The sequence below is a fragment of the Coffea arabica genome, chromosome 9c (assembly GCF_036785885.1).
Source record: "Coffea arabica cultivar ET-39 chromosome 9c, Coffea Arabica ET-39 HiFi, whole genome shotgun sequence".
Taxonomy (NCBI): domain Eukaryota; kingdom Viridiplantae; phylum Streptophyta; class Magnoliopsida; order Gentianales; family Rubiaceae; genus Coffea; species Coffea arabica.
Genome location: NC_092326.1, coordinates 7,520,875 through 7,592,963, shown reverse-complemented (window position 1 = coordinate 7,592,963; position 72,089 = coordinate 7,520,875). Strand labels below are relative to the sequence as shown.

General features: G+C 35.4%; 2 protein-coding genes, 1 long non-coding RNA gene and 1 pseudogene across 3 annotated transcripts in view; 1 reads left to right on the top strand and 3 right to left on the bottom strand.

The window, feature by feature from the left end:
• Nucleotides 1-10,082: 10,082 nt before the first annotated feature.
• LOC113707692 (uncharacterized) lies at nt 10,083-13,453 on the bottom strand. Its single transcript, XR_003452318.2, has 4 exons — nt 13,177-13,453; nt 12,094-12,296; nt 11,879-12,013; nt 10,083-10,326 (listed from the first exon to the last, which is right to left on the bottom strand). It is a non-coding gene; the product is annotated as an uncharacterized lncRNA (long non-coding RNA).
• A 13,011-nt stretch (nt 13,454-26,464) lies between these two features.
• Nucleotides 26,465-54,924, top strand: LOC113708064 (probable complex I intermediate-associated protein 30; annotated as a pseudogene).
• An 8,985-nt stretch (nt 54,925-63,909) lies between these two features.
• On the bottom strand, nt 63,910-70,992 carry LOC113707727 (DNA replication licensing factor MCM3 homolog 1-like). Its single transcript, XM_027230028.2, has 16 exons — nt 70,731-70,992; nt 70,528-70,646; nt 69,589-69,797; nt 68,656-68,786; nt 68,334-68,572; nt 68,002-68,238; nt 67,618-67,772; nt 67,330-67,538; nt 67,073-67,238; nt 66,798-66,985; nt 66,558-66,617; nt 66,368-66,460; nt 65,982-66,193; nt 64,679-64,735; nt 64,426-64,567; nt 63,910-64,322 (listed from the first exon to the last, which is right to left on the bottom strand). The coding sequence occupies exons 1-16, from the start codon at nt 70,794-70,796 to the stop codon at nt 64,260-64,262; spliced, it is 2,346 nt and encodes a 781-aa protein (XP_027085829.1). The 5' UTR covers nt 70,797-70,992; the 3' UTR covers nt 63,910-64,259.
• A 1,010-nt stretch (nt 70,993-72,002) lies between these two features.
• Nucleotides 72,003-72,089, bottom strand: part of LOC113708362 (protein ALP1-like) — a 1,769-nt gene continuing 1,682 nt past the window's right edge. The window contains exon 4 of the mRNA XM_072064495.1: nt 72,003-72,089. This exon is cut by the window's right edge and continues 386 nt beyond it. Coding sequence (XP_071920596.1) covers nt 72,003-72,089 — 87 coding nt within the window.

Below are 72,089 nucleotides of genomic sequence, written 5' to 3'. Positions count from 1 at the left end.
GAATTGAACATGGTTGGTGACGTTGGAAAATAAATTCATAAAGCTACATTTTCTCAGAAGAAACCATTTTCAAAATCCGACCACAACTAGCTCACATATGAGCATCAAGTTGTAGATCGTGTTCTGCCCTGGAGTAACTAACGAAACAGGACAGCAAACTTCAAACGAATGGTTTGGCTTTCAAGTGGAACCAGGACAAGAATTTTATACCAACGGAAATCTGGGAATGTCTAGTTTCCAGTGCCGCAAACGGCACTCGATTCTGACATCGGAGCGATGAGTTATAGCCAAAACAAGATGACTGCCTGGGCAGTGATGGGGACCAATTCCAGATTTCTAAGCTTCCGAAATTCCAACATTTGGGTGACCAAATCAAGTTATTTTTCAATGAAACTTTTTACACACTCAATATAACATGTAAACAACATAACCAAGCCATTAGAACCTCAAAAATTTGCACTAAGGTGCACGAACATGGCAGGGGTAAAACGGTCACTTTTTCCCATTGCACCTCATTTGAGTTTCTACTCATAGCATCACTCATTTCTAGTATAAAAAGCACTAAACCAACATTAATTTCATCATCAATCACCAAGTTAGTCCATCCAACCAAAGTGGGAGTTCATAGAGCCCACACAATAATTTTTTTAACATAAACAAGCTACACATATGCATGCATGCTCTTAAATGTGTATTACTACTTCCGTAAAACAAGATTCGAAGGGTTGATCGTTGCTTACTTGTATAGATGAATCAAGCAGAAATTTTGGTCCAACAATGCTCAAGAAAACCGGTGGATTGCAGCTCATTTTCTTAGCTAGATGAACTCTCCGAGTATGGAGCTAAGTGGTGTTCAATTTTGGTGTGAAATGGTTGAGTTTTGGTGCAAGAATTTGGAGTAGAAAGTGATGGAGCAAGTTTGGTTCTTTGCTCTTGGGGTGGCTGGCCAAAATGAGAGAGAAGAGGGAGAGTGTTTGTCCAAAAGTAGCTTCCAAGGGAAGCTTTAATGTGTGGCCCATGTGTTTGTCCAAAAGTCAACTCTCCCTCGCACACGTACGCGCGCGTTTTGTGCTCGATTCATCTCGAGTTTATTTCATTAGTGTACTAAACCTCTACTGCACTTATATTCCTATAAATGTTATTCACTCTTAATTGTCCCAAAATAAGGGTCTAGAGTTCCTCAATTAAATCGCGCATGTAAAAACGCGTATTTCCAATTTAAGCGCGATAAAGTGAAATCTCCAAGAAATTCTTATAATGATGGTACTAATAACTATCACTTGAATATTTAAGCACAAAAATACCTATTTCAAGACCATTGTGCAAGCCTCTAATTTCCAAGCTTATTGTATTCTCGAATCGATTATTGACTCCAATCACGTATTCACTATTTTCACTTAACGAGCTTCCAAAAATAAAATTTTGAAACAAGTTACTTTAAAATATAGCGAAGCTATAAATCCATGTAATTAGGTTTAATGAGATTAAAAAATAATATTCGGAATAAACGGGCAATTAAATATTTAAATAAGCTTGAAATGGAATTTAAAATAATAAACTTTTGTGAGTCCTCACAGCTACAAAACTTCACAAGTCTTTTGAAATAAAGAATAGCCAAAAGTGAAGAAGTTAAGCAAATGGATGCAAGAATCAAGCACTTCATAGTACTAGATGATGAGACTTGATGGTTTGGAAAAGTTGAATGAATTGGAGTTCTTACTTACAAACTCAAATTCACACCACCAACCATAGAGTAGATGAAAAATAAAAGGAAGAGATAAAGCTAGCATCTACCTTGGATAATGAAGATAATAACTCTTAAAAGTAGATAGCAAGCTATGTCTATAATGATCTACGTTTCCAAAAGTTAAACTATGATATTTACCTCAAATCTTAAGTGTTGTGAATTAGTGATGTTTATATGCTAGATTTAAAATCATGTATCCTAATTTTCACCCTAATGAGAATGGAACACATGTATTAGAATATTTGAATCTATATTGATGTTCTATTTGATGCAGGTTTGCAAGTTGTCCAAGAGTTGAGTAGATCAAGTGAAGATTCTAATTGATCCAATTAAAAGGGTTTGTGCTAAGAAGTTTAAGGATTCACTTCAAAATTGGATACATTCTGTCCAAGAACAAGTTGGAACTCATAAATGCATTGAAGGAATTGAACTTGAGGGCCTTACGATCAAAACCCTAGTTTGAGTTGAGTAAGAAGAAGATTGAGCAATCCGCAACTCGATCTGCATGCGGATCCCCTTACGAATCGCATCTAGGAAGTGATCCAAAGGACATCTAATTTCATGCTATTTAGAGTTTGCTTTTGACCTAAATCCAAGACCAAATCTTGCCTCAAATATGTCCCTGGATTCAAGTCACTAAATTTAGTGTTTTGATTTCTAAATCATTTGTTATATTTTTGTTTATGTTAGTTGTTATTCATTTATTTGTTTTATTAGTAACTAATAAATGGTCAGCTATGTTAGCTTATTGAACCATTAGTTAAATCTTTTAGATAACTGATGTAATCCCTATCCTAATTGAATTTGGGCTAATTTTGGTCTTTGGTAATAAATAGCCCTTGAAAACTATTCAATAAACAATTATTCCAATTTTCTAGCAATTATTGAGAGTTTCCTCTTGGCTTATTGTGAGCTTCATTTAAATACTTTAGGGTTTGTCTCAAGTATTCATTAGCTTATCAATCAAGAATCACACTTGATTGTGGCGTCTTCTACCAAACCAAGGTTTGCATGTTTCTTAATTGTTAGGTTGATGTTATATTAAGGTTCATACCTTTGGGAATTTGTTGGGTCGAGGTTATTTCTGTTGCTCAAACTTAGATACCTTTGGTCAAGATTTTGCTTTGTGTGATTATGAGTTTCATCCGATTGGTGAGGTTCATATTACTATTCATAGATGTACCATGCGTGAAAATGATATTTACAATGATCTATATACACATAAGAATGCTTGAATGTGACAACCCCCAATATTTTATTAAATTAGTTCATTACTTGCAAAAGAAAGGGAGTGGATTCATTTTTTAAAAAGTTTATGCTGTTGAGAATCCTTAACGTTAACTTGTCATGAAATTTGTATATGGGCTATACTAGTTATCTAAGTTTATCATACTTAATCACTAGGTATGATGTTTCTCCTTTGCATGTGAGAACATTGTTACATTAACTTAGTTTAATCTAACTTATGTTTCCACTCATTTGTGCAAGTAAATCATTTCAAATGATGCTATTTGTCAACTTTGCATTTCAGTATCTCTATTTGTATATGTTGACATCACATAAGGAAAATGAATTAGGTAACGATCTAGTGATCTTCATATCTTCAATTTTGTTTAGATAGACGGAATATATAAGAATGTCCTTAACCTCACAATAAATGAAGAAGTTACATCACCTGTACTTAATTGTCGATCAACTCTTATTTTGATGATGCTTTTATGTATTCCTTGATAACTTATTAACACATTATCAAAAATACAAGGAACTTTTGTAAGGATGAGCAAAAGTGCTTTGAAAATGATCTTTTATATGAATTTTCTTGTATGTACGTGATGGCATGATTTAAAGGGAAGTATTTCCTTGAATTTAATTCAACCCTTTATGCCTACTTGATTTAAAAGGAAGTAATTTTTTGAATTTATTTCATCCTTTTGTACTTACTTGATTTACAGGCTTATTTTAAGAGCAAGCTATTTGATAAAAGATAATAGTGAAAATCAATATTGTCTTAATTTTAGGGGGAGGTTCTTGCAATTCTTTCTTTATGTACAATGTCCCTTTATGTTTATTTATATTTTGTGATGTCAAAAGAGGGATAAAATTGAATGATATTTCTTTGAATGTTGAGTTTATACTTAGAGGGAGTTTCACTTGAATTTTATTTTTTATTCTTTGAGATACAATAAAGAAAGAGGGGGTATATTTGAATTTATTGATAGGGTGTAATTTGTGGTACATTTATATGTACAGGTCAACAAGGCCAACTATATTATTTGAGCTTTACCTTGAGTAGAAACTATTTAATTTTGCTTTTATATTGTTCTAATAGGTCAAGAGTTCAATTGGAGGGCAAACGAACCAAAAACATGGCACGGAGAAGCAATGGAAGAACAAAGCATGAAGAGAAAGAGGTTTGGCAGGATTAACATGTTTCAGAGTTTTGGAGATAACTTGAGTTACACAAATCGGATTGAGATGATTCTTGTTCAATTTGAAGCTAAGAGAATTCTCTACCATTCTTATGAAGACATCAAAGTTTGGTTCTCACGTTTTCATAGCCAAATTTTCAAAGTATTGAAGTATAGTTGCGCTACAAAGTTCTTCTGAGCAGTCTCAATATTTTAGGCATATCTCAGCATCTATACTTCTAAACGACATGATTCTTGTAGAATTGGAAAGCTAATTCAAAGAGCTACATGTGATCTGCGAACGGATCACTTCAAATCCACGTGTGGATCCACTTCAAGGCCAAATATCTCCATCAACAAGGTTGAATTAGATCTTGCTCGGTCTTCTCGCCATTATTTCTCTGGTCCCAACACCAGCACCGGTCTTTAGGCTGGTGTTTGTGCCGGTATTCATCGGAAAAGTGTGCGAAATTGTCGTTTTTCAGCTCCAATTAGCCCAATCCTACCCAATTTCAGATACTACTTTAAGAAACTATAAATATGGACTATCTAGGATGCTTTTAGGGAAGAAAAACATTAGTTTTAGCACGGGCAACACAATATTTCATCTTTTCACATAGTTTTTTTTGGATATCAAGATCAAGTGTGGGAAAGGAGAATCAAGGAGCACAAGGGAGGAAGTTGGAGTTAAGCACTGAGAAGTTCTTTTCCCACAATTTTTCTCCTTTGTATTACTTCTTGAATTGGTGATTGAATTCCTTTATTATGTTGTACTAAACTTATTCTAGGGTTAGGGTTCTTATGAAGGAGAATCGATTGATTCTTTTAATTAAAGTTCATACCTTTGCTATGATTTATTTATCTTGCTTTAAATTACATGTTTGTGTTTGATCACTGTGAATATGACTTTAAATTGAGAAAGGAGATACAATCATACACTAGATAGATAAACAACTTAACCTAATCATAAGAGTAGGTTAGGATTTGTATGACGCACTGATAGCACCAAGGTTGTTAAGGGGTTTAATTGAATATTACGGTCATGAGAGAGATGTAAAATTTGATTAGGCACAGTTTAGATGTATCAAGAGAGAATTTGAAATACAGTTGTGTGATGCGTTCATTATTTGACAAGAAAATAATTGGAGAATTAATTCAAACTCTGGATTAAAACCTGAACCCTAGGCTTGCTCAACTATTGTTTTCTTACTTCTTATTAGTTAGTCAAATCAATTGATAGTTCTTCCATGATAATTCAATTTCTCCACTAGTTTAATCTTTTGTGAGAATAATTAAGGTAGCGAGGATTAACTTGTTCTTGTGGGTTTGACCTCTAGAATACTCCAAGTGATTTATTACTACGATTGCCCCTATGCACTTGTAGGAAAACATCAATAATTTATTTAATAAAAAAAAATCATCATTCTGTTTGTCATCATCAAAAAGGGGAAGATTGAAGACCTAGGTTGATCAATTCTTGTTTTTGATGATTGGCAAGTCAAAATGATGATTTGGACTTAAAGTTTTTAGTGAGAATTTTGCTAGAATCGATGGTCAAACATTTGAGAAAGAAAGGATGAAAAATAAAAAGGAATGAAGAATGTCACTTAGCATCGAACGTAGTTTCAACCACTAGCTATTAAGATTAGACATCCGAAAGATGAAGAAAATGTTAACTTTGAGGATCGGACAATGGCTCAAACGTACAACCTACCTATCGGACGTTCGACAAGTTGACTAAACACTTTGATCTTGTCAGATACATTCCTCGGATGCTACACTCAACTAGCTAACATTCAAAGTTTCCAATGAATATCAACTCAACAACCTTCAGACGCAGGGTTGGACGTAAATATGAATGATTAGATGTTTAACAGTTCCAATAGCCAGTGTTTTAACAGTTAACTTTGACCGTTTGACAAAATTTTGGGGCAAAATTTCACTACCTATGAGTACCCCCAAGTCTAAATATTAGAAAGATTTTTGTCTACATTGATTACAAGTTTTGTAAGAGGGATTTGAAGGAGAAGGAAAATACTCTTTGGGTGTGCACTTGTATTCATTGTGAGGTTGAAAAATAGAAAAAGTTCTTTATTGGTTGGTTGAGCATTCAATTTTAGCTTAGAGAGGGTTAACTAGGAAAAATTATAAAACCCTTTGGTTCAATTAGAGTAAAAAAATTTAGTATGAGCAAAAGGTGAACCCTTCTTTATACAAGTTGGTTTGCGTCACCAATATTAGAAGAAGTGGTTGAGGCATTTAATTGTAGCATAGTGAGAGATAATTTGAATAAAGTTCTAAAATGCTTTGACTTAACTAAAGTGTTTAGAGTGAGTAACTTTCATATATACAAAGTGTTTAACTTGACCATCAATTGAAGAAATTACTAGTGGAATCGACTCCAAGTTTGAAAAAATTTTGGGAGTTTGTTTAGCTTGTAATTCTCTTTATTTTTATTTCTTTCTTTTACTACTTATTTTTATGGTTAAATTGCCTTATCTTTATTGCTATTTTGCTTACTTAAGTGTGTGATCACTTAGGCTATTTTTGAATAGTTAAAATTGGGTGAAATTACTACAACTTTAGTTTTTATGCAGCCTAATTCACCTCTCCTCTTGGATTGCTTTGACCTTACTAGTTTCAGACCCTTAAGGTCTGAAAAAGTAAGTCCAAACCCTAACTTCCATGGGTTTGGGTATTCAATAGATGTCCATTGTATTTTACTGAACATATTTAAGTAAATCATATTAAAAATATATAGAGTTCAAAAATAATATAAATACTATCCAATTTTTTTTTCAAATAATAAAATTAATATTCAAGAAATTGAATACAATATTATGAACTCAAAAAAAAAAGAACTATTATCGACTCTTTATATTTATTTTCAAAACATCAACTGTATCCACATCTAATCTGTTATTTGTTTGTCTTTACCCTTTCTCCTTTTCCTAAAAAAATTTGTATCAATTATAATGACAACTAGGAGTAGTTTGAAAAAAGAAAACAATCTTGAAATCTTACTGTTTTTGATCCAATGGCCATAGAATATTAGATTATTTTATTAATTTATTAATATACATACATGCACACATATATATATTGTTTAATTATATATATATATATATATATATATATATATAGGTCAGAGTAGGGTTTGGATTTAGGCATGATTCATAGAAAACTAGACTCTACTCGGACCCATGGCTCTTTTATAGGGTCTAGGTTTAGGTAGGATTTGAGTTTAAGAAATTAAATCTAAATCTTACCCAAATATATTGGGTTTAGGTTAGATTTGGGTAAGAACTAACCCATTGATATGCCTAACTATATGGTACATATAGTCACTTGCTGAACAATTTTAGATAGTAAATCAATAAATATAGATACCAGAACAACAACATCAAATCAATAAATGTAGATACTAACATAATAATAAATAAAAGCACAACAAATTTTCTCTTTTATTGAAATTTGTGCCATAAAATTTGTTGTATTTTATATATTGTTGTGTTAGTATCTACTTTTATTGTTCTGGTGTTCACATTTATTATGCTAGTATCTACACTGCATGGTGCACTTGGGACGGGTAATTGTAGAGGCTCTCGTCCCTTAGTGAAATACTGGACAAGTATAATATAAAACGTAACACATATCTATATTATATAATATTTTAAAAGTATGATTAAATGTTTAATGCAAAAACACAAAATACAAATTTGGTAAAATTTTGAATATAAATTCGTACGCTAGTAGAATATGTTTGAAAGTTATGAAACTAAAAATATGGTAAATTTATATCAATTTTTAAAAATTATGCTACATTAATATCACTTTTAACTATTTCTTTTTGTGTATCAAACATTTAACTAGTTAAAACTTGATATCTTTCTACGTTTCATTCGGTAAAATGTTACACCTTACTATGTTTATATGTATAAATCTATAGGAATTATGATATACATAGGTGCAATTTTTTTATAAAGCTGAAAATATATGTCATTATTGTTGAAGAAATTTTTAAAAATTAAAATATAATTTGTGAAGCATAGTCTACCGAAAGTTTATTACATGTTTTATCCAAGCACTTACTAAATCGGAATTAATGTATTACTAGACTTTGCAAAATATGAATGGTTTTTAATATGTTTTTGAATATCATATATCACACAGGGTTAATCTTCTATATACTGACATGTATAAACTATCATCATTAGATACATGATAACTTATCTAAATTTAAACTTGAAATTCAAATTTTGTTTAGGTGTCATGCATCCAACCGTGATAGTGTATATACTAGTGGTGTATATAAGTTTAACTCATCAACACTCACTTATCTATTTTCCATTCTCTCACTTGAGTTTGACTTTTTCTTTATATGTTCCTAATGCTGATTCTTCCAAATTAACAAAATTAGAATATGAAAAAGCAATTTCATCATCCAATTCCTACTCTATCCCTAATTCCAATTCCTCCAAACTAACAAATTGAAAAGGAAATCTTATCACTTAAATCCTCTATTTTATGATAGGATTTTATGGCCGATAAAATCAAGTGAAACTTAGCATCAAGTGAATTCGCCATCAATAGCAGAAAAGATTAATCTAAATTTGAAAAACTTGATCTAATCATATCTAAATTCCTTTATTTTGGTCCCTACTTCTTAATGGAATTCAAATCTTTATGTCTATACTATTGTTACAAATCCTCTACCTTATCATTAATGAAAGGAAAAATCAAGCAAAACTTGGGCTCCAATATGTGCTCTCTTCTTTGCCTTTTCCTTTTATAGTGAATATAATTGTGTTTTCTCCCATTTGTCAACTTTATGGTTTATTCGTAATATGCATCATCATATTTATGCATGAGTTGTAATTGTGGTATATTCAAAGTAAAAGTTAAAACTTTAATTCTTTTAGAAATCTTAACATAGAGGTAACCAAAATTTGCCAAATGATGATGTAGGATTATAGGTATAGTAAAAATTGTTCTATTATGAAAATTCTCCTTTTAGATTTCAAGCTTTTATTTGTTCTTATTATCAATTGTTGATAGTTTAGCAAGAAAGGAAATATCATTTGTGGATATAATTATTGGACTTTGATGCAGTTGTTGGAATCAATAAGGGTGAAAACAAAGCACTTTGTTCTTAAAAAAAGTTTTATCTTTTTTTTTTGTTATGTAGGAAGGATGGCATATTTAGAACATATATATGGTCATAAATTTTTGCGCCTATGTAAACTTGAGAAAAATCTCCATATCTTTAATTTGCCTTCTACCATATCAAATCTATTCATTGAAAAAACTCCTAAACTCTCCAATTGAGTTAATAAAGCAAAATTGATTGATACCTTTCATTCAAGTACAATATAACCAAATACCGAATTGCAACCATTTCTTTTATTATTGTACGTAGAAATTCATATTTTACTGCTCACGTTCTATAGTAGTATAACATACATATTTGGCTAGACATGCTAATTGTTGGATCTCTGTAGATGGTATCATGCACTACAACAAAAATGGCCTTTAACGGCATTTAAAGGTGTCAGTATAGATAATCTAATCTGATACTTTATCTATCCTCACACCTAGGGCGAGTGTTGTCCCTTCCAATGTAGGGATAGCCTCAAATCTTTAGCAGCATTCAAATGTGTCAGGAAAACCATGCTGCTATAGCATTCCCTGTAGCCATGCGAATTTACACTGCTTAGGACGACATGCCCATTTGTCATTAGTGTTTTTCGAAGCTAAGCTATGCTGACACTTTTAATTGTCAGGAGTTTTTTCCCTGTTTTTTTTTATATGGAAGCAACCTGCAATTAGTCCTCCCTGCTGTACATTCCATCAACCAGAATCCCAAGGGACTTGTAAAATTATCCCAAAGAGCAGAATGCATATAGCAATTTAAAAGAAGAAGTCGATACTCAAATATAATTCATTGAATTAAAAGTCGGTAACAAGTACAAACATAGTAAGTACTAAAATCCCAAACAAGTACTAAAACATTCTCATGTACACAAACTTGAAATACTCTCTTGTGCACAAACTAAAAGATTCTCATCCCTATCAAGTTGAAAGAACTAACAGTAGCTTCCAAACTTTTCAATGAAATGAGAGCTTTCAGTCATAACCACGAAGTCCCCATCAATCTTCAGCTGGTTCCATCTATGCACAAAGTTTGTGGGGGATCATTAGATCATCATACTAACAAGAGCTTTCCAGAAAAGCCACAATATATTTGCTAAAGATCAAATTAAATTGCCATGATTCCAGAGGCAAAGCCATTCATGATGAGACCTAAGAGCCACGATGTAAGGACATGAACCCCTTTTCCACTACTCTGGGTTAGGCCACGAGCCATGTCATTTTGTTTGATTCAAAGTTAGGAACCATTCTAAGGATTTAAATTTGTTCAAATTTTCTGTATTCCACGAAATAATCACTTCCAGGGGGAAATTTTGCAACCCACTCACACTTAAGATCAATCTGCTATCAATGAAAAACTAAACCTTGTATCCACTCAGTAACATAAAGTCAACTGCTAACAAAACTAGTTACATGCATTTCATATCGGCAATTACATGACAGATCAATGCGTAAAGTTAAAAGCTTTCAGAATAAGTATTAGCAACTAAATGCCCATAAAGCCAATACATAAATGTGCAGCAGTAGCAGATCATGAAGCTTTAGTTGCATTTACTTCTTAAATATTAGCTAGAGAAAAAATCATAACGTTTCCCACCTAGAAGCTTTAATTTCATCTATTAGTTACCACCTCATACTTGCCAACAACCATAATCACACCACTCATCCTCTTATACCAACCACAAAGTCCAATAAACCCAATCTCCTGCCCCTGATCCTCCTCTTCCCCACCCCCCAAAAAAAAAAGAAAACTAAAAAAAGAAAGAACAGAACAAGAAATGGTTCTTGGAACATTTACAATTTTCACAACCCTTTCACAACAAATACATGGAAAGCACTAATGAACATCATTTGTAGGCCCAATTGAATCAAACAAAACTGACTACTAGTCCTCAATTTACTGTACAACCACTAACCACCGACATGATTACTACCAAAAATGCATCTGCAAAGCAGAAGCAACCTCTTTAATTCATAAAACAGAGTACAAAATCAACCCATTTTAGTACTCAACTTCCATCCTTAAAATCCAGAAAAGGCCATGCAACATCCTTAATCTTCCTCACAAAGACTAAAGACTGTTCTTTGATCAGCTTATATTAAAACCCCACAAAATTAAAACACATATTTTTCAGTTTCAAGAAAAATCACAAGCCAAGATTTACCTTTAGAGAAGACTTAAAGCAACCCTTCCGGTACACAGACTGGAAAACTTAATGATGTATTGCTGTCCTATCCTTGACCAGGGCCTTTTAAATACTTAATGTAATTATCTAGTAGATCAAGAATTTAATTTCTTTTTGGTGTTAATGTTTTTCACATGAATCAGGAGTTTGTTTTATCTTTTCTTAGTTTCCTCGTGAATCAGGGAATGTAGAAAATGGAAACATAAGAGAGATCACTCAATAAAAAACCTATACTAGGTTGTTTTCGTATTTATGGTGAAACCATATATTACCTAATAACTTTTCAGTACATCAAATTGCAATCATGGACAGCAAAATGTGCATTGCATCCGTTGCTTTCGTGAAAAATTTGAACTATACTAAAAGGAATGTCTTAAAATTTTTACCTCCAAAGGAGGGAAGTTCTGCATTAGTGCTCAAAAGAAGCTATGCTTTTGTTCCTGTGCAGAGTCTCCATTTCCTTTCTTTAAGGTAAAATTGTTTGGAGAGGCATTCATTGCTAAAGTTTCTTGATACAAAGCCTGCAAAAATAGTTTCCCCAAATTTTAGTAAAGACAAAAGCGAGGCTAAATCAAATGCTTGTATGAGAAAGATAGTTTACCATTTATCATTGCCAGATATACTCTCATTGCCCTACTTCCTAGACTGCAATTCAACTTTCAAAGCCTTAAGAAGGTCTTGCATTTCAATTTGTTGGTTTTGCATTTCAGCTTGTCAATTCTCCAGTCTTTGCATAAGTTGCTATTGAGTTTGGACTTGAATTTCCATCTCAGCTGAGCGCTTTTCAGCTTGTTCAGCATTTTTCTTGAATTTTCCAACCATGTCAGGTACGAATAACAACAATTCATTAAAAAAACAAGACAGATTATGTCCCATCACAGAAGATGCAAAAGAAAGCTCCAAAGTTTGAATTATATGTTGTAAGTGTGATTATAATTTTAAGCTAGTCCTAAAATTATACATCTCAAACTACACAACATCAACTCCCAAGTTTGAAAAAGAATAACCAAAGGAGATTTCAAGTCATGAACAACCCCTCCATATGATACATACCCAGCCTACTCAATCAGATTGAATTTGAGGGAAAAAATAGGGTCAGATCAAGCACATAACATCCCATCTGTTCCAATTCTGCATACCCATACAAAAGCTCCAATTAGCTTGCTGGATAAACTAAATCAACCCCCAAAACTAGTGGCAAAACACATCTAATTTAATGTTTTCTAAGTTTGTTGAGTAGGTTTGTCTAATAAGGGAAAGAAGCAGAAAGTATGGTCAACATTTTACACTACCAACGACAACAACCAAAATTTTCCAACCGCTGGTCAATTTTTGTTCAACTCTCCCCCTGCCAAGTCCAGCCATAATTGGGTTTTGTGCAAAAAATGGCTGGAAAGTAGCAAGTCCTTCCCCAGTGGGCCAAGAGGCAGATGATGCAATTAATCTAGGGGATTCATAATGACAAGGCAAAAATTTTTAACAATTTTTTCCCCTAAGTTAAAAATTAGGGCAATAAAATTTCTAGGGATGAAAAGATTAATCATGTAAATAACCATAAAATTACACCCTAAATGTAGTTTCAACAAGAATGAAGGTAGAAATTTCAGGAAAAAAAAGAAACAGGCTTAGGGCCAAAATATTTGTAAATTATTTTGGAGAGAAAGAGGAGAGGGAAAGAACTAACCTTTGCTGCAGACACTTGGAGAATTACTTGGTCTTCATGCCAGAGAGCCATGGTACTTCACTGGTCTTCAATCGTCAGAGAGATTGAGATTGCAGTAGTGAGGTGGAAGTAGAGGTGAGAGTGGGCGTCTGAGTGAAAGTGAGGTAGAGGTGATTTGTGAGAGAGTTCAACACTTAGAAAGGCTTTGTTTTGCTTCTACACGGTAAAAGACAACTAGACGAGTCCGCCACTTTTTTTGCCTTGAAGAAGAAAATTTTCATTAAGTCTTTTGGCCGCCAAAATGAAACTTTGGAGTTTTCGCCAAAATCAAATGCCATCGTTTTGTGTCTTTTATTTTTGTACATCTTACATTTTCTTAAATGTCATGGTAGGTAGTCTAAAGGCACATTATTATTTTTATATTAGATAAAATAAAAAAAATTAAAGTATATATTATTGAATTGATAATAAGTGTCGTGATAGGATTGCTATAATGACACAAATCAGAAAGTGTTCTTATAGGCATATCAGGAAAAGCCATTTTTGTTATAGTGATGAAAATTACCAAAAGTGTTATAGTTGACTCATAAATCTCATTACTTTATTCTTGGAACAAAAGGATACTTTAGTCAATTCTAAAGCCACTTAGAAATTCATTGTTCCACTTATATATTGCTTTTGGCATTTTTTGGTCCTTATAGTAACTCACAATCCCCCATTAACACCATAGGTGTGTGGGCTTTTCTGAAAATTTGGGTCAAATTTTATTAAAAATGGTGTTGATCTTTGCTCTACCTATATTTGTTGCTGCCCACAACTTTTTCTATCACCAAACCTCATCACAAAAATTCAAGGCTCACAGCTAAACTCTCCCTTCTCAATTTCACCAACTTAACCATTTTTCTCCATCTAATGTTATCATTAATCAACATTCTCCATCCCTAAAATTTAATCCTGAAGATTTCCAAAGGAGGATAAAAGAAAACAGAGGAGAAGAGGTCATTGGTGTAGTTCATTGCCACTGACACTACCAAAATTATCACTAATATGGCTTTGTAAACCCTTTTTAGATAATTTCTGTTTATTATTCAAAATTTTCCATAATTTATGTGCAACCAATGCAAGTTTTAGTTTCCATCTTTGTAGTCCTCTTTAGTTTGTCCATTGATTATTTGACTCCCATTTTGCGATCATATGTTCCTTCATGTTAGGAATTTAATTGAAAGTTTGTGTTTATTAGCTAGCAAATTTGTTTGAAAACAAGAAACGTCATCATGTCAATTTTTTTTTAAATAGAGCATGCATTGGATTATGCTCACTACATGTTTGAAAAATGCATGAACTAAATCAAAAGGTTGTAATTCAATGTAGTTTTAGGCCTTTTCTTATTTAAAAGTATTGAATTTGATTGTTCATGAGCTCAAGATTGTGTTCATGATGAAAGCAACCATGCTATGGAATTTAATGTGCTATTTCCCTATCTTGAATTGAGTTGTCCTTTCCTCACACTGAGCTTAGAGAATATAATGTTGGAGTACTTTATGTTAGGCCACTATTTGAGATTATTATGTTAACTAATAAGTGGTGGCTTTATCATAAAAACCTATGTAGAATGCTTTCTAGTTTGATCTTACTTTGTTATTTGGTGTTGCACAGAAATATGATCCTTGAAAATGTTGTTGAAAGTTACAAATCAAACTTTTGATAGTAAAAGAGAATGATTTTATTAATCATGAAATCAAATCTGCAACAAGTATATAACTAATAAAAGATGGAGGAGAGTCTCTTCGCATACAAGAATCTATAAGATTAACAACATGTTTAGCAAGGTGATGAGTATGAACATTAAATGATTCAAGGAATCCACGAAACTTCCCAGCACATCAGATCTTGAACCAAAACATCAATCAACAAACCACCTAATAAATCATCAAATTCCAAATGTTGAAGCATTTTGATGACCTTCTGTGAATCTCCTCCTAAAACAATCTTATTGAAACCCAAATCATGTAGTAATTGAATAGCATATTTAGTACATATGATTTAATTATATCTAGTTCCACTATCATGAGAATTTTTCTAGACAATCCGGCAGTAAAACTTTCTTTGTTGTCTCGGATAATAACACTAACCCTTGATGATCTATCATCCACAAACACAACCCCATCAAAGTTTGGCTTAACAAAACCTACACTTCGTCATATCCAATGAGATATTGATGACCTTGATTGGAGAGAGGTGGGCATATTATACTCATCTTTGGAATTTACTTCATGGAACTAGTTTAGGAACTCTATAGACAGGGAGACCAAACTAAGAGGGTCCCTATAAGATCCATCAAAAACTTCTCAACTGTGATTATTTCATAGATTCCAACTCATAACACCCACCAATTCCATCTCCTTGCTTGATAGTTGCAAAAAAGATTAGGAAGCCAAGATTTAACCTGATCAATTGAATGTAGTTGAACTTTCTAGCTTAAAAAACTGAAAGCCCATAATTGCATAGTTGCAAGATAAGCTAAGAAGGTATGATTAATATCATAAATTAGAGCAAGACATAAGGACAAGAGGTATCTAAATTGAGACCTTTAGTATTGAGTTTAGTGCTAGTTGGTAGTATAACTTTACATACCCTCCATAAAAATTTTGATTTTCACAGGAAAATTCAAATGCCACAACCAAGACCAAACACCTTGATTTAGAGCACTACTACTTGGTGGCAAATTCTCCGAATTAGAAGATCGCTTCTTAATCAAGTGATATGCACTCTTTATAGTAAAAGATTCATTCTTGGAAAAGTGTCAAATCATCTTATCCCTAATTCCCTATGGCGCGAGTCTCCAACTAGGATGTCTTGAATTAATTCAATATTGTCCACCCAAAAAAGCTCCTGTAGTAAATCAACTCACCAAGTCTTTCAATCATAGTCTATTAAGCAATCAACCGTCAAATTCTCCCATAATCCAGCAGACCTTGACACAATTTTAAAAATAGATCACTTAAAAGCCATCTATCTTTCTAGATTTTGATAGAATACACATAACCAACTTGCTATCTACTTTCTGCTTCAATGTATTTTCTGACCTCACATAATTCATGCTAAGACTAGGAAGGTCAAGATCCTTCTTGAGCCTAAAAAAATCAACATTGGGATATTATTTAGCTTTATATACCTAATGAAGAGGGCTAGATGGATGTGAGCAATATGCTAGGCTTGCTTAGACAATAATGCAAGATTAAAGCCTTAAGCTACCTGAAACCCATTCCCCCATTTTCTTTTCTAGTACAAAGTTTATCCCAACTAATCCAGTGAATTTGTCTAGTCTTATTTCCATCACCCTACCAAAAATTACTCATCATTGATTGGATATCCATTAGCAAAGAATCTAAAATTTTGAAATAAGACATCAAATAATTGGGAATTGCCTAAACTACTGTTTTCAACAAAATTTTTGTCCCTTTTTGATAATCGTTGTTCATTCCATCCTTGAATTCATTGTAAAATTCTATCCTTGATAGAATAGAATACCTCACATTTGGAGCGTCCAATAGTAGTAGGAAGACCAAGATATTTTTCATGTGTGACCACCTCTTTAACATTTAGGAATTGATTAATATTTTGCTGGGTTGATAAATTAGTATTACTACTGAAAACAACAGCTGATTTCTCAAGACTGATCTCTTAATTAGAAGCTTCTTTATACAGTTGCAAATATCCTAAATATGTCAAGCTTCTTGTGTTGTTGCCTTTTAAAATAACCAAGTATCATATGCGAATAATAAATGAGAAAGCTTGGGGCCTCTCTATCCTATTCGAACTCCTGACAATTTATCATGAATCTCTGCTTCTTATAATAGACAAGAAAATGCCTCTATACATATAAGAAATAAATATGGAGAAATTGGATTGTCTTGTCTAATACCCCACTGAGGTTGTAGATAACCAAATTGAACACCATTTAGCTAAAATGAATAAACAACAATAGAAAAATAATGGGAAATAAGATCAACAAAAGATGGGTGAAAACTTAAGGCCAGCATCATTTCTTTAAGAATAGGTCACTCAACCCCATTAAAAGCTTTGTTCATGTCCAATTTAATGAATATGGATCCCTCTTTGCCTATAGACTTTGATGTAAGAGAGTGATTAACTTCGTAAGCAGTCAGAATATTATCAGTAATGAGATGGCTAGGAATAAAAGCAAATTGGAAAGGTGGTAGAATTATTGAGAGAAATTTATTTAATCAATTAGTTATAACCTTAAAAGCTAATCCATAAACTACATTACATAAGCTAACTAAACGAAACTGAGTTATATTGGATAGACATTGGCATTTTGGAATAAGCACAACGTAAGTGAAATTCAAATTTTTATTGAAAAGCCCATTGTTTAGAAATTCAAGAAATTTAATTATATCCTGACTAACAACATGCCAAAATTTCTGATAAAATACTAGGGACATACCATCAAGACCAAGAGATTTAAAAGGATGCATTTGATTTAAAGCTTGTGTTACTTCTAAAGATGAGTAAGTTTGCATCAACGAATCATTCATTCGTTTAGTCATCTTAGGTTGCACCCTTTCTAAAACTGCATCAATTATCCTTGGAGATGATTACAAATCAGACTTATGCAGATAGAATACTATAACTGAGCTCTCTTATGTTGGGAAAAGCTAGAATATGTGTCGGCCTATGAATTAAAATACCTACGTATACTCTTAATTTGGCAACCAATGCATTCATTAAATAAATCAATAGCCAATCCTCTCATTAACATAAACACTAATAAAACAAATAACCCTACACCTGGGAAGCCTCACACAACATGTAAGGCCCCCATTTAACTAGTCTTCATGATCAATTAGAACTAATATACTTGTGTTTCATTGGTGATTTAGAGCGTATTCATGCGCTACTAACAAGTTATTAGGTTGGAGCTTATAGTTTCTTAATACATCTACTATATATCAATGTTATATATCTTTCATATGTTATATAGTGATCAGGATAGTACTCAATTTTAGTTGCAGTAAAAAATGTTGTGGTTCTAAACCAATGTTACAACAATGAAGAAATAATACAAGAATAATATACTCTAAGCATCAATAACAATCAATAAAACAGTGAAATGGAAGAATTCAAAAAGATGAACTCAACTTTCCATTAATGAATTCAATAACAGAATTACAAGAATAGAGGATATGGATTCAAAAAAGAGGGGGAAAGAGATGAAGGAAAATGTGGGAAAGAGGAAATGAGATTGGCAAGACCAAATCTCCTTACAATCAAATCTGGAATAATGACAAGAGCTGAATCATCACAAAAATTTCCCATGCTTATATCATTTCCCAAACTAACTCTAACGTGACCAACAAGGTTAAAACATGTGTCATTCTAGGATCTTCGACTGCTGTGGTCCTCAGCTAAGGTTGAATACGTGAAGAACCCAGCAAAGGTATGGTTCTGTGAGAATGCCTTCTCATAGTTTGTTCCTTCGTTCCACGGTTCTAGTATTCTGCGATCACGCCTTCTCCAACTTCTTCCTTATTTCTTCATTTCCAACTACCACTTAACTCTGCACTCCATTACAATGCCCCCCATCTATAAAATCTTGCCCTCAAGTGTGACAGCCCCACCTCCCCCTAAGGCGAACCAAAGGGTTCGGCGGACCGCCTGCCCAACTCTCACCGGGATTCAATCACTCACTACAGTTCTCAAATAAAATTACAATATAAATCCCAAATATACATCAAATTCTCCAAGAATTACATAGTATAAGCGAAGCGGAAACTAATTCTAAGCGTGGGACGTGCTCATACATCCACTGAAATTCCAAATAGTCACACTAGCCTAACTAGTACATAAAATGAATCCAAATCTAACTGTATAAGATTTATGCCATCCAGTCACACAAACAACGTAATACGAGCGCTTCCTTTGCCTCGATCCCTGTAGGGAGAAGAAAACATTTGGGGTGAGCTAGAAGCTCAGTGAGTGAACAGTAAAATCAGTAATCAAATAAATTTTACAATAGTGCATTTAAATGATATCAAGAATCAGTGATCAAATGTGCGTATATTGCTCTTTTTGAGCCAGTGAAATCCTTGTACTTAAATATCCAACGCTCCATTAAATCAGATAACAGATAAACAGAAATAAGGAGCCATCGTGCTCCAGAGAATGCGTAAATAGCAGTGGAGACATTGGTTCTAAGCACAAGATTTCCCAAGATCTCATCGGAGCCAAAATGTCATGGCACACACACAAATACAATGATATGCAATCGTGTAACTAATGCAAGAATTATTTCAAAAGTAACTTTTAGAAATAGTTAAGGGATCACTCACCAACCACGGCTCATGAACCTTATCCAGCATACATCATTGCCTTGCTCAAGTCGAAACCCTAGATTACAAATATCAGGTCAAGCAAAGGAATTCTAATATTATCAAACTTCTATCACCTTTTGGCACTTTAATCACAATTGAAGCTACACTTATCGGATTGAAACGAATCTTATGGCGTTACGAAGCTAAGACATAGATCTACAGTTCTTATGAAGACCTCCAAAGCCAAATCCTACAGTTTCAGGGTCAAATATCGAAATCTCAAAGAGGACAGAAATCTGTCCGCAAAACAGGGTCTATGAACAGTCAAGGGTATTTCGATAAATGCACAAGGTACAGTATTCCGATCAATCTGAAATTTTGCAGGTAGATAGCTAACTCATATTTCTACAACTTTCATGTTTTGTCCACAAGCTAGTTCAGTCTAAAACATGGATAAATGGACAGTCCAAGTTAAGTCTAGAACAAGGTAAATGGAAATTACGCTTCTAACTAACATTTGTATATCACCACGATTACACATACGAAGCATAAGATATACCACACATCTAATGACACCATAATGCCCCTTCAATATGAGCCATTTAAGAGCTCCAAAAACAACCATAGTTAAGCCTCAAATTCGAAACCCTACCCTTGATATTGACCTACACAAGTTGGAATTTTAGAAAGCAGTGAAACTAGCACATATAACATTAACGTTTCACATAACACATTTATCACATGCTCTCAAAGATTGGACAACATTTCCCTTAAATTTCCCTATTTTCCATCCTAAAAATATCACCAATACCATCTCAATTCAACCACACATTCATATACAAATCATAAGTTATAAAACATACCTAATTAGGGTCACACTACCCTTAAATCTTAATCAATTAAGAGCTCAAGAACCAACCATAAGAAAGTCCCAAATTAAAATCCTAAAACTGAAATTTCCGCACACATGCTGAAATTTTCCGCAAATAACCACAATTAACACACAAAAACCCCATTTCACACCATTTTAAACTACCATTCTATGACTAACCAACAATAATCATATAAAATCAGAAAATTCTCCAATAAATCAGAAATTGGTCCAACTCTACTTAAAATCATGAAATCATCCACAACATAACATGTACAACATCTCTAGTCCACTTTAAAACTAGAATAACTTCTACAAATCACACACATACCAAATCAAAGATGAAATAACTTAACTAAAATCTAGAAATTAGCAACTATCATCATCCCACTTCCAAATCACAAGAATATTCATAAATCATCAAAATCAATAGCTTAATCACAAGATTAATAGCATAAAAGAAGGCCTCTAAGGATGATACCTTTCAACACCTTGAAACAAGCAAAACAAATCCCTTTTGCTCCCAAAACTTTCCACCCTTAGCTTGCTATCACTTTGCACGTGAACTTAATCGGAGTAGATTATCGAAATTGGAAGAAACCTCTCAAGATTGATGAAGGAAATCAAAGGAAAAGAAAGGAGTTTTCTCGCTTATTTTTGCTCCCCAAGAGGTTCGGTCCACTGAAGGAAGAAGAAAAGTGGGTTTTGAACCCCTAAATATAGCCAAAAGTGAAAACTTAATCGCTAAGAAAAGCTGGGCACGACAGAATCCGACCAGAATCTGGCCGGATATCCGACCGAATTGTCGGCCGGATGCAAGGCAGAAGCAAATCAATTTTTTTTTCACACGGCCAACTCAATCTGGCCAGCAATCCGGCCAGTTTCTGGCCGGATGTGCAACCGGATTTGTTAACACTGTTCACCAGTAAATTTTTTCCTCTTTCAGGCGTCACATCAAGATTGGAAATATGAAAATTCCTCCTTTATCTATACTGCATCTTCCCAAATTGCTTCTTCAGGTTCAGTGCCCCACCATTGGATTAGCCATTGTGTCACTGTAGCATTTTTCTTCTTGATTATCCTCCTGTCTAGCAATGCCACTGGTTCCACCCTAAGTTGCCCTTTCTCATCATTATTTGGTAGATGTAGCATAGGTGATGCTTTTCCTTCCAGTTTCTTCTTCAATAGAGATACATGAAACACAGGGTGTATCTTAGATTCAACAGGTAATTTAAGCCTGTAAGCCTCGCTTCTAACCTTTTCTTCTACCTGATAAGGACCAAAGTATTTGGCAGATAGTTTGTTGCTATTCTTGACTACCACAGTCGACTATCTGTAAGGTTGTAACCTCAGATAGACCTAATCTTCCACCTAAAATTCCCTTTCACTCCTATGCTCATCGGCATACCTCTTCATTCTTTCCTGAGATAGCTTCAGGTTTTGCTATAGCATTACATCTATTTTATTTCTGTCTTTCACATATTCCTCCATTGTTGTCACTCTAGCTTGAAAGTAAGGGCCAAAGTCAGTTGGGAAGGCTTGTTCCATATAGAGCTTCAAAAGGGCTCAACTATATAGCAGTATGATCGGATGTATTATACCACCACTCAGCGAAAGATAGCCATGCATTCCACTTCTTTGGTTCTAAGTATGTCATACACCAGAGGTACATTTCCAGAACTTGGTTGACCCTCTCTATTTGACCATCCGTTTGGGAGTGATAAGCTATGCTTAAGTTTACACTGGCTCCAAGTATGGTAAAAAGCTTAGTCGAGAATTGGTTGATGAGGATTTTATCCTTGTCTGAGATCATGCTCTGAGATACGCCATGCAGCTTGCAGATGTGATCCAAGAAAATCCTGGCTACTTTAGAAGTATCAAGTGGATCTTTCCACTACTACTAGAATAGAATCTTTCCTTTCAGATTTGGGAAGACTCTCAATAAAATCCATAGTGATATGACTCTAAGACTATTGTGGTATGGGTAAACGTGGTAGGAGACCTGGATAAGCAACATGCTCATCCTTACACTTCCTACAAGTGTCACACTGTGGAACAGTTGTTTAGCCCTCATGAAACTAGCTTGTGCCCCTGAGTGACTCCCTAGCTGTGACTCATGGAGAGCAGATGTGTATTTTTTCCTTATTTCTCCCCCTTTTCCAACAACTATCCTCTCCTTATATCTCAGTATCCCACTCTGATAGCTGTAGTCTATGTTACTTCCTAGAGAAACCAATGCTTCTCTGATAAGGTTTTGAGTCTAGTCATCCCCTTAATAACTTTCTATCATCTCCTTAATCCATTCTGGTACTAGAGTGGTTATCGTTGCACACTCACTTTCTTCATTCTTCTTTCTCCTAGAAAGGGCATATGTCACTACATTCTCATTCCTTTTCCTATAGCATATTACATAGCTCAATCCCATCAGTTTAGTTAGCCATTTTTGTTGTAGTGGAGTGGTGATTCTTTGTTCCAATAGGTACTTCAGGATCTGGTGATCAGTATTGATGATGAAGTGGTGACCCTCCAGGTAGTGCAACTGTGACCAAAGCCAACAGATTTTTCTCATATATTGACAGTCCTAGGTTCTTTTGCCCCAAGTTTTGACTCAAGTATGCCAATGGCCTCCTATTCTGCATTAGTATAACTCCTATACTCCCATAGCAGGCATCTATCTCGACAACATATTGTTGGAAAAAATCGAAGTGCTAATACAGGTGTACTGCACATAGCCAAGTTCAGCTTCTAGTAAGCTTCTTCTGCCTTATCACCCTACTTGAATCCATCCTTCTTGAGTAGAATGATCAATGGCTTTGCAATGGCCTTATGCCCCTTAACAAAACTCCTATAGTAGCTTGTTAGACCCAAAAATCCATTCAACTGCCTAACATTTTTTGGTCTTGGCCACTACATCATACTATCAATCTTCTTGGGATCAGCCCTTACTCTCTCTGCTGTGATAATGTGGCCTAAGTATTCCACTTGCTCCTGTGCAGAAGAACACTTATTTCTTTTTGCATATAACTGATGTTGCCTCAGAATCCTAGAACCTTAGTAACCTACTCTTTGTGCTCCTCCCATGTTGGACTGTATACTAATATATCATCAAAAAATATCAGTACATGTTTTCTCAACTACTTTTGAAGCACATGGTTCATTAAACTCTGGAAGGTTGTAGGGGCATTAGTTAGCCCAAAGGGCATGACCTTAAACCCATAAAGGCCCTGATGAGTTTTGAAACCTGTTTTAGATATATCCTCTTCCCTCACCCTAATCTGGAAATATCCAGCTCTAAGATCAATCTTGGTGAAGTACTTGGATCCATATAGCTCATCCAACAGTTCATCAATAAAGGCATAGGAAGTTTGTTCTTTATTATCAGTTCGTTCAGTTGCCTGTAATCTACACAGAATCTCCTTGATCCATCCTTCTTCTTGACCAGAAGCACTGGAGAGGCAAAAGGGCTACAACTCAGTTGAATGATCCTATTTTGTAACATCTCCTTAACTAACTTTTCAATCTCAGTCTTCTGAACATAGGGACACTCGGATTGGAATGCCTTAGCACCCTCCTTGAGGATTATGGCATGATCATTACTCTTTACAGGGGGTAGTCTCTGAGGTTTCTTAAACACATCCTTAGGCTCTTGCAGCATTTCTTCAATTTTTGGAGCTACTGTCTCTTGTTCCTGCACTTTATCATCTACTACACTTAGTTGTGCCAGGATTCCATAGGCTTGTTGCCTGTCCCATTTGTGCAACCTACTTCTCTTTATCAGTCTCAATTGCACCTGGCTATTTTCCCCATTCAATTCTACCTATTGATTTCCTTTCTTAAATTTCACACTTAACCCCTTAAAGTCAAACTCCATGGGGCTATATCTGGCATGCCAATCCACCCCCAATACCATATCAAAACCTTCTAGTTTCAGGATGTTAAACTAGTGTTGGAACTCATACCCTTACATTTTCCATATGACAGGCTTAGGTAAACTCTTGGACTGCATTTTCTCTCCATTAGCTACTTTGATTACCAATAAGGGTCCATTGCTATCCATCCCCAAATTTTTTGGTACTTGTTCATCTAGGAAACAGTGTTTACTACCACTGTCTACAGTGCAATGATACTCCTTTCCTTTATTACCCCTTTTAATCTAATAGTTTTGTGCTCACTTCCCCCTGTTAGTACATGAATTGAAATTTCCATATGTTCATCTTCTAGTTTTCCTTCAACATGATCACAGAAGATATCAGATCATTCTTCTTTTCTTCCCCATTTACAACAACTACTCCCTCTTCTTCACTCATCAGTAAGAGGTTCAGATGAGATTGCTTGCACACATGACCCAGGGTATAAGCCTTAGCACACTTGAAACAAAGTCCATTCTCCCTCCTATGGTTAAGTTCAACTTGGGTGAGTTTTTTGAACTAATTCTGGCTACTGGTGGGGTGTTGTAGGCTCTAGTGGTCTGTTTATTTGGAAATTTAGGGCTAGGTGAGTTCCATTTGGAGTGATTCTGCAATTTAGGTATAGATTTTTGGAAATAGGGGCTGTGAGAGGGTGATTTTTGGATTTTTTGCAGGGCTCTCAGATTTCTCTCCTGTAATTTAGCAGCATCTGTTGCATCTACTAGGGTCCTTGGTTTAGCCATTTTAACCATATTCACTATCTCTTCTTTTAAACCACTCAGAATGCATGTTTTGTAGTAAAAATCTTGTAAATGAGAGAGTAAAGGCATTACCAAAGCTTTGAGCATCTCAAACTTCTCTAGGTAGTCTAGTATAGAACCTGTCTGTATCAATTTATTGAATTCTTCTATAGCTTCTTCTGGAGTTCCATCATCAAACCTCTCACATAGTGCATTGGACAACTCAGTCCAAGGGATTGCCTCTCTGCCACCAAATACTCCATGGAACCATGTCTCTGCCTTATCTTTGAAGTAAAGTTCTGCAATCTCTGATTTCATATTCTCCTCGACTACATTGATCTTGAAATACTTATTAGCCTTCTTGACCTACTCCATTGGGTTCTCACCAGTAAAGTTAGGTAACTCCATCTTAGGCAGCCTGGTATTAGCTTTATTGTCCTTTGGTTCAGATCTACCCCGAGCTTCTCTTTGTATCTCCTATTTCTTGTCTCCCTTCTTTGGGTCCTAATCCTGAGCTATTGCCTTCAACACCCTTACCCTTGTCATTCAATTTCGCCATCATCTGTGCCATCATATTCATGATGCCCTCATATTTCTGGTCCAAGTTTTTAAGAGCTTTTCAGTGCTCTCTTGCCTATGCTCCATTGTTCTGATAGCTTGTTCTAGTTCATCATTTTTATTAGTGAATGTCCTTACTGCACTACCCAACTCAGTTAAATCTTTCCTCAACATTTTGTCCTGTGTTTTAGTCATTCCCAATAGCTCGTAGCTGGCTCTGATACCACTGTTGTGGTTCTGAACCAAAGTTGCAGCAATGAAGAAATAATACAAGAATAATATACTCTAAACTTCCATAGCAATCAATGAAACAGTGAAATGGAAGAATTCAAAAAGATGAACTCAACTTTCCATTAATGAATTCAATAATAGAATTACAAGAATAGAAGATATGGATTCAAAAAAGAGGGGGAAAGAGATGAAGGAAAACATGGGAAAGGGTAAATGAGATTGGCAAGACCAAATCTCCTTACAATCAAATCTGGAATAATGACAAGAGCTGAATCATTATAAAAATTTCTCATGCTTATATCATTTACCAAACTAACTCTAACGTGACCAAAAAGTTTAAAACACGTGTCATTCTAGGATCCTCGACTACAGTGGTCCTCAGCTCAGGCTGAATACATGGAAAACCCAATAAAGGCATGGTTCTGTGAGCACGCTTTCTCGCAGCTTGTTTCCTTCATTCCACGCTTCCAGTATTCTACAATCATGCCTTCTCCAACACCTTCCTTATTTCTTCATTTCCAGCTGTCACTTTACTCTTCACTCCATTACACAAAATTCTAACTATTCAATTTTTCACTACTTATGCTAAGAGCGCCGCCCAGTTGATGGCAATACCAACACCAGAATGTCTCCAGTACATGGGCATTTTGAACAACCAATAGAGAGATGTCAAGGTTCCATGGATTGTGGCAAGCTTAAACGAGCTCTAACTTGGAACATCGATGTCTGAAATCCACCAAGTGAAAAATGCATATCTAGATTTAATTCAAAGAATGAGCTTAAAAAGTGGCATTTTTATTCTGATTCCGAGTATGGAGATCTGTCTACCGCATCTCCAAAAATCAAATGTGTTGGAAATGCATCAAGTGGTACTATCAGAATATTTTCTTAGAACCTTTCCTCTGATGTTTTTGAGGGTTCAAGGTAAAATATTAGACGAAGTGTATTCTGTGGAATGCGTTCTAATAAGTTTGATTGTGAGAATCTGAAATTTATTTTTATATTTTATACTCCCGAAAATTAATTTTTTTATATCTTTTGTATTCTAATCTAATTGCCTTGAATTTTTGGTTAATTTAATGGTTGAATCATGAGTTTATTCCTATTGTCTCATTCAATTTATTGCATGTTGGTTTTCTTGAGGTGATCTACCAATTAGTTCTGTGACAGCCCCACCTTCCCCTAAAGCGTACCAAAAGAGTTAGCGAACTGTCTGTCCAACTCTTGCCAGGACTAACGAGGCAGTTAAAAATAATTTAAAAAGCTCCGGAAGATAAAAATGCGCTCAAACGATTCAAAAGTCGTGAAACGAAAAATGAAAAACGGAGCCGCACATGAATAGTGCTAGCCACGTCACAATCCGGCCAGAATCTGGCCGGATTTCCTACCGGATTCTTGGCCGGATTGGGGCCAGAGAGCACTGGCTGGATTTCCAAAATTTCCAAGGCAATCCTGCCAGCAATCTGGCAGGATTCGCCTATGCCCTTTCCCGCCAAATTTTTTCCCTTTTGCCGTTTGAAATCCGAGCCTGTTTGATGTCCAACCAAACACCAACAAATCATATAAACATTGAAATGAGACATTTACAAGTCAACATAACATACCAACATTATCAAACACGTTTATACAAGTAAGGTTTCAAATTTACAACTCAAAAGAGAGGAGGGATCAAAATACACTTAGGTTTTCTTTTCAACCATTGAAGAGCTATTCAAAACAATAATTAAACTAGCTCGACTCAGCTTCCAAATTCACAGTCTCCCAAAAGTTACTCATATCCCTGTAAGGAAAACAAAGATAATAGGGTGAGCTTTCGCCTAATGAGGTACCATCACCCAAGCACGAAGTTCATGTAAGCACAAAGCTACTCAAACTAAATTCATTCAATAAATGAACCAGTTAACACTACATTTCAATAAAAATTGGTAAAAGGATACGGACGGCTCTCAAGAGCCCTTTCCTTACTTGCCATACTTGATCTCACCTCATTGACTCTCCGTCAATGTACAAAGAGTAACCAACCATAGACCCTACTTTCTCCAATTCCTTCCACCTCACATACCCCTACCGGGCTCGAACTCCAAACAGTTCAGATATGATAATACTCGAGTATACCGGAATCAAGAGTCTCATACTCAATGACTCCACATAAACAGTCCCCAAGGCTTGCCAATTTCCTTGACCAAACCCTTACTGGCTCGATTCAATTGATCACCAATGAGGTTGAGCTCAGTGTTAACAGTAAAGGTCATTGGATACTCGTTCAACCGACACCAGTTCAAGTATGTTCAAGTAAAATCCAATTGATATAGTAAACAGTCACATAAGCCATAGGGCGCGAGAGTGATAAAGTACACCCTCGTCTCAATCAATCTCAACAATATACACAAGCATTCAAGTCATAGATTTCAAGTATAACAAAGCCATGAAGTAACAATCATGTGAGTAGTACACTCACCACTCAAACAGAGAGAGTTATCACAAATTTCTGTCCAACGAGCGCCTTGTGTCACCGGCACGCCCTAAAACATTTAATAAAACACAATGAGACTCGCTTACGAGTCATAAATCCAAACCACACATCACTAATGTAAAACTGTAAGAACTTGAAAGTAATCTAAGGTATACTTGGTGCTAAGGGTTTAGACAACGCTAAGGTCACTAATGAACCACTAAAACAACCCAATTCCAAGAAAGCATATGACCCTACAATTTGGACAGCATTTCCCTTAAAATTTCAAATTCCCAACCTACGATCACTCACTTATGTTTGCCAAACGCAACCACAATTACCAATACAAGTCATAGGCCATTCAATACAACTTATTAGGGTCCCAACACCCTTTAAACAAAGCCAATTCAAGAGTCCCCCAATAACCCTAGAAAAGCCCCAATTCAAAACTCTAAATCTGAAATTTTCCGTACAAAACGGAAATTTTCCACAAATAACTACAATTAACACACCAAAGCTTCATTCTAAACCATACTAGACCATCATCCATGGCCAACCAATACTAATCATATAAAAACAGAAAAATCATGCATAAAAATAAAAATTTAACAATCTCTACCAAAATTCATGAAATCTTACACAAAATCACATCCTTAACTCACACAAGTCACTAATTGAACATTATCAAGAACAAAAGAAAGATTCCTTAACCACTTACCTTGCAAACTCAAGAAAAGAGACAACTTAGCACCTCCTCTTTCCAACCCACTCCACCAACTACTTCAATACTACTTAGCAAAGGGTTTTTATGGAGAAATTTGAAGTTTAAACTGTTGAATTGCAAGATTGAGCAAGATTAGTTAAGAAACTTGAAGATTTTTCTTTCTTTTCCTTCTTGAGAGAGTCGGCCAAGAGAGAGATGTATGATGATGAATTTTGGCCAATTTTTTGATTATTTAGTAAAGTTGGTAAATGGTCAAAGTCCAACCTTTAATCACAAGGTGACACTTGTCACCTTTTGGTTCAAAGCTATACTTTTGTCTCTCCCACACCAATCCATTTGGGTAACCTCTAATTATCTCTAAACACATAGTAAATTAATCATGGTATACAAAACTTAACCTAATTGACCGAATTTTATCGAACTTTCCGCACTAGCGGGTCCCACACCCGATATACACTCCTAATATCTCATGAACTAACTTATATTAAAAAAATGATTTAAAACCCATATTTACTCATAAAATTATTCAGAAAATTTTCCTAATAAAGAAAATATAGAATTAGAGTGCAATTAAATAAAATAAAGCTTAGAAAATAAGAAAATTACGGGTTCTCACAAGTTCAACTAGCGAGGTATGTGCAATAAATTTCATGAACTAGAGGGAGTTTTGTACAAAAGAGTTATTGTGCTATAAGGTGTTAAGAGTTAATGGGATGAGAGATTGATATTAAGGTGAATTAGTGACAAAGGGATAGACTTAATTTGTAATTATGTCATTTGTCAATCATCCCTCCAAACTTGATCAAGACTTTGACCAAGATCAAAGTTCTGAAACCAACGCTTTCGTGTTTTCTCCATTTCAGCCGAGAGAGAGAGAGAGAAAGAGAGAGGCTTTAGACCAACCACAAATTTTGACCAAACACAACTTGACCAAGACTTGCAAGACCAAGTCAATTTCACTTTCTTCTCTTCTTGTTAGAGCCGAGAGAGAGAGAGAGAAATTAGCAAAAGTTTCCTCTTGTTTTTCACCACTTCAGCTGAGAGAGACAAGAGAGTTGAGAGCAAGAAAACTCCAACCTCTTCTTCCTATCATCAGTCGAGAATCAAGGCTGATTCAGCTATACAAATTCCACAAAATCCCCCTATTTCTTCAAGCCTAAACCGTGAGTGAGAGAAAGCCAAGAAAGCTGCATTGGGAGGGGGAGAAAAGAGAGGAAAGCTGGTGCATTTCACCTTGAGGAACCGAAGGAGAAGCAAGTGAGTTGTCTGCATTTTTTTTAGCTTTGATTTGTGATAGAGCTCCAAACGACGCGAGTCGAGTCGAGCTTTAGACTAATAGAGCCGAGCTTCAACTAAATTTTACCAAGCTCGAACTCGAGCTCGAGCTCGACGAGCCGGCAATTTAAAGCTCAAGCTCGAAAAAAAATAAAATATATTTATTTTATTTTTTAAAAAATAAAATAAAATAATATTTTTTTCTTAATAAATAATCAAATATTAAGGATATATATGTAATTTGACTATTAAAATAAGAAAATAAAAAATATATATATACTTAAAATAAAATATATATATTTAAAATAAAAAAAAATAAAAAATATTATATATATATATATATATATATACTCGAGCTCGCGAGTCGGCTTACAAGCTAACGAGTTTAATATTTTGAACTCGAGTTCGAGCTCGATTTCGACTCAAGCCAGCTCGAGCTCGACTAGAGCCGTTCGCGAGCAGCTCGCGAGCGGCTCGATTCGTTTGCAGCCCTAATTTATGAGGAAAAAGGGAAGTAACAATTGCTATAAAACCCCTCATTTTTCTATTAATCTTGAGTACTCTAGTTGTATGTTAAATTTAAACCAAAAGGTAGGAGTTTAGTGGAAGAAAAATGTACTTTTCTAAGCTATAGGTTGCTGGAATTTTAATTTAGCGACATGTGCTAATAGGTTTGATTTGCAGCTTTGTATTTGGAACTTTGATGGGTTTCCTTGCTAAGAACTCAGGTCATATGTTTCATCTTATGTTAAAAATCATGTATGGTGTATTTTCCATTGAAATGAGTGAGAAATTAGTGGCTTGGATGAAAGAAATTTTGAAGGAACCTAGTTGGAAAAAAAAATCTGTGGGCTGACCGATTGCATAAAGCTAGATATATCAGTTGTACTTTGAATTTGGAGTGAAGTTTTGCTAAGATTTCATGTTTTATATCATGACAACTATGTATATAGAAGTGGGTATATTTATATGGTTGAATCATAGTTGTATGTGCATTGATTTGGCTGAAAATTTGTCTAAGAAAGCTTGAACTTCGGGTGACAGTTACCTCTTGGCAGCTTTAGCAAAATGATCATAACTTAGTGCGAAAAAATTGAAATAGAGTGCCGTCAATTGCGTTTGAAACTAGACTCAGAGGGTTTTCTAACGATATAAAATTTGAGTTGTGGTTTGATTAGGGTACATTTAGTTGGTATATTTGCTTAAATTTTCCCTTTATTTATACCAAATGTCGCCTTACTCGATGAATTCTACGCATAATTGGTATTTTGTGTTAATTTCAGAAATGGGAACGGAAAGTGCTTAAGTTAAGAGTTCCTAGTGAGTTGCACATGGGTCAGAAAATCGGGAAAGAGTTTAGGTAATTTCCTAATCCAAGTCAAACTCCAAAACTATTGACTCTGATGGAGGTTTCCTATCTTTTGGGTAGTCCACGTCAGTCTCAAGCAATTTGGGAAAGCTTGAGGAAATTGATTTGTAATAGGAAACCATCCATTCGATTAGTTAACTTATCCCTAGAAAATAGGGATTGGGCAGAGGATTTTAGAGAGGGCTTTTTTGGCATGGCCATATAAAAAAAAACTTAGTCTTTTATTAAGGTTGTATTATTCTATTTTCTCGCTAGCTTTTCTTTTGACATTTTGGGGAGGACAATGGTTGGAGGCTTTGAAGGGATTCTTTTTCGCATGGTTTGTTCTCCATTAATGGAGAACTAATATCATATTTCTAGTCAAGGGACAACTAAAGATTTAGTTCAACGATAACTATGAGATCTAAACTATTTTAATTGCTTCTTTCATTCATTGGTATTTGTATGTTTTCTACTTTTCGTGGCTATGATTATTGTGTATGATTGAATAATTACGTAATATTTAATTATTCATGTAATCCACTTGTTAATTGGGTGGTTGAATCTGTAATTATTTGGTTACTCTAATCCCGGTAGCAACTGATATTATTGGGTTTGTGGCAGGGGAACGTACAATCTAATTTAAATAAACCCTCGTAGCGTGCTTATTAATTAGAACAGGGTTTCTCTAATTTCTAATGCAATTAGAAAATTAAATCATATGGTTATACCTAGAATTATTTCTAAATTAGAGAAATAGTCAATGGTCGTACCTTGATTATCGAAATAGTACAGAGGAACTGATTGTCAGATCGTATTGGCAATTAAAAATCTATTTATTAATGAATGTTAGAATTATATTTGAATCAATGATCAATTGTCTGAACCATTTCTAAAGTGTACCTTCGGTTAGAACTTTTACCATTACTTATTTCTCGCATTTTTATTGTTTGGATATATTACTTTCTTTTAGTTCTATTTCCAAAATCCTCATAAATTTTCTTAGCTTAAAAAGGAGCGAATTTTTCCCATTCCTGAGGATACGACCCTACTTGCCCTATATACAAATTAAAGATTTCTTGTGAATAAATTCTGGTATATCGGATTTAGCAAACTCTTCGAAACTAGGGTGAATCTAGTAACCCATTGCACATCCAGAGTCCCTACTCCAGTACTAGAATTGACATGAAACTACTTTTGTTAGCAACTAGGATTATTATTATTATATTTTTGGTATTTTTTCTAATTTATGTCTCGTTCTTCCCGCATAGGTGAATTAATATACGATTCTGAAGTTGAGAAGATAGCACGTAGGCAAAGACAAGAGACCAAGAAAAGCAAAGAGGGACAGTCATCTACTGCAAGCGACTCAGAACAAGAAGAATATATGATGGCAAATAACAGGACACTAAGAGAGTTGGCTACTCCTGATTTAACTCAGCAACCACTTTGCATTGCCTTGCCTAAACTGAATGAAAGTACCTCTTTTGAGTTGAAATCTGGATTAATTCACCTCTTACGTTCTTTTCATGGTATTTCAGGTGAAAAACCCCATAAATATCTACAGGAATTTGAAGTAGTGTGCTCAAGTATAAAACCTCCCAGGATGACTGAAGAACAAATTAAACTGAGAGCATTTCCTTTCTCTCTCAAGGGCTCGGCCAAGAATTGGTTGTACTACTTGCCGGTAGGTAATATTATCACCTGGGTGCAACTGAAGAAGAAATTTTTGGAGAAATACTTTCCTGCCTCCCGAGTTGCTTGATTGAGAAAAGAGATATGTGGCATTAAACAGCAGCCAGGGAAGACCTTATACGAGTACTGGGAGCGGTTCAACAAAGTGTGCACCAGATGTCCCCCAGCATCAGATAAGTGACCAGTTGTTAATTCAATATTTTTACGAGAGTCTTACTTTATCTGATAGGAACATCATTAACGCCGCAAGTGGTGAAGCACTAGTGAATAAAACCCTTGGAGAGGCATGGGAGTTGATTGAGGAAATGACGTAGAACTCACAACAATTTGGCCTTAGAGATAATGTCCCCACTTGTCGAGTGAACGAGGTGGAAAGTTCGTCTATTAAACAGCAATTATCGAAGCTAACTTCATTTGTCCGACAATTGGCTGTAGGAAATATACAACAAGTTAAGATTTGTGGGATTTGTACCAACATGGGACATGCTACTAATATGTGCCCAATGCTCCAAGAAGAGAACCCTGAACAAGTTAACATGGCTGACAATGTGCCCACGCCAAAGAGGCAATATGATCCATACTCCAACACCTACAACCTGGATTGGAGAGATCATCCGAACTTTAGCAACGGAGGGAATCGCCAGCAAAATTTTGGCCAGAATAGGCTGCCAGCCAGGGTTCCAACCTCAATATCAGCTGAAGGCCCATCCCTTCTCCTCTAATGGAGGAAACTCCTTGGAAGATCTAGTCAAGAGTTTGGCTGAAAGTACCACCCAATTCCAGCAAAGTACTACTCAATTCCAACAGGAAACAAGGTCTGGTATGAAAAATCTGAAAAATTAAGTAAGCCACATAGCAACCGCAATCAACTGTCTAGAGTCTCAAGTTTTTGGGAAGTTGCCATCTCAGCCTGAAGCAAACCCAAAGAACGTGAGTGCCATGACCTTGAGAAGCGGTAAACAAGTTGAAGGGCCCCAACCAGTAGTCCCTAAAGATAAAAGTGAGGAGCAAATAGAAAAGGAGATTGAGAAAAAAGGAGGGGAAAATTCGATTCCCAAGGTAATTTCTGACTCTCTGGTGAATCATAAGCCTAAAACTCAATCTTTTTCTAGCAAGTTGGAGAAGCCAAGGAAACCAGAGAAGGAGAAAGAGATTCTCGAGACGTTCAGAAAAGTGAAGATAAACATTCCCCTGTTGGACGCAATCAAACAAGTACCAAGATATGCAAGATTTTTGAAGGATTTGTACACCAATAAGAGAAGACTAGGGGGTGATGAGAGAGTGGTGATGGGAGAAAATGTATCAACTATACTCCAAAAGAAATTCCCACCCAAGTGTGGGGATCAAGGTATGTTCATCATCCCATGTAAGATAGGAAATACTATAATTAAGAAAGCAATGCTAGATTTGGGAGCATCTATAAATGTAATACCTAAAACTATTTATGCTTCCTTAAATCTTGGGCCATTAAAGGAAACTAGCACCATAATTCAATTAGCGAACTGTACTTATGCTTATCCGGATGGGCTAGTTGAAGATGTATTAGTGCAGGTAAATGAACTAATATTTTCACCTGATTTCTATGACCTAGATATGGAATGAAAAGCCTTTGAATCCATCGCCTATCCTGTTAGGTAGACCCTTCTTGAGTACTGCTGGGACTACAATTAATGTAAATAAGGGTACTTTGTCAATAGAGTTTGATGGGGAGATTGTGCATTTTAATATTTTTTATGCCATGAAGTACCTTGAAAAGTCTAACTCGATATTTGCTTTGAATGTCATTACCCCACTTGTGCTGGGTGTTTTCGAGTTTGATGGTAAGGATGAACTGGAGATAGCTTTGACTAAGCATCTTGAGTTGGGAGCAACTCTTAATGTAGAACTGAGTGATGAACCATGACATATGGTTGAAGCATTAGACTCACTTCCATCTATTTCTCCAAAGTATGAGCTTGCTTCCCTTTTTATACCAAAAACTCATCAAAAGTTGTTGCCTTCTTTTGTACAGGCACCAAAGTTAGAGTTCAAACCTCTCCCGAGCCATTTGAAGTATGTGTTCTTAGGAGACAAGGAAACGCTACCAGTCATTATCTCTACACACTTGTCACCTAGTCAAGAGGACAAACTGATTCGACTTCTTCGAAATCATAAGGAGGCGATTGAATGAACCATTGCAGACATCAAAGGAATCAGCTCCTCCTTATGCATGCACCGTATTAGGATAGAAGAGGATGCAAAATCAGTGAGACAAACTCAGCAAAGATTAAATCCATTGATAATGGAAGTGGTTAAAAAGGAGATCCTTAAACTCCTAGATGTAGGCATTATTTTTACTATCTCAGATAGTCCCTGGGTAAGACCCGTTCAACTAGTTCCGAAGAAGGCAGAGGTGACAGTAGAGGAAAATCAAGAGGGCGAAATGGTCCCAATTAGGAAGCCTACAGGATGGCGCCAATGTATTGATTATCGGAAGTTGAATTTTGTAACAAAAAAGGACCACTTTGCCCTTCCCTTTATTGACCAAATGCTTGAAAGATTGGCTGGTCGAATTTATTATTGTCTTTTGAATAGTTTTTCAGGTTATTTCCAAATTGTGATAGCACCGGAGAATCGGGAAAAGACCACTTTCACCTGTCCATTTGGTACTTATACTTACCGAAGGATACCTTTTGGGTTTTGTAATGCCCCAACAACCTTCCAAAGATGTATGGTAAGCATTTTCTTTAAATATGTAGAAAAGGTTATTGAGATGTTCATGGATGGCTTTAGTATCTACGGTGATAGCTTTGATGAATGCCTTGATAATTTAAATTTGATTTTGAAAAGGGGCATAGAAACTAACTTAGTACTCAATTAGAAAAAGTGTCACTTCATGGTAGAGTACGGTATAGTTTTAGAGCATACGATGTCAGCTAAGGGTATAGAGGTAGATAAAGCAAAGATAGATCTTATTTCTGCTTTATCTTACCCCGTGAATGTACTAGAAGTGCGTTCCTTTTTGGGTCATTCAGAATTTTATCGGAGATTTATTAAAGACTTTTCAAAATTTGGAGCACCGTTGTTCAAAATATTACAGAAAGAAGTGATCTTTGACTTCAACGATGAGCGCAAAATGGTGTTCGACAAATTGAAGGAGCTCCTAACATCACCACCCGTCATTCAAATCCCAGATTGGAACCTCCCATTCGAGGTAATGAGCCACGCAAGTGACTATGTAGTGAGGGCTGTACTGGGACAAAGGGTTGGCAAAGCAGCACATGCTATCTACTATGTATCAAAAGCTTTGAATCGATCTCAGTTTAATTACTCTACCACTAAAAAAGAATTATTGGCTGTTGTTTTTACCATAGAAAAGTTTAGGTCTTATTTTCTGGGCGCGAAAGTAATAGTTTTTTCTGATCATGCGGCATACTTGTTGACCAAGAAGGATGCAAAACAAAGTTAATTAGATGGATTATGCTCTTCCAAGAATTTGACTTGGAGATTCGAGATAAGAAGGGGTGGAGAATCTAGTTGCTGATTACTTGAGCCGTTTGCTCACGGCTAAGGAGTATCCCCCACTGAGGGAGACTTTTCCCGAAGAACAATTACTTTCTGTTAATTCTTCTATTCCTTGATTTGCTGATATTGTGAACTTCTTAGTGACCAATCAAGTACCTGCAGGTTGGCCAAAGGCTAAGAGGGACAAATTGAAAAGTGACGCTAAGTATTACATTTAGGATGATCCTTACCTTTAGAGGCAATGCTCGGATCAAGTGTTAAGACGGCATGAAAGTGCAAATACATTTCATTCTATACTCACTTTTTGTTATACTTTTGCATGTGGAGGACACTTTGGACCTAAGAAAATAGCTTGTAAAGTGTTAGAAAGTGACTTCTACTAGCCTACCATTTTTCAAGGTGCATATTTATTCCGTAAGTCTTGTGATAGATGCCAAAGGGTAGGCAATATTACGTGTAAAGACCAAATGCCTTAAATTCCTATGCTTTTTGTTGAAATTTTTGATGTTTGTAGTATAGATTTTATGGGTTCTTTTCCCTCATCCTATGGTTTCTTATGTATCTTGCTTGCAGTTGACTATGTGTCCAAATAGGTGGGGACCAAAGTCACCCAAACTAATGATTCTAAAGTGGTTGCAAAGTTTATTAGGTCTAGTATCTTTGTTCGCTTTGGAATGCCAAGTGCTATGGTGAGTGACAGGAGAACACACATTTGCAACAAAACAATTGCTATTTTATTCCAAAAATATGGTGTGCTTCACAAGGTATCCATGCCTTACCACCCGCAGACGAATGGTCAAGTTGAAGTGTCAAATAGAGAGATTAAGTTGATTTTGGAGAAGATGGTTCATCCGGACAGGAAGGATTGGAGATCAAAACTTGAAGATGCACTATGGGCGTATCGAACCGTGTACAAGACATCAATTGGGACGTCACCCTATAGATTAGTATTTGGGAAGACATGCCACGTCCCAATGAAATTTGAGCATAGGGCATTCTAGGTGATTAAACAGTAAAATATGGATCCCAAGGAAGCCGGAGTGCATAGAAAGCTTCAATTGCAGGAGTTGGAAGAATTGAGAAATGAAACTTATGAGAATGCACTCATTTATAAGGCGAAAAGTAAATTTTTTCATGATCAACAAGTTTCGAGAAAAGCGTTTGTGGTTGGGTAAAAAGTTCTTCTTTATCACTCGAGACTTAAATTTTTCCCAGTTAAATTGCTTTCTCGGTGGATTGGTCCGTTTGTAGGCACTAATATTTTTCACTTTGGTACAGTGAAAATCTAGAGTTTGAAAACGGAAAAAAAGTTTGTGATGAATGACCATCGTTTCAAACCTTATTATGAAGGATATTCGTTGAGAAAGCCGAGTTCATACAACTCGAGGATCCAATTTATTCTGCTTAAGAGTTTTGACCAAATCTAGCCAAAGATGTTAAAGAAAGGCGCTTTTTGGGAGACAACCCAAGGCCCTTTGTTTTAGTTTTCTTATGTTTCTGGAGTATTTGTTAAGTATCAGTTGCATTTTGTGATTTGTTGCTTTTGTACCAGGAAGCTGGCAGTTGGGTGTGCCCGTATCTAGTGGTCACATCGAAGAAAGGAATTTTAATTTGACGGATAGAAAACTATCCAATAATTAGACGTGCTCACGCCTGGTGGTCACGCCAAACGAAGGTGATTCTCGTCTGCGAGCAGAAAACTCTCCATTAGTTAGGTGTGCCTATACCCTGCGGTCACGTTTAAGGTACTTAATTTCCTAGAGTTAGTCAGAAAACTCGAGGGCAGTTAGGCATGCCCACATCTAACACAGTGGTTCTAAAATAAAAACAAAAAAAGAAGGGGGTAAAAGGATGAAATTGCCCTTTCTTACTTCCTATATCAAAAAAAAAGGTGCCCTTCTCTCTTTTCTTTTTCTTCTTTTTCTTTTTTTTCTCCTTTTCCTTTTCTCCTTTCCCTGCTGCTACCCTTCCCCGCACGTCCGCACCGCACATGCTCGCAGCCGTCTAGTGCTCGTGCGCCGCACACGCCCGCCACAGCGCACAGCGTGTCGCCCGCGTGCCGCCCTTAGCCTGCTGTCGTGTTACTATCCGCACGCCTCCATCTCCGTCTTCCGCCGTCACGCCGCGTTGCCCATCACCCGTCGCTCTCACTGTCTGCTCTCTCATCAGGTCCCTTCTTTCCTTAATTTTTTCTTTTTTTCTTAGCTGACGACAGACTCTTTATTTCTTAGCTAATGACAAAAATATTGTGCACATTTGGAGTGCTCTGAATTCATATTTTGCTACTCCTTGCTGTCTGTTGAATTTTATATCAAGGTAGACTGTGTTTGAGGTCTTTGCTGTGAATTTGGAAATTGACATATTTTGAGTGATCGAAACAATATGGGATTCTAATTTGTGTACTTAGGCGCCACACCCACACCTATTCACCGTCTCTAAGTTCGGTGTGACACTGGTTTATCATTTTTTATCGGCCCCTTGTTACCCCAAATGGCGAAAAAATATGTTAAAAAGCAAACCACAGCCAGCACTTCTTCACCCCAACCAACTATTCCTTTGAGTGAACCTTCCCAAGCAACTGCTTCAGGTGGCCCCCTGTCCCGCCTTGGGAGGACCAAGGAGTTCACCTCTCTTCCCCGACCCACTTCGGTGGCCATCTGACCTTCACTAAGGCAGTCGATAAAGAACGGTATGCAGTTGCTTGTACAAGGAAAATTATTCCAAGTAAATTCATCCATAACCCCACACTAGATATTTTGAACATTAGAGATGAGGTCACTCGAAGGATAGATGCCATCAGTTGGACCAATTATGTTTCAATTATTTTGCCTACATTTACTGAGTTAACATGGGAATTTTATACTATTTTTGAGTTCAATATACCTAATGAATTTTCTATTACGACTCTTGATGTGGTTCATTTTCAATTGATGGGTAAGGAATTCAAACAGTCCATTACTAAATTCAATTTAGCTTTTGGCTTTATTGATATCCTATATTCTCAATCTGCTGAATATATGGCGAGTGCCTGTGAATACACTGAACCCTTTTTCCCCCATAACACTGGCTACTAGAAGGATTTGTCAGTTGATACCCAATCTTATGATTCTAGCCAGTCTAAAGACTCCTATCTAAAGAATCTCGCTTTCGTTATTTTCACCGTTTCATGGCTTATAGCTTCTCGGCTAGGAAGGACAATTCGAGTATTTTGACAAAATCCGAGTTCTTTTTTATTTGGTGTATGATTGCTGAAATGAAAGTTAACTTGGGATGTTGGTCTGCTTCTCACTTCCGGACTGTCTTGAGCAAGAAAAATAAATCATTAATTTTGGGTTCATATATCACTCAATTGGTCGTTAATCTTGGGGTTTTGGATTTAAATAATCATAATCTGCACTTAGCTTGTGCTATGGAACCCCTTGATTTAGTTTGTTTGGAGAAAATGGATTTTGTTCAACAGGTCAACGGTATTTTCCAGTTCGTTCCTCCAGGGCCGATCCAACTTCCACCAAAGCGCAAAGCCTCCAAAGCTACCGCCTCTAAGACTGGCGGTACTTCTATTGTGGCCCCTGGTCCTTCCCCTTCTGTACCACTGCCATCGTTTCCTGAAGAGAGGCATTTAGCAGATCTTCGCTTCCAGTTACATCAGATGGATTCTCATTTGGAGCGGATCGAGCGCCAGGTGTCCTGCATGGTGCAGAACTAGGCTCACTATTTCCAACACGTGGGCTTCCGTCCACCCTTTCCTCCCCAGCCTTAGTCCATTGGCACCCTCCTCCATGTTCAGGGAAATATCGTTGCTTCTTTATTTCATTACCTTTTTCTTTACTGCTTATATTGAGAACAATGTAAGGTTTAGGTGTAGGGGAGGGTTAGCTATGATTTGAGGTATTGTTTTGCATTTTTTTTCCTTATTAGTTCTTTGTTTTAAACAATGATTAATGTGTAAGGCCCAAAGATAACCTAAGAGGGGGTTGAATTAGGTTGATTATAAAACTAATCAAATTGTGGGCACTTTTTGGTCAATATGAAATTTACCTTCTTTTCTAAGTGATCACACAATGAATCAATGAATGAATGAACAATATCACTTGAGAGAAGTAGAAGATATAAGCAATTTAAAGAACACAAAATAATAATAAATAAATAAGAAGGGAAGAATTGCAAACTGTGACAGCCCCACCTACCCCTAAGGCGAACCAAAGGGTTCGGCGGACTGCCTGCCCAACTCTCGCCGGGACTCAATCGTTCACTCAAACAAATCAGAAATAAAACCTCAAGAAAAAGCAAACTAGGATCCAATTCATTACAGTCCTCAATCAAAACCAGAATTCAACCACAGAAATACATAGTACATGAATCCAAAACTTAAAGCGGAACTTATATACATTCCTATCTCAAAGGAATTACAAAATCAAAGGTACAAAAGTTCTCGAGTCATCATACATCCGACCCTTGCCAAAAGCTAGGGCGAGAACCATAACAAAAGAAAACCAACAGTTAGACCCAGCTAGTCTATACAGGCTCTCGTCCTTGCACGCCTTCCCCTGTTAAGGAAAACAAAACTAAAGGGATGAGCTGGAAAGCTCAGTGAGGTTCCGAACACATAGGCAAACAAGAAGTTCATTGCATTCATTACACGTAACCAATAATACAAGATACAAAGATAATATAAAGCGATAAACACATTCATTAAAAGGATACGTGCTCACAGGGAGCCATTCGTTCATTCGTTCGTTCATTCATTCTCCTTTCGTTTCCTTATACCTTCAATCATTTGAAAATGCATTTTTTTATAAGTAAAACCCCCATTCATTCATTCGTTCATTCATTCATTCACCCCCTTCCCTGACCGTTGGCCAGGCTCCACTAGACTTCAAGGTAATACTCGAGTATACCAAAACGTTCACCCAGGTCCCTAATCGCCCGACCGAGTCCGCTTCTAACTCGAGACGACCGGTAACAAGGGGCAGTGGCCAGTTCAGCCAAAAAGGCTTACATTCATGCACAAATAACATTTCAATCGTTCAATCATTGAAAACTTCACAATCATTTAGGCCAAGGGCGATAAAGTACACACTTGCCTAGAAAACTCATTTTAATAATCATTGAAAGCATTTAACATGTTATCAATCATTCATACCAGCCATGTAATCATGTAACATAACAAACAAGGAGCACTCATCAGACAAGCAAGTGAAATTTCATAAACTTTTGCCCAAAGAGCGTCTTTAATCACCGTCAAGCCCTAAAATATTCAAACAAGCACAATAAGACTCAATTACATATCGTCACCAAGTCCACATACCACCAAAAGAAGGTTCCACAAGAAGATATAAACACTAGAGTAAACTAGGAAAATCTGGAAATGGAATTAGCTTTAGCCCTGAAAAAAAAATAATTTTTGACCTCATTTTCCGGTAATGGTACCAAAGGCACTACGATTATCGGATGAAGGTGCAAGATCCACCGTTTCGAAGCTAAGAGATAGGGCTACAATGTTCCAGAAGGCAACTCTGTCCAGTTTCGAGTGTAACAAGGTCAAAAATGCAAGAAACTACATCAGAACCGGAAAAACAGATTCACAAAACGCATTCTGGTGTAAACATCATAAAACAGGCTACCTAAGTCCAAATCCAGTAATTCCAAAGCCATCCGAAAGCTTAGAAATAGGGCTACATTTCATCAGAAGACCTCAACAACCAATTCTGAAGCATTCCTAACCAAAATAACCAATTACAGACGCAATTCTCAAGTTCGGGTAAAACCAGGGCAGCAGGGGTATTTCGGTCTTTTCACAAGCTACGATGCTCCGATTGACCTGAAATTCTGTAGGCATCTCTAAATATTATTTCCTACAACTTTTATGTTTTAACCTAAGGCCAATTCGGCCTCTATCTATGTGCTACAGTGCCGGGCAGAATGAAGAACATTGAAACCCTAACTTTCCAATTTTTCTTCCAAACAGAAATTGCATGCAATTATCCACTTTTTCCACCTCCTAGATGCCTTAAATACCATTTCCAATCATCATACATAGCCACACAATCATATTCATATGAAAACAGAAAAATTCCCAATAATTAGAAAACTTCATCAATTCAACCAAAAATCAAGATTTAATCTATAAAATTGCATCTCATACCACTACTAGTCAAGATTTAAGCATTATTAGAGGGAGGAAAGTGGTTTTTCACAACTCACCTTATAAGACAAGAAAGGAAGCAATTCAACACCTTAGCCTTCCAAACAAATTCACCAATCACCTTACAGGCACTAAACTAAGAGGTTTTATGGAAGGAATTCAAGATTAAACGGTTAGTTTGTGAGATTGGGCAAGATTGGAGCTTGAAAATTGAGAGGGTTTTCTTTCCTTTGTGCTTGAGAAGGGCCGGCCACAAGCTTGGAGATTTTGGAAGATTTTGGTTTTATTTAGTAAATGGTAAAAAGATGAATAGTAAGTCAAATGTAGGAATTAATCTCTAAGTGACACATGTCACTTTCATTAATTGCTTGCCTAACTTTTTTTGTCTCTCTTACAACAATCCACTTGGCAACTTCTAAATATCTCATAACACCTAATAAATTAAACTCAGTATCCACAACTTAACCTAACTGGCCGAATTTTTCCGAACTTTTCGCACTAGCGGGTCCCACGTCCGATATATGCTCTTAATTTTTCAAAAACTATCCGATACTAGAAAAATCATTTAAAAACTAACTTTATTCATAAAAATTATGTTTAAAATTTTTCGAATAAAGAAAATGTGGAAAAATGTGCAATTAAAAGAAAATAAAACCCTAAAAAATTAAGAAAATTACGGGTCCTCACACTCTCTCCCCCTTAAAGAAATTTCGTCCTCGAAATTTTTACCTTCATTAGCCTCAGACGAGTCCGAAACTGGTTGGTTATCCAACGCATACACCTTTGCCGGTACACTTGTTCGGTTTCTCTTTTCATTTGCTTGTTTTGATTTGGCTCCATCCCGTGGCGGAGTACTACTTTCACGTGACTGTCTCCTCGGACAGTTGCTAATTTGATGCTCACCACTTCCGCAGATTAAACACTTCCGCCCTTTCAGCCAACAAGCATCCCCGGTGTGGTTGGCCTTTCCACAATAGCCACAAGTCAAGTGGGAAGTCATCTTTTGGCTATCTTGCGAAATCTCCTCAGGTCCAATTTGACTTCCTTTAGTAGACCTTTCACCTACCGCCCCTAATGTCCATGGTGGCCGGAATAAAGGAGTCACTTTCTGCACTTTCGGAGGTGCTATTGTTTCATTAAGTGCCTCACTCATACTACCAGCTGCACCTCTTTTCCGAGCTTGGAGGTTTTTACTTGTGCCTTTGCGTTCTCAATTCGTTGGGCCTTCTCAAAGGCCTCCGTAAATGTATTCACTTGCGCTGCTGCCAATGCCTCCTGGATGTCCAAATTTAGTCCCTGTATAACCCGTCTTACTCTTCGCCGTTCAGTGGCTACCAATTCAGAAGCAAACTTGGATAACCTGGTAAATTTTGTCTCATATTCGGCCACACTTAATGTTCCCTGGCGTAGCCCAATAAACTCCTCCTCCCTCCTTTCTTGAACTAAAGGTGGGAGGTATTTCTCATGAAATTCTCTTATGAAGTTCGCCCATGTCTAGATAGTCTGTTCTCTTTCCCACTTTGCTCTAATTACGTTCCACCATGATCGAGCCGGTCCCTCAAATTGAAACACTGCAAAGTTCACTTGCCTTTGCTCAGTGTAGTTTAGGGCTGTGAAGATATTAACCATGGTTTCTATCCATTGTTCAGCTATGTCCGGATCAGGCCCTCCAGCGAATTTTGGAGGTGCAAACTTCTGGAACCTCTTAAGAGCCTTATGCTCGCCCGTCTCAGGGTTCCGGGTTTGGTTTACGGGTATTTGGCCTTGTTGATCCATTAATCTTGCTAAGATATCCGTCATTTGTTGCATTGCCGTCGCCATTTGGTCTCCGGTTGCAACTCTCGGTCCTTGTTCTTGCTCGACTGACGTTTCCCTTTCCGCTCTTGGTTCTGGGGTCCGTTGAGTTCCACGGCCTCGACCACGTCCCTGACTACGCCTCCCGTCCATATATATTTTTTTTTTCCTTCTCTCTTTTCTTTTCCAAAGGTAATTTAATGAATAAATGCGATAAAATAACTAGAGTAACAAAAATCGAGATACCAAGTATACAAATAAACATATGTGCACATAACACTCCACATATCAAGAGAATAGAGGATCAATTACACAAGTACGGATCAAGTCAGGCAACTATTCATATACACATTTACATCAATGGACGTCATGTACTAAAAAGATACGGGCGAATCAAACGAAGAGGTGATGTGTCGTCCCAGTCTCAGCTAAGGTAACCCCGTCCGGTCCCTCACGTCACTTACTATTCAAACCAGATATCCCTTAACCTCTCGTACTCACTCCAGTCGAACAAAGCCTGTTCATATTCCCACAATACAAGTCTCAAATACTTAGCACTATCTCAACTCTGAAGTACTCGGGTACGAAAATCCGAAATAAGATAATTCACCTCTTGAGTTGGCTAGTCCCAAGAGTAAACCATCTACAATCGGAATTCCTCCCAGACGTACCTATCTATGGTCCTCAGATTCCACAGGAAAATTTAAGGCCTATAACGTTCACAACTCATAGCTTATGCTCGAACGAGCACTTAACCCTTCATACCTATTCACCACTCAGTCCAAGCTCACTCCACGCAGAGACCACGCGAAGCAGGCTCTGATACCAACTGTGACAGCCCCATCTCCCCCTAAGGCGAACCAAAGGGTTCGGCGGACCGCCTGCCCAACTCTCGCCGGGACTCAATCGTTCACTCAAACAAATCAGAAATAAAACCTAAAGAAAGAGCAAACCAGGATCCAATTCATTACAGTACTCAATCAAAACCAGAATTCAACCACAGAAAATACATAATATATGAATCCAAAACTTAAAATGGAACTTATATACATTCCTATCTCAAAGGAATTACAAAATCAAAGGTACAAAAGTTCTCGAGTCATCATACATCCGACCCTTGCCAAAAGCTAGGGCGAGAACCTTAACAAAAGAAAACCAACAGTTAGACCCAGTTAGTCTATACAGGCCCTCGTCCTTGCACGCTTCCCCTATTAAGGAAAACAAAACTAAAGGGATGAGCTGGAAAGCTCAGTGAGGTTCCGAACACATAGGCAAACAAGAAGTTCATTGCATTCATTACACGTAACCAATAATTCAAGATACAAAGATAAGATAAAGCGATAAACACATTCATTAAAAGGATACGTGCTCACAGGGAGCCATTCGTTCATTCGTTCATTCGTTCATTCTCCTTTCGTTTCCTTATACCTTCAATCATTTGAAAATACATTTTTTTATAAGTAAAACTCTCATTCATTCATTCGTTCATTCATTCATTCACCCCCTTCCCTGACCGTTGGCCAGGCTCCACCAGACTTCAAGGTAATACTCGAGTATACCAAAACGTTCACCCAAGTCCCTAATCGCCCGACCGAGTCCGCTTCTAACTCGAGACGACCGGTAACAAGGGGCAGTGGCCAGTTCAGCCAAAAAGGCTTACATTCATGCACAAATAACATTTCAATCGTTCAATCATTGAAAACTTCACAATCATTTAGGCCAAGGGCGATAAAGTACACACTTGCCTAGAAAACTCATTTTAACAATCATTGAAAGCATTTAATATGTTATCAATCATTCATACCAGCCATGTAATCATGTAACATAACAAACAAGGAACACTCATCAGACAAGCAAGTGAAATTTCATAAACTTTCGCCCAAAGAGCGTCTTTAATCACCGTCAAGCCCTAAAATATTCAAACAAGCACAATAAGACTTAATTACATATCATCACCAAGTCCACATACCACCAAAAGAAGGTTCCACAAGAAGATGGGTTTGTTTGGATTGAGCTTTATTTCCCTAAATTTATTTGCTTACATTATCGTTACAATTTTCAATACATCTTTTTACCTTCCCAATTACCTTTTTATCTCACATACATCACATCACAAAAAGTGCTACAGTAAAAATATCTCTAATAATTAACAATCCAAACAGACTCATAAACACTAGAGTAAACCAGGAAAATCCGGCAATGGAATTAGCTTTAGTCCTGAAAAAAATAGTTTTTGACCTCATTTTGCGGTAATGGTACCAAAGGCATTACGATTATCGGATGAAGGTGCAAGACCCACCGTTTCGAAGCTAAGAGATAGGGCTACAATGTTCCAGAAGGAAACTCTATCCAGTTTCTAGTGTAACAAGGTCAAAAATGCAAGATACTACATCAGAACCGGAAAAACAGATTCACAAAATGCATTCTGGTGTAAACATCATAAAACAAGCTACCTAAGTCCAAATCCAGTAATTCCAAAGCCATCCGAAAGCTTAGAAACAGGGCTACATTTCATCAGAAGACCTCAACAACCAATTCTAAAGCATTCCTAACCAAAATAACCAATTACAGACACAATTCTCAAGTTCGGATAAAACCAGGGCAGCAGGGTATTTTGGTCTTTTCACAAGCTACGATGTTCCGATTGACCTGAAATTTTGTAGACATCTCTAAAATATTATTCCCTACAACTTGCATGTTTTAACCTAAGGCCAATTCGGCCTCTATCTATGTGCTATAGTGCCGGGCAGAATGAAGAACATTGAAACCCTAACTTTCCAATTTTTCTTTCAAACAGAAATTGCTTGCAATTATCCACTTTTTCCACCTCCTAGATGCCTTAAATACCATTTCCAATCATCATACATAGCCACACAATTATATTCATATGAAAACAGAAAAATCCCCAATAATTAGAAAACTTCATAAATTCAACCAAAAATCAAGATTTAATCTATAAAATTGCATCTCATACCACCACTAGTCAAGATTTAAGCATCATTAGAGGGAGGAGAGTGGTTTTTTCACAACTCACCTTATAAGACAAGAAAGGAAGCAATTCAACACCTTAGTCTTCCAAACAACTTCACCAATCACCTTACAAGCACTAAACTAAGAGGTTTTATGGAAGGAATTCAAGATTAAACGGTTAGGTTGTGAGATTGGGCAAGATTGGAGCTTGAAAATTGAGAGAGTTTTCTTTCCTTTGTGCTTGAGAAGGGCTGGCCACAAGCTTGGAGATTTTGCAAGATTTTTGGTCAATTTTTGGTTTTATTTAGTAAATGGTAAAAGGATGAATAGTAAGTCAAATGTAGGAATTAATCTCTAGGTGACACATGTCACTTTAATTAATTGCTTGCCTAACTTTTTTTGTCTCTCTTACAACAATCCGCTTGGCAACATCTAAATATCTCATAACACCTGGTAAATTAAACTCAGTATCCAAAACTTAACCTAACTGGCCGAATTTTTCCTAACTTTTCGCACTAGCGGGTCCCACGTCCGATATATGCTCTTAATTTTTCAAAAACTATCCGATACTAGAAAAATCATTTAAAAACTAACTTTACTCATAAAAATTATGTTTAAAATTTTCCGAATAAAGAAAATGTGGAAAAATGTGCAATTAAAAGAAAATAAAACCCTAAAAAATTAAGAAAATTACGGGTCCTCACACAAACCAATTGACTACCAATCTCCTCTTGAACTTGTAGATCAATTCAAACAAGTTTCTTCAAACTGATGAAATATAACCAATCTTGTGTACAAAGGAAGGTTCACTTCCTCCTTACCCTAATCTCCACTTGATCAAGTTACGAAGATTTACTATCTCTCAGGACAACCTTTACAGAGCTACACTATTAAAATATTCATTCACAAATGAAAAGTTTACAATGAACTTCACACTACCAAGATTACAAATCTTCCTTGGAGAGTGTTTTCTCACTAAAACTACTCTATATCTTTTATATCTTTAGTGTGCAAAAGTTATTTGGGGTTTCTGACCATATTCTATTTATAGAAGACCAAGAAAGTGCTTCATTAATGCTTCCAACGGATAGAAAGTAGCTGAATAGTTAGCTAGCTGTTGGGAGTGTCGAACGTCCGGTACTCCTGTTTTTTGCGTCCGACAGCAGGCAGTGAGTTTGAAAAATTTTCTTAAATTCAATCGGACGTTCAGTATTGTCATTGTGAGCGTCCAACAGTTTTTGTCGAGTTTAAAGGATCCTATTCGACATCCGGTACTTCCATCCGATAGCAGACAAAGAGTTTGAAGAATTCTATCGGACGTCCGATGTTTGCGTCCGATTAAGGTCAGTGAGTTAGGGAAAATGTCTTATTTCCTTCGGACGTCCGGTGATGGAGTTCTTCATGCGTCCGAAGTTGTGCAATAATTATTGGACGTCCGATCCTGTCTTCACAAGCGTCCGACAGCTTTCAGCAACTTTTGTTTCTTTCAATTGCACTTGATCTTTGAATTTGATTTGCTTCATAACTGAAAGTATATCTTGAAGAGATATTAGTATCATCCATTTGTTTTGTAAATATCAAAAGTTAGGGATTAAGATCAACAGAATGCAATTGAGATGTGAGTATGAATAGTGAGTTCATGTCATGGAGTTTTCTACTTTTCTTGATGATGGAATTAATTGATGAATATGCTAGATTTGGCATTAATTCCTGGCAACTTGTGAGATTGTTGGACTTGATTATGAGCATTATACTTTATATTTGCTCTATTTTTCATTTTTCGTTTGTCGAGTGGTAGTACACATGGTTATGTCATTCTAGAACTTGCCTTGTTATGCATGTCAAGACCACGTGTAATTGAATTTGACGTAAAAAAAATGACAAAGGGCATTTAAGATTAACCATTTTTTACTTGATTGAAAAACACCTACGTTTATTTTATTTACTTTTAGTGAGCCAAGTTGAGTCTTTAACCATTTTCTTTGTTTGATACCTCAATTGTTAGTTGAAAAATCTCTTTTTAGACTTTTTCTTTGAACCTTGTGTTAAAGAAATATTTTGATTTCATTGCACGGGAGTTCGAGCTATTATGTGAGAGGCAGTGAATTAGAAATGCAAGTATGACAAGTGAAGTTGATTTCTAAGATGTCGGTATTAAAAAAAAAACTGAAAACAAAGTATGTTGCAACGTGCTTTCGTGTATAATTTTTATGTTGTGACAAATACCGACAATTACTTTCATTTGTTGGGTTGTTGATATGCCTTGGAGATGCAAATTTGTAAGAACTTGTACAATAAATTTTTGGATATTTTCTTTGACATTTTTACACCTTAAAATTCCTTTTATCCTACCCCTTTACCGAACCCCATTACAATCTTGTGAAGTCCCTTTGATTTTTGCATCTAATTTATAGTTAAGTGGTAGAGATGTGATATATGAGCATACCTATGGTAATGTCATTCCATTGTGTCGATTTGAGAGTAATCTGATACCCTATACACTTTGGAGTGAATGAGTGCATATCGACTGTGAGAATTGTCAGTTTGGTAAATTTTAAGTTTGATGAAGTTGTTGGGGTATGTAGGATGCCTTTATTGGTATAAATTGCTATGAATTTTTTGGTAAGTATCTTGATTGCGCTTCTAAGTTGATTATGCTCGAGAACAAGCATAACTTAGGTGTGGGGGAGTTGATGGGGTACATTTAGTTGGTATATTTGCTTATATTTTTCCTTTTATTTATACCAAATGTCGTCTTACTTGATTGATTATACTCACAATTGGTATTTTGTGTTAATTTCAGGAATTGAAACGGAAAGTGTTTAAGTTAATAGTTCCTAGTGTTTTGCACGTGGGCCAAAAATCAGGAAAGAGTTTAGGCAGTTTCCTAATCCAAGTGAAACTCCAAAACAATTGACTGCTGATGGAGGTTTCCTATCTTTTGGGCAGTCCACATCAGTCTCAAGCATTTTGGGAAGGTTTGAGAAAATTGATTCGTAATAGGAAACCATCCATTCAATTAGTTAACTTATTCCTTGAAAATAGGGATTCGGCAGAGGATTTTGGAGAGGGCTTTTTCGGCAAGGCCATATAAAAAGAAACTTAGTCTTTTATTAGGGTTGTATTATTCTTTTTTCTCGCTAGCTTTTCTTTTGACATTTTGGGTAGGACAATGGTTGGAGGCCTTGAAGGGATTTTTTTTCGCATGGCTTGTTCTCCATTAATGAAGAACTAATTTCATATTTCTTATCAAGGGATAACTAAAGATTTGGTTCAACGATAACTGTGAGATCTAAACTATTTTACTTGCTTCTTTCATACATTGGTATTTGTATATTTTCTACTTTTCGTGGCTATAATTATTGTGTATAATTGAATAGTTGCACAATATTTAATTATTCATGTAATCTACTTGCTAATTGGGGCGGTTGAATTCGTAATTGTTTGATTACTCTAATCCCGGTAGCAACTGACATAATTGGGTCTGTATCAGGGGAACGTACAATCTAATTTAAATAACCCTCGTAGTGTGTTTATTAATTAGAACAGGATTTCTCTAATTTCTAATGTAATTAGGAAATTAAATTATATGGTCTTACCTAAGGTTATTTTTAAATTAGGGAAATAGTCAATGGTCGTACCTTGACTATCAAAATAGTACGGAGGAACTGATTGACAGATCGTATCGGCAATTAAAAGCCTATTTATTAATGAATGTTAGAATTATATTTGAATCAATGATCAGTTGCCTGAACCTTTTCTAAAGTGTACCCTTAGCTAGAACTTTTACCATTACTTATTTCTCGAATTTTTATTGCTTGGATATATTACTTTCTTTTAGTTCTATTTCCAAAATCCCTATAAATTTTCTTAACTTGAAAAGGAGCAAATTTTTTCAGTCCCTGATAATACGACCCTACTTGCCATATATACAAATTAAAGATTTTTTGTGAATAAATTCTGGTATATCGAATTTAACAAACTCTTCAAAACGATGATGAATCTAGTAACCCATTGCACATCCAGAGTCCCTGCTCCAGTACTAGAATTGACACGAAACTACTTTTGTTGGCAACTAGGATGATTATTATTATTGCACAAGTATTGACACTTGTCATGGTTCATTTTATATACACACCAGAAAATCGGCAAAGTTGACTGAAAAATCTGGCCTGCACAAGTAAAACTGGAATGTTGTAGTAATTTGTGACTCAATGTGGACTAATTTATGAACTGAATCTCTTTGAGGTGTCTACCATGAATTGTTAGTGCTTTGAGTCTAGTTTTCAATGGACCAAGTTTTATGATTGTTTGACATTTATAACTCAAGTTATGATTTTTTCAAACGAGTGATGCTTGCTGGAATTTTTCCAACTTGGACCAAGAGAGAAAGATGATGAGTTTTTTTCAACTTTTCTATAACTTTTGACTGTAAAATTGCATGCGTACTACTGTTAATCTTCCTTTATAATACAATAACAGTGACATGAATGCAGGTTCTAAGGAGAAACTTGAGTTGTAAGGCTATGATTCTTATTGGAATTTTTCTAGCTTTGTCGTGAGAGTTAGCTGTGTAAGTACAGCTCTTGTTTGCAAATTTTGGTTGAAAGATGTCTTATTTCTATTTGTCTAATACTTATGGTATGTTCACCATTGAATATAATGGAAACTTGATAACTTAGTTGAAGAGCAACTTGAAGAACTACTGGAAATCCACTTGATTGGACGAGTGAGAAAGAGGGGAAATTTTCTAGTTATTACAGCTCTTGTTTGCAAATTTTGATTGAAGCGTGTCTTATTTCTATTTGTATAATACTTATGGTATGTTCACCATTGAATATAATGGAAACTTGATAACTTGGTTGAAGAGAAACTTGAAGAACTACTGGAAATCCACTTGATTGGACGAGTGAGAAAGAGGGGAAAATTTCTAGTTATTACATGACTTTTGGAGCTACAAAAATTTTAGATTGTTGTTCAATAAACCTCATAATATATTAATCTTCATATGCATGCTGAGTTTCAGTGATAAATAAAGAGTTTTATTGAAGAAAAACTCCCTTAGCAAACTGTTTTCTTGCTAGAAAATTTTCTAGTTTTGAGCCATAGAGAAAACTTGAACTTCTAGTTTTTAAATACAAATTATCTTGTTGAGTTTTACTGGAATCCATGGTTAGTACCACCTCTCTTGATACAAGCCTATTTTTGTGTGATTTATGGTTGAAATAAGTATGAGAAGGGCTGTTTTGGTGACAAAATGAGGAGAGGTTTGCTGGAATTTTGCTTGCTTAAACCATGGACTATATGCTACATTTTCCAGCTTATAACTTCCATTTTGTTGTAGTTTTTTAAAGAGTTTCATGCCTTATATTCACGCTATGAGGCATTGCATGATTTATACTTGAACCACGAAAGAAAGTTGAGTTTTTGGTTCACAATCCACTTACATGTAACCTGTTGATTGGTTTGGACTTAGGTTACATGTGATTTCTTGAGTGCACTTTGATGGTAGTGTATAAGCTGAAATTATGACAAAACCATGTGTAAAATAAGAGGAAAAATGATGGTTTCTTCTAGTATGCTTTCTAATTGCATTTGTTTCACTTTAAACTCGAGATTGGTTGTCTTTTTAGCTATTTGTTGCTAGAAATTCCAGCCATGAATTGGAATGAGGAACTCCTTGGTTACTCATGTCCCCAGGGTCTAAATGTTCTCTTTTCACTGCAAAACCATATGTATACCTTTGCACTAGTAGTTATTTGGATTTTCTTTGGTTCACCTAATCTTTGAATGGTTGAACCATAATACTCTATCTTGATTGTTCTTAGGGTTTGTTGGTGATTAAGAGCATAACCTGGAAGTGAACTTTTGATGTTCTTTTGTTTAAACTAGTGAGTGTCAAGTGCATGTTTTTTGATATCTTGATTTGAATGATACCATGTGTTATGTGTTGAATATTGAACTTGATGAAGCGAAGGTGTACTTTGTCATACTCGTCGTCTCCTTCTTGAATGATCTTGTACTTGTTTGAATTTGATTGACCTGTACTTGTATTTGTGCTTGTGGTTGACTTGTAAGTGCTGAGTGGCAGCATGTACCACACTCAATTAGAATAGGAGGTGCCTCTAATCCCCGTCTTAGTACTTTTATCTTGATTAAGTCGATTGGAGAGTTATCTCATCGACTATACTTATTCTTACTTGGGTATACTCGAGTATTACCACCACTGTTTCTGTTTGGTGTTCGAGCCCGATAAGGGGTTGTTTGGCGGACGGAAAACTAGTGTAAAGTGGAGATTTATGGTCATTGTTTTGTCTCTTTAAACGTTAATGGAGTATCAACGGGTTTGGAACAAGTTAATGCAACGGGAAAATTGGCTCTTGAGAGCCATCTGTATTCTTTTACTTGAATACTCTGTATGAGTTGTGGGGTTTACTTATTTCATTATTTGATGCTTATATTTGATCGATTAAAAGTTTAGTTCCGTGATTTATAACTGCGTGACCTTTTGGCACCTCATTGGGCGATAACTCACCCTGTTACCCTTTGTTTTTCCTTACAGAAGACAGTTTTGAGAACGTGATTTTGGTGAAAGAGTTGAGTTAGTTATAGTTTTGTTTTGTTTAACCTCCTAAGTATTTGTACACTTCACATGTATTTGTATAAGTTTGGATACTTTGGCTTGTATTTTAAATTGAATCTTTAGCGACTTCATTGTATATAGTTTTGGGTTGATGAATGGAAGTTAAATTGCGTGTTTTAGTACTTTATGTGAATTTTGATTTAATAGTCCTGGTAAGAATTGAGCTGACAGTCCGCTAACAATTGGGGTGCGCCCTAAGGAAAGGCGGGACTATCACACTGATGGCTTTATTGACTTGGAATCATATGATACAATAGCTATAAAACTTAAAGGAGATGAGAGACGTTATATTTCTACTATTTATATAGAGAATTGGGTAAATTCTCTAGCATAGCATGAGGATAACCCATGGCAAGCATTGGTCTTTGTGCCTAAAGACAATTGGTATATAGCCAAGATACCTATTGCTCGGTATTTGCCAACATGGAGAGGGAATGTTATTGACGCAAATTTGGAGATGAGTCCTTCCCGAGTTGTTGGAATGTCCTTATCGGTCAACACAGAAGGTGGAGTTCTGTACTTAGTCCAGGTGACTTTCAAGTGGAAATTGATTGGATCAAAGCCTTGAGAATCTAGTGATTCCCTATGAAGAATGTTTTTAGCACTAAATATCAAAGTTAGGAAGGCTTAAACTCATGTACATATGGATGATCTTGTTTTTCTTTTAACAAAACATGTTTAGTATTCTTTTTCCAACAAATTTTGTCGCAAAGCTCTTAGTTCTTTTTTCAAATAACTTTGGCCCTGTTTGATAACTCTACTTAAATCTAAAAATTAATTCATGTAGCACTTTTTGAATTCAGCATGTTTGATAAAAGAGCTATCTTACCACTTAATGTATTAAACACTGCTTAATTTGTGTGCAAAATTTTAAATGAAAATTTTTCATTGAATCTTCTAAATTGACTACACCTAATATACGTCTCACACACATAGCACACTCTAATATTGTTCTTGTATACGGTACATGCTTGTTTTCTTTATGTTCAAGACACACGCAATTGCATCATACATGCGCACACATATTCTAAATTGTTTCATTATTTGCTTTCTCTCACACACACATACACATTTTTCTTTTTCTCCAAATACATAAATAAGGGCAATTTTTAAAAAATTATATATATATATATATATATATATATATAAACACAATATGTGTTCAACATTTCAATTGAGTATTATAATCTAATTGGTTATCAAACAAATATGTCTTAAACATTTGAACAACTTACTACTTTCATCACTTAATTTTCAAATTTCAGAATTTAAATTTTAAACTTCAATTTTATCAAATAGACCCTTTGTTGAATAAGTGATAGAAATGATACATACATAAATAATAAAGATCTCATTACGTTTTGGGGAGGGTTGGCTTGAGTGATACGGGGGGAGGGAGTGTATGTGAGAGGTCTCGGGTTCGAGTCCTCCTGCTTATACTAAAAACAAAAAAATGTTATTATGTCTGAAAAAAGATATTACACAAATTTTCAAAATATTAAATTCTTTTTATCAGTCTTTAGATTGAATGCTTATATGACTTTATACGATTTCTTAATCTTTTCCTGTTTTCCCAAATTTTCATTTTTAAAAATTAAAATTTGAATAGACAATGTTGTTATCATCTAAATGTCACCTATCCATGTTCATATTTTTGATATATTGATTTGAAATTCTAACATCTCAGATGTTATTTCAATCTAAATCGTTTCAAACGTTGCTCTCTTCCATTCCTTTTTTGTTTTTTCCCTCCCTTCTCGTTAACATGTATTCTGCCATATCTGGTATTCATTTCTTTTTTTTGTACTCCTTTCCCATTAACCTGGATTGCGTTGATAAGTTTTTTTCAAAATTCAATTCTGCATGAGATTAAGAATATATTCCAAAAGAAAAAAAGAAAAAATCCTATTATCTAAATCTATAGTTTCTCCTATAGATTAACTTCCTCCCTCTCCGCTAACTAGTTTCCAAAATTAAATTTAAATATGGAATAATCCATATGGTATAATCCTTATTATATTACCATATAAGTTCTTATCTCGATTACTTTCTCTTTCTATCCGTTTCTTTCCATTGTAGGCATGTCAATACTACTCGTCCTTTTTGATTGTCACACTGCACACTTGATGTGTATGTAATAAAGAAATGCATTATATTTTATGATGAATGAATTTAACATACAAATTTTTATTATTAAAGAAAATTTTAATTTTATAAATTATTTTAACAATTGATTGTTATGTTGGTAATTACTGCTATAGTTGCACTAAAGAAAATAGGTTTAAATAGTTACTGCTTTGGGTGGTTACATTGAAAAAATATGTTCAAATAATAAATTAAGAAATGCTTATAAATAGTTACCTTGATAACATGTGTTTGGGTAATTAAAGTAAATTAATTTTTTATAAGGGCAAAAATGAAAGTACATAAAGTGACAATAAAATGTTTACATCAAATGCCTTCCTCTCCTGTTAGATATAGTATAGATTTCAAGAACTATTTCTGTTATTGATTATTGCATTTTTAAAGAAACTCTTTGCATATCCATAGCAGTTTAGTAAGGGGTTTTTATTTTATTTTATACTTTTCACAACGTATTGATGTATCAAATTTTGGGTTTGCAGGTTCTAGAAAAATTTGCCTAATTTTTTAGGATTTTTGGCTAGAGTAGTTTTATAGATACTGTCAATGTATACACTATCACGATTGGATATATGACATATAAGTAAATTTTAAATTTTAAATTCAAATTTTGCACATATGTCATATATTTTATAGTGATAGTGTATACACTGACAGTATATATAAGATTAATCCTTTTTGTTATATGCAAAGATGATTTTTGGAATTTTTAATGGTTCTCCTTGCCCGTTTTGTTGATTAATTATTGCACGGTAAGTTCTTCATTTCCATTGACTGTAATTGCCTTTTTTTTTTTTTCTAATTCAGATCCATAAAAGTAGACTTTGTATTTGTGCGGAAAGAAATGGATATAAATGTCTAACCTTTCATTCAGGTGAACGTAAAATGATGGAGTAATTTCATAAAAATGTACATTGGATTAGCACTTTCCTACGTTCCCATCTAAGTCTAAGTCTAGGTAGGGCAATTATATACATTTTTTTTTTCATTCGCGGTTTTTCCGATCTCTTACCCAAAAAACCTCATTTGCTTTTGGGAATGCTTTGATCTTATGATAAATTGATTTAGGAAGATAAGTTTGTTGTTTAGAAGCTATTCTAAAGCACTTGGATCTAAGAGGATCTAAGAGTTTAATATTCTTGACCAATGAGTGGATTAGCTATTTTTGGGGGTTTTTTGAAAAATTTTACTGTAGTAGAATTTTTAAATTATATTTTGGAATATTTTCAGAAAATATTGGGATATTTAAGAGTAGAAGAGTTTTTAGAATATATTTTGAGATATTTTTTAAAATTTTTAAAAAATTTAAACTAATTTTCAGATTACCTTTTAAAGTACTTTTTAAAAATTTTTATTATATTTGAAAAACACTCCCATTCAAACAGAGCTATCTAGGAAAAGACTTGAAATAAATTTTCTTAGTAATAATATTCAGCAAAATTCGGATCTTGGGTATTGACATTATGGTTCTTTTTATCTTTTCTAGGGCTTTGTTGAATAATTACACTCTCTAAAAGATTAAATTTTTTTCATTTTTTACAAATAAATATTTGAGCCTTGCACATTTAAGTTGAATTGATGAAGGTTTCTTGGCTATTACATTGGAATATTTCAATTTTGTCCCTTTAGCTTTTTCTTCCTGACACAATAAATTTTATTCTATACCTCCTCCTACTTTATACAAAAGAAAAAGGGGTAGATCCAAAAGAAAAGGGGTAGATCCAAGAGAGTCAATGAAAAATTCGAAGAGGATTGAATTGCTACCGAATTCGATGGATACCTTTACACCTGTTGATGAAATTTTTAAAAAAATACTGAATAAAAATAGAGGTCAAAATATTTGATCTTTTGGCCTACACCTTCGACAAGAATACAGGCCAAGGAAATTTTGTCACTTTGGTTGCTGTATCACACTTGCTTTACCGTACGAGTCAATGGAATTGATACGAACGTGTGTCATACAAGGAACAATTCAGAAACCTGGGAAGTGGTACCAATATGTGTCATACAACAATTCAGAAATAATATGTGTCTGAACAAGTCAGAAATAATATGTGTCTGAACAAGTCAGAAACATGAGGGGTTGTTTGGATTACATGTTATTTACACCTTAGTTATATATACTAATTTGCTTACATCATCAACATATTTTTTAATTATTTTTTTATCTCAGATATATCATATCAAAAAAGTATTATAATATTTTTTTTAATAAAATTATTTCAAATAATTTATTATCCAAACACTCTAATGTCATGGTTAATGCCATTTTCTTGAAAGTCGACAAAAGTTGGGCTCAAATGGGTTGCTTGACACAACATCATATTTCTTAGGGTTAAATGCAAAAAACCCACAAACAATTACACTAATCGGTCTTTACATCCTACAGTATTTTAATCAGAATTTTACACCCTTAATCAACTAAAAAATAATAGGAAAATTATTTTCATCAAGTAATTGATGAAATGATCAATTTATCCTCCATTAAAAACTTAAGAGGCAAAAATATCATTTTGATGGGAAAGATTACTACTTTAAATAGACTAATACTCATTTTAATAATAGAAAGCCTAATTGTTAACATATAAAAAAAATATATTGCGTCATTTTGAACGAGAATTAAGACTATTGCGGTCAAAATGGGGAGCAATTACTGTTGTAATTTTTAAAATCTCATAATTTTCTTGAACGCATTATAATGTCGTAACTTTATATAATCAGCAAAAGTTCACTTGAAATCTTCACAAGAATAAAATTGGAGTAGCACCCCAAAATTTTCATAAGAATTTAACACAATAATTGCAATAAAGATTCAATACCAAACCAAAATTAAAACCAAAATATTAGTAAAAAAAAATATTGGACTTAGAAGTTTCAATAAAACACCTAAATTGTTTACTTTTCCTTAATCACAATCTTTTTTTTACCTAGGCTAACTTGACATGTGTATTAAAATAGGATTGCTGAGATTCTTGAATTGAATTTATTCCTTTTTTTCTTTTTTCCCTAATTCTTTTGTTTTAATTGTCATTCAAAGTGATCATATATTTAATTTTTATATATTTTCAATTAGAATTTTATAATGACGAAAAATTAATTTATTTAAAATGACAATTTTTTCTACCAAAAAGGTATTTTTGTCTCTTACAAGCTTTTAATGGAGGATAAATTGGGCAGTTCATCAATTATTTGGATAGAGATAATTTTCCTATTATTTTCTTGTTGACTAAGGGTGTAAAATACCTATTAAAATAGTTTAGGGTGCAAAGTGCAAATAGTGTAATAGTTCATGAGGGTTTTTTCCATCTAACCCTATTTCTTAATACATTAGTGCTCTAATTTACTAACATCCTTAAATTATGAATTGATTCAATGTAAGTTTTCAGTATTTGAGTTTTGAATAATGCTAAGGACTGGTTAGAGTACGGAAAAATTAGTCAACCTAATTGACTAAATGCAACCTCAATTCCTTTATTCTTATCTTTTGAAGTTTCAAATATATTATCTCAAAAATCTTTGAAGTTTCAATTGCTATTCCACAACATGTAATTCAATTAGTATTAAGACATAAACCATATATTTTACTAAATCAATAGTACCTCTCCTTTCCTCCAACTTCTCTCCACTTCTTTTCATTTTCTCAGAAGGCCTTTCTCTTAAGGAGGGAAATCACCATGGTCCCCCCCCCATGGATTTCATTTTATTGTATTTTTCAATAAAGTCTCTCCTAAATTTTCTTAATGAGAATCATTTATTTCACATAAAAATTCCTAGTGAGAATTTTCTATTTTTTCTAGAAGTTTCTTGTGAGAATTTTCTATTTTTATCCTTGTTTTGTTGTTTGATCTGAATTTATTTCAAATCTGGAATTTCTTCGGGGTCTTAGGTCTATCTCAACAAGTCTCATCTTCATTATTGGAGGTTGAAGCCATTAAGTAGTAGATCAAGCCATTGGAACATACACCGAAAGGAGTTGTAGTTATTTATCTTATTAGAAGCCAATTTGAAAATTTCTTGTAGTGTTCAGATTTGTTTGAAAATCATTCAAATAATTTCCAGACTATTATTTCAAATGTATTTTAACCTATCACTAAGACAGAAAAGTAAATCAAATTATGTTGGATAATTTCCAACAATCTGTTAATGAAATTTGTTTTATATCAAAAAAAAGTATTGAGATTTAAAATGGAACAATTTCAAAATTCACTTTCGATTCTCAGCTCCAATATATGGAGCCTCCTTACCAAATCTCATTCTTTAAATCCTGACATGTGTAATAAGTCGTATCTCTACCTATTATATAAGAAAAAAGCCAAGTTACTATAGCACCCCATCTTTTTGACACATGTATTGCACATATTTTTGACAAATGGATTCTTGGTCATTTTAGCTAAACTTTTCCTTCCCTTTTTTGATTCAATTGGGCCAAAATAATTAAAATATTTTTTCTCCTTCAGAAAATCAACTGTGTCGCTTCTTCTTCTTCTTGCGGCAAGTGCTGTTATTTTTTATTTTTTAAAACTAATCTAACTAAAATTGTTGCCATGTTCTTTTGTTTTTTTTGTCGAGATGATTAACTACTTAACAAAGAGAAGTTTTTATTATTTTTTTTATCCCATTTTACATTTTCTTTTCTTCCTTTTTTTTCTTCATGTCTAATCTCTCATATTTGCTCTATTCTTCGATCATAATGTTATAGTCAACTGGCATTTGTTTGTTAGATTTATAGAATGATGCTATTATTTGGTATTTTTCATGGATAAAAGGTGAAATATTAAAATATGTAAAAAGATCTTAGAATTCATTTTATACCAATGATAATTTTCTATGAAGAATAGAACAATAATTCTTTCTTTTCTTTTCTCCTCCCATGATTTGATTTCTTACTTCACATTTTTTTCTTTGTTTTTTGGTTACATTTTATAATTATCTACAATTTTGTGTATTTTTTAAAGAGAAAAGATATATCATGTGATGCTTCCACCAAGATAAATCTAGCTAGGCATTCTTCTACCTCTGTGTTCTATAAGATTTTGTATATATTTAAACTAACGTTAATTTTTGTTTGTTCTTTAATTATTCAGGTTCTGTAGTATCAATTGGGTTGGCATATAAAAATTGTAGTTGGTGGTAGAAGTCACAATTAAAAATTGTTAGAAAATTCAATTTTGATTAGGAAGATGTTTTTGCAATAAAAAAATGGTTCAATTCTAATTTGCATATGTAGATCTGGAAACGTAGCAATTCATATTTTTTTTATCTAACCTTGCTATTTATATTCTGGAGCTGCAGGATAATGTTGTCACCTTTAAACGGGATTTAAATAAATAAAGAAAGAAAAATGTGAAACTTTAGAGTAAGTTATATTGATGTTGAAGATTGTGACATGTCTTAGTGACTTTCTAAACTTTTTCTCATTATTAAAATATTGGAAGCATTATGACTGTTTTTGATTTAGCTACAATTAAGACTATGCTGCTAATTAATACAGCAATGCACTTGTAGTGTATTGATTTTCTCTCTTTTTTGGGTATTATCATAATAATAGTTCAAAAATCTTTATTCAAATCACAATAAATAGGGGTATTAACTTCATAGATGGAATTTCTCTTCACAACAAATTTTGAGGGAAATTTTATTTATACTCCATATTTTATTAATTGTATTCCTACAATAAATAAAAACTATATGATAAAAATAATAGTGAAAATGAGATTAACAAAAATGAGAGTTCAAATAACATTTGTTAATTTTAATTGTTTTGAGGCCCAATTTTCTCCTATTTTTCTATTGATTTATCATGTGCCAAAATAATTTGATGTTATGTGTTTGACTAAATTTCTAGGGGGCTTAAACTGTGCTTTGCACAGCTCAAGTACCTCTAGTTATAAGAATTGATATAAGTGACCGCATATGACACGTGTCAGAATTTGAAAAATGAAACTTGGTAAAGAAACTCCATCGTGGGGCTGAGGATCCGAAATGTCACTTCCAATCCTCAATCCCAATCTCACTTTTCAAATCTTAACCCGTGTAATAAGTCGCATTCTAAGAATTGATCTAAGTAACCTTATATAACATGTGTAAGGATTTGAGAAATGAGACTTGGTAAAAAAAACTCCATAGTAAAGCTAAGGGTCCAAAATGCTCAAAATTAATCCCCGTGCAACGAATGGGGTTTAAGACTGGTTAGTTACTAAATCTAATGAGCAATACTATCCCTTAAGCTAATTAAAAAAAATCCATTAAGCTCAAAAAATATTCGATTCAAACAATTGCATAGTAAAATTCTAACTGTAGAGGCCTTTCATTCGGTCACATTACGTGATGCACAGCATACCAACAATCAATTTTATTCTTGCATCACAGGGTAATTCATGATTCAAATTAGTTCAATAATTTTTGTAGTTATGGCTTATGATAATTGAAATACACGTGTCTATTTTTCTCAAAAAGAAAATGTAATTAAAATGCACTAGAAAGATTATACTACTTCCTAAGACGAAAAGAAATGGTAAATGTTTTCAAAATGCACTTAAAATTTAAAGAAAGTTTATCTTAGCCAAACTGATGTACCCGTTGTGGCTTTTTTCTTTTTTTTTTTTTTTGAGATATTAACTGTAATTACAGCGCAATACTTCAAACTACTAAATATCAGTCCTGCTATAGCGCCGAATTTAACAATGTCAAAAATTAATCACCATTCGCATAAAGCAGTCAGCATTTGGGAAATTCCAATTTTTTCTCTAGGTAATTGTACTTTGAATACTCATTCCTTGATGTCGATACTACTCTTCAGTGCCAAACAATATTCTTTCGACGCTAAAATTTGTCCAACCGTATTAAAATATTCAATTTCCTATAAAAATATTGCTAAATTAACATAGCGGCAGGTTTTGCTCCAATGCTTAGCCAGATTAGACAAGGCAGGCAAAGTTAATGCTTTGTTCCTTTAAGTGCATTTGACGCCATTTAGGAAGGATTTATGGTTCATCCAGAAGAAAGTGGGCATTAACTGTTGACATCGCTTAAAGCATGAGAACCGCTGCATCTTTGTCTATTTTTTGATTCATTGTACATTATAGAGAAGATAAACAGATAGGAAGGCTGAGCAACAGCCAAAAGATTGATATGTTTTCAAGTGGCAAGTAGTATCTACAAGTGCTTCTATGTTCTGATAGATGGAAAAAAGCCTTCCAATTGACCCTCCACTTTTTTCGAGCTTCGTGTTTGCATAAAAAACACTGTTCACAAAATCATGGAAGCTGGCTTTCACTTTCAATTGTACTTTAGGTCATTTACTCTTACCTAAAAGTTTGCTGCATTGTATGTACACTGCAACTTACATTTATGCATACCCTGCATCCTACTCAATGTTATCCTGCCAGTCAGTAGTATTGAAGATAATGGACTACAAACTTTTCAGACAAGCTAATTCTGCGTACTTTAATTAAAGTTGATGTAGCATAAAGATTAGCATAGTGTCTGCCAGTCTAACAGAAGATTTGGGTTTCATTCTCATAATCCCACCATATGATTCAGAAGGCACTAAGGTGAACACATTAGGTGTGCATATATAAATAAAAGTAAAGAGGCATAGGAGCCGTTTGCCTTGCTGTAAGGCAAATGCAGAATATGCCCAGTTAGATCAATCAGGTGCAGCCACGACACCATCAGTAGATGATCCATCAATGAGCGTCGGCGACGACGTCTGTGCCATAAAACTACAGAAAACCACCAGGTCCACTACTGCAGAAGGTCAGACTGCTTCACACAAAGTACACTACATTTGCATCCCTATTGAAAAACAGCTTGTTTTCGACTTCCATCATCTGCTCAAAAAAGGAATTAAAGCTTTAATATGCTATAACCAATACATCCAGAGAGCAGCTACAAATAAATTCTGACAGTCACTCCCAAAAGAAAAAAAATTACCTCCAACAGGGTCATAATCTCCGCAGTTGAGAAAGGCACAGATGCTCCGCTATTAACTACTCCCTCAATTTCAGCAACTGATATTTGTTCAACATGCTGTGCGTGCCTGTACCTTCCAAGTGCTGCGCTAAATGCTTCCAACCTGCAAGAACAGTGAACAAAAGCACCTCCATATTCAAACTGGATTTTTGTAAATTGACAACAACAGAAACAAATATCATGTGCAGCTATGTGATTCAGAATCAACACAAACCTCTCAGGAGATATATTGACATCTGTTCCAGCAGAACCTTCTACTTCCATAGCCTCCCTGTCAATTAAGAAAGGAGGTAACAGAAGAAAACGACAAGCCAATCATATAAATATCTGAGAAATCTGATAGTCTATCAACTGAGACATTGACAAAAGGACAACACTTGATGTACTTATATATGTACTTATATCACATTTATCATGTTTGTGATTGCTAATGTCAAAGGTTCAAGCAAAGAAATCATTGACAAATGCAACTCCATGACTCAAGTTCTCAAGGAACATTTACTTCAGAAGATTTCAAACTTAAAGGAAAGTGTTATAAAATATTTACATAACACCCATGAACAGTTTAAGGCTATAAGTTGCAGAATACTGAAAGTCATTCCCCATCCTACTCAAAGAAGCTGATACCAGATTCCACAGAAACTCCAAGTTTAAGTACAATAGGAACTTCAGAGATCTAGCTTAGCTTTGCAAGCACAACAGCCTCCCAAAAAAGTTTGACTACTGAATGCTTTCATATGATGAATGGATTGATCATGACTCAAAAACCATGTTAGCGAATGACATTGATGGGTAGGGTTTTGACTCAGAAGAAGTCTAAGGGCATAGTGAGAGCAAAGAGTATTTATGTAGTCTCACAATTGGTTCTGTATCTTATGCTTACTGAATAGGCAGGAATACATGGATCTGTCACAAAAAGAATAATATACCCAGATTATACTAGCTGGTGGCTGGAGAAATATTGAAGCCATCTCCTCAGTGCAGTCAAGAAGAGAAAAAGTGCAGCATAATCAAATACAACTCATCAATCAATAATGTCACTGTAATCAAAGAAGCACATAGATATAAAGAGTTCAAGACTGAAGGCTGTTATTGGAAGATTTTAATGATCTATGGCAAACAGAATGAAACGTAGCCTCAATTGGACAAAGCATTAGATCTTCTGTGATGTTTCACAGTGCTTAGAAGAGAACATGTATGACTATGACACGGACACAAAGTACTAAGATGATCATTGGCATACAGTAAAATGGCTGAGTTATTAGAACAAGATTTAAAGAATTAATCAACCACTAAATCCAATTATCCAGACTCAAATTATGGGTGCCTTCCTATCATGATCTCAAAAAGTGCACTATAGTCATTAGTCAACATATCTGTAGAGGATAGAGCTTTCTACAGCCAAATAAGGAAATCTGAGCTTCCAGCTGGAGCACAGCGAAAAAACACAAAGAAAGCAAACATTCAAAATCATGGGTTTACAGTCTTTCAGCTTGATTTGCTCTGGAACAACTCACCCTGTTCTACCAGAAGCATCACCATTTTCTCTATCATTTCTGGCACCTTGATGCCGAGGTCTACCGGTGTCACCTGCATTATTCTCGGATCTGCGCTTTCTCTCATTCTCTCTTTCTCTTTCTTGCTCACGCTCTTCCATTTCAGTTAGCTCTTGATGATATATGGCAAAGTTCAGGATTTGAAGAGCAGCATCCACATCAGCCTTCAAAACCTGCTCAAGAGCAATTAGTGGACATAATTAGTCAATGATAAGTAATTGTGCACATGAAAAAGCATTGATGCTGCAATAAATAGGGATGAACAGCATAACAGCGAATCAACATCATAATACGCTAAAGGCTCATCAAATAGCATTAACTGTACATATTGCGACATACAGATTTACCTGTCTTCTTAACTTCAATTTTGCATGGGCAGTTGACAGACGTATTATTGTTTCCAAGGTCCTGGCAGTTATTGGAAGAGTTCCAGCCCCAGTCTACGTAAAACAATTGTTATTATTTTGATAAAATTTGAGCATCTTGATGCCAAATACTACATACATGTACACAACTAACTGTGAATTAAGTACCTACCTTGGCATTTGAACTGGCACTTCGAAGTTCTGCATATGCAGTTGCAATTTGATCTGATGCCTGTACACAGTAATTTGTAAAATCAGCCACGAACCAGTGACCATGCAAGAGAAGCAAATGAATGGATAACATAAAGGAAACCTAAAAGAGATGTAAACTGAAATTCTTAATACAAATTATGGGACAATGATGTGGCACTTGTAGTTCAGGATCACATTATTAGAAAGGCAGGAATGCAACCTCATCAGTTAACTCAGGCTGAATTCTGTGTTTTGCATAATGGATGTACTTCTTCAGAAAATCAATGGTGAAGGTCTCACGCTTACGACTTGTTTTCCTCCCATGTAGCATTCGGTTATACTTGACAAAGACTGTGGAATTTGCATCACCCTCATCCTCCCTTTCGTATTGTGTACCTACATCTGCATCTGAAGATTTGGGTGTTACACTTTCAGCCATCCAAGCACAAAGATGAAGTTACCTATATTTCAGTAAAGAAGCTACTATTCCCTTACCTCCATCCATAGTGGAACGAAACCTATGCATCCGCAAGACATGTTCTGAAATTTGACGGTCTATACCAGGGTCCATTTGATCCAAAACAATGAACAGTAAATCAAAACGAGAAAGCAAAGAATCTGGGAGACCAATATTCTTTGTTGGGGTTAGCGAGCGGTCATACTGTACATAACAAGAATAACATGCAGTCAATAAATGAAAGGAATGGACATGAAAGTACAATTTTTCAAGGAACATAGATTCTGCATCTTACTGTTCCATATATGGGATTTGCAGCTGCTACAACACTGCACCGGGCATTCAAGGATGCATGAATTCCAGCTTTAGCAATTGTTACAGTTTGCTGCTCCATGACTTCATGTATAGCTACACGATCTTGGTCATTCATTTTGTCAAATTCGTCAATACAAACAACTCCTCTATCAGCAAGAACCATAGCACCAGCCTCTAGCCTTCTTTCTCCTAATGACAATCTCACCAATTTGATAAATATTCACTATAGTTAGTTTATAACGTTAATGATACCATAAGAGTGTATTACCTGTTTCTTGATCAGAAGTAACTGCAGCTGTCAAGCCAACTCCTGAAGAACCTCGACCAGTGGTTGATATAGCTAAAGGTGCAATATTCAAGATTGCTCTTAGCAGCTGGGACTTGGCAACAGAAGGATCCCCAACCATCATCATGTTTATATCACTATCAAAGAGCATTAAACCAGACTGAGGACTTAAAACTAACTGTAGTTCAACAACTTGAGCTGTAAAGAGTTTCTCTGGGTGGTAATAAGGAAAGACATTGGACAAGGTGCTGAGTTGGGAATAGAAAATGGAGAAAAGGAAAAGTATGAGAAGATCCACATGACCAAAAGCAGAACTCAGAACATCTAAAATTAAACTAAATATAAAGGACTCAAGTAATAACTTACCCCCGCAAATGAGTACCATTTTTTAAATTCTTTTCACTTCCACCAAGCATCAAAAGAACCAATGACTTCTTTATCCATGTATGACCGTATATAGATGGTGCAAGAGAATTGGCAAGTAAGTCAAAGACATCATCTCTTTTAGATATCTTTAAGATATTATCTCGGTCTTTATTTCCAAATTGTGTCGCCGTTGTGGATTTGTTGAGAGGAAAGACAGAGTTCGCTATAAGAACAGTCCTGCATGAAAGAATCTGGATCAAGCTTCGTATTTACAGCAGACTTGCCTGAGAGGTCAAGCAAGAAAACCTAGCCAGTAAAATCACTGTACTAACCTGAAAACCCCATTCACATTCCCCTTGCTCTTTCCAGCAAGTGCTTTGTATATCCCAACAATAGCCACACGATCTCCAGGCTTGCACTTATCCACTAAGTCATCCTCTAAAATAACATCCACTGTCCGTGGTAGTTGACCAGGAGCAGAGTTTTCAGGTACTTCTTGCATTGATAATGTCTGGTGGTCTTTATATGTGCACAGCCCATACTCAGTCACCAATAATTTGCCTTGATCATCCTAAATCATAGTCATTCTTAGAAAGGCTTTGTTTTGTGGAAAAAAATGAAATGAGGTAATTGTACTGAGAAGCTCAAGATTACCCGCGTTGGATACACAGAACCTGTTGGCAATCCCATATTGGATGTTATATCTCTATACTCACGGGTTGTGAACTTCCCTGTCTCAGGGCAGAAGTGAACACTCTTGACAACCTTTGGTCTCACAAGAGAACCTAAATATACCAAGTAGATATCAAGCAAAATCACAGATTTAGACACATAGATATGAGCATGAAATGGTTCAGTATCAATGTAAGAGTAGCCAAAATGTCAAAATCAGTTTTATAGCCATAAGATGCCGAAAAAGCCTAAACTTAAATTTAATATTTGTACAACGATTTTTATGGCCTAATTGAGAAAGGGAGAGAGGCACAGACAGACAAAGACAGGAAATTTGTAAGAGAAGATCAAAGAATATGTGCACTAACAGCAATAGCACAAGGAACCACATTGCATCCAAATTCAAAACTCATGTATCATGAATGGGAAGGGGAAAAGAAAAAGAAATCATGTGCTTCCATTAAGGTCCTATGATGCATATGTTAACCACCTTACTTTGACACACATTCTGTGAATTCAAGCTTTAATCCCACGTGCATGTAGATTTTACCTGAACAATATGAAGAAGGTTGAAAATCCAATATAACCCACACTGCATTGTTGCACATCATTTTAAAAGATTGGAGCACATAACTGAGAATTGCAATTAGAGATAAAACTTTAAGTGATAAAAACTATGTTTAATTCTCAGCTTCATACTAGATAACTTAAATGCAGATGCTCCCTGGATTGCACTTTAACTGTGGAATTAGACCTAAAATATGAACAGCCGTAGACTCAGTTTCCAAGTCAAACACCAAACGTTCACTTTATGACACTGTGCACTAGTGAGCTCAAACAAGGAAGGAGCAGAATAGACTAAACAATACATTAGACTAGAGTATCATTTATGTAGATGAAAGGGCAAGAAAGTACATTTGGTAACAATTCCCTCAACACACACTATGGAACCAATGAAGCCTGACAAGAGGTCTCTTGGGGTCACTCTGCGTGAAACAAAAGGACCATCAAGCCCAACAAGGACTTGCTCCCCTTCCTTCAAATACTTTGCATCACAGCTTCGAACCATCTCTGTCATTGCATCACATAGTGGTTGCATATACTCGCTTGGGTTCTGGAGAAGCCTATCAATTCCAAGAAAAATGGAAAAATGAGACTCCTTCAATAAGCCCCAAAGTTAAACAGACAGGCAACAAAGTTGTACAATTTCATGCTATGCTTCCGGATCACCTTCTATATATTAAAAAGAAAAGGTTTCTAACAACATTCTCCTCCTGTACAAAACTGCCTAAAAGGAAACTACATGTCTCTCCTAAAATCATGCATCATCTTATTCCTTTTTCTTCCAGTCCTTCACCATCTGTTTCTATTGTCACATCTTTTAATGAATATCCAATTGAAAACAACTTCGGTAATTACAGCCAATATATAACACTTTTTGATGGCATTTACTGCTACATACCAAATATTCATCCGTCAAAAGATTCATTTTCAGATTAAACAATTACATTTCTTGGTGGAATTTTTCACAACATTTGGACTTAATGTGTCTTAGAAATCAAATTAGTAGGAACTGAGTGTCAAAATATTTCATTTCATTTTAAAATAAAATATCAATTTGCTGATGAAAGTTCAGAGAGAGAGAGAGAGAGAGAGACAGAGAGAGTAAACAAAATGTTTTTCAAATATTCCGCTTTCACAGAAATATCTGATATCTTTTTTCAATCTCTCTTTTTTACTTACAACGGCATTTTAAAAATCTCAAAAGAAAGGCTAAAAACAAAATGAAATTGGAAATACAGAAAAGACTGAAGAATCGATAGGTGAAGAAACGGCATCTGAGAATATAAAAACCTGCGAGCGAGGTCAGCCCCTTCCCTGTGGTTATACAGATGAGAGAGCTTGATAATCAAACGGCGCTCTTGTCTGTTAATCATAGTGTTAATGTCCTTCTTCAACTCGATACTCAGTTCCTGAAACAAATCAATCCATGAATTGACATTACACAGAAATAAGCGATTTTTTTTTTGGTCACAAGTTTGAGAAGAAAAGATTACGCTTTGGTCGAAGAATTTGAGGAAGGCGCGCTTGTTCGTCGCCCTAACTTCCTCGCTGAGATCCATTGCCGCTCCTTTGCCCTCCTCTCTACTGTGTGACTGCGTGTATTCTTTTCTGGAGATAGGGAGAGAATGGGTGAGAGAGAGCGCTTCTGGTTTTTCCTTTGCTCGACTCAAGGGCTTGGGATTTGGCGGGAAACCGAGGGAGAAGTGGTGCGATGTGGCGGGAAACGATCAGAGGGGCACGTGGATTTTTTTCTTTTTCCTTTTTTTTTCTCCTTTTCTTTCTTGTTTTGTTTTGTTTTGCTTTGCCTTTTTGGGGAATGATTGGGGAATGAGCCGTGGGCCTTACCGGGTTGGATACAGATCATTTTTAAATTGGTTTTGCAGATTTTTGTTCTTGTTTCATTTCTTTTTCTTTCTTGCAGGTCACAGTTTACATTGGAAGTGTTTGGATAGGTGATATTTGAAATATTATTTCAAATATTATTGGCCTTCATGTCAAATTAGGAGACATAGCTGAAATAATTGTTTGGACCATGAAATAATCCTATTCAGCATGGGCCAGGTGAGAATTGCTGACGAGGACATTTTGCTCACGACTGGGGAGGAATTCCGGCTGCCACGTGAGATTTTCTCTCGTGAACTTTCAGTTTTTCTCTCGTGAAGCAACCCGCTGTGAACTTCGATTGTGAGCAGAAGGATGGCTGGGATTCCTAAAATTTGCTGCAGGCCCACTAGTCCTGCATGGAGAAATAAGCACTAACGTGGGATTGTACCATTAAGTAATCTGAGATGTCTCCAAATTTGCAAGCTGAACATGGCTATCTGTTATTGCGCAGGACTTCTGGAATTTGCTTATAATTGCCTATTTAAGTTGTCCGAACAGGAACTTTATTCCAGACATCTGCATTTTAGTTTATATGTTCTGTAAACAGGAGCTTTATTGCAAGTTAAGTTCTGAGTTTTATTGCAATTTAAGTTCTGTAAACAGGAGTTTTATTCCAAATGAATGTGTTTATAAATGCCAATTTAACAACTCAATTCTCAACTGAAAATTTCATTTATTGCAAAGAGGAGCTTCACAAGAGAAAGTGAAGACTTGCATAATACTTGTACTAATTATCACCATGTGATTACAAACAGTTAAAAGTAGCACACATTCAGCTAGATTATTTCCACCGTACGCCTTCTTATTGAAGTTTTCCATACAGACGTACCCTGGCATCGTCTAATACCACTGTGGGTATTAGTTTTTTTATTCTCACTCACCTAATGTCTCCGCCTTCGTGATGCGGCATGCATTTGATTAGCCATTTCATCTCTCATTCCCTTCCATTCTTCTATTTCTTGGGGGGA

Bases quoted from the DNA above. Each gene is read 5' to 3' on its own strand.
- LOC113707727 (XM_027230028.2), bottom strand. From the start codon at position 70,796: ATGGATCTCAGCGAGGAAGTTAGGGCGACGAACAAGCGCGCCTTCCTC. The intron at 69,798-70,527 runs GTTTTTATATTC...TGGAATTGATAG, and splicing joins GGGGCTGACCTCGCTCGCAG to GCTTCTCCAGAACCCAAGCG. The intron at 68,787-69,588 runs GTACTTTCTTGC...TGGTATATTTAG, and splicing joins TGAGGGAATTGTTACCAAAT to GTTCTCTTGTGAGACCAAAG.